At 42.7% G+C, this 71,690-nt stretch overlaps 1 protein-coding gene across 1 annotated transcript; it reads left to right on the forward strand.

Annotated features, from left to right (window-relative positions):
* Positions 1 to 4,677: 4,677 nt before the first annotated feature.
* Positions 4,678 to 48,549, forward strand: PDXK (pyridoxal kinase). Its single transcript, XM_027878647.1, has 11 exons — positions 4,678 to 4,874; positions 24,422 to 24,476; positions 30,892 to 30,996; positions 33,903 to 33,986; positions 35,719 to 35,765; positions 36,195 to 36,280; positions 37,100 to 37,145; positions 39,618 to 39,729; positions 40,713 to 40,849; positions 41,424 to 41,490; positions 42,226 to 48,549. Exons 1-11 carry the CDS (start codon positions 4,788 to 4,790, stop codon positions 42,336 to 42,338), a joined length of 939 nt encoding a protein of 312 aa, XP_027734448.1. The 5' UTR covers positions 4,678 to 4,787; the 3' UTR covers positions 42,339 to 48,549.
* The last annotated feature ends 23,141 nt before the right edge of the window (positions 48,550 to 71,690 follow it).

Raw genomic sequence — 71,690 nt, forward strand, 5'->3', positions numbered from 1 at the left:
CTCCTTCAGAGGAGGTTGTAGCCAGCTGGGGGTCGGTCTCTTCTCCCAGGTAACAAGCAACAGGACAAGAGGAAATGGCCTCAAGTTGCGACAGGGGAGGTTCAGATGGGATACAGGAAAAACTTCTTCACTGGAAAGGTTGACAAGCAGTGGAACAGGCTGCTTGTGGCTGTCACTATCCCTGGAGGTATCTAAAAAATGTGATGTGGTGCTTAGGGACACAGTTTAGTGGTGGACTTGGCAGTGCTGGGTTAATAGCTGGACTCAGTGATCTTAAAGGTCTTTTTCAGCACAGCTCTATGATTCTAGATATTACTCTCTGCTGGTCTGATTCTGCTGCCTTGAAGACTTTTTGAGGAAAGAAGAAGGTATTGATACTACTTTCACGTAACTGTCACCTTTTATTTTCTGTCAATGTCTACAGTGATTTAGAGAATCCATAGGCAGTGTACAAAATCTGATTTAGGACCTTCTCTCTGTGCATCTTTTGTCAAGCTCAGTGTGTCATATTCTTGGTGGCTCCATATCTTTTCTATTGTGCATAAATAGAAAATCTGGGCTTCAGGAGACCTTGGTAGTTCAAGTCTGTCCCCCATTCCAAGACAAATTTAAATACATCTATCAATATTTATAAAATATTTCTTCCAGTTGCTATGAAAAAAAACCCAAACAAACTGAAGATAAAACCTCATCAATCTTCCAAAGTAATCTCTTCCTGTGTGCTTCATAGTCCTTTGCAAAATGGCAGCAATCCCTCCATCATGGACACTGGTTTATTCCCTTCTGCTCCCTCATGTATTTGTAGGCTGCTGATAGAGCTGAGTTTTCATTAATATAAAGAAAACATCTCCTCCTAGGTTGTATGTCCTGAGCCTTCTTGGATCCTTCTTACGGCCTCTCCCATTGTGCCATTTTTTCCACTTTGAATGAAACGCCGTTCCAAAAACTTGGCAGCACTTCACCAGGGACCCCCACCAGTGCTCAGTATGCTGCAAGGATGAGTCCATAGGTCTGGCAGTCTCTAGTGTTGTTTGTGCGGTCCAAAAGGTGATTACCTTTATTGCAATACTGTGACACTGCTGACCCAAGTTAAGCTTGTTATTCGCTGCAGTCTCGCAATTCCTTCGTGCGCAGTGAGCTGGAATTCCAAAGGGTAACAACGCAGACACAGGAAGGCAGCAGCCTGTGCAACAAATGGATGTTTGTCCTGTCTGCCCAGGAGTGAAGAGGGCAGGTAAAGATGTGTGTCTCCCAGAACTGCAGGCTGGATGCCTGTCATGTTACTGTGTTATTGCCTCAGATCTGCCATGGGCTGCGTTGCTCTGTGGTTACTGACAGGCTGAGCAGAGGAGTGGGGGAGATGTGAGGAGGATTTTGGTGAGTTACAGGAGGAGGGCACAGGGGGAACAAGGAACATTTGTGGAAGAAACATTGCCAGTTGTTGACAAACTGGGGTCTTTTTAACAATCCTCTCTCTTGATCAAATTATGATCTTCTACTCAAAATTCATGATTTCCAGCAAATAGTCTGTTCTGACCAAGAAGATCTGGTTTGAGTGGTCAGATTACCTTAAAAAAACGAACCTAAAACTCCATGCACAGTCCACTGACAGGGCAAGAGCTCAAGAGGTATCATCACAGTGCTCCTGCAGCAGCTGTAGTAGGAAGCCAAGGACAGCTTCTCTATTGCCTGCATTTGATCTAACTTGCCCTGCCTTTTTCTTTTTCCCAGTGAAGCTTTCTGTCACCCATTGAGTTGTTATTTGCTCCTTGAATAGTCTTAGTAATCCCCAGATTTGGAGGAGTACCTGGGAGTTATTTTTTTGAGAATGATTGAATAGCAGGATGCATGATCCCTATGGAACTGAAGCTTCACTTTTTCCTGGGACACAAGTCTTTTTTTTATGAGGAAGAAGCCTGACTACTTAAAGAATAAATAGGGAAAAGTCTTTTAAAAAAACACTACTCAAAACTGTGCACACTTTTAGATGAGCTGCTTTCTGGAATGGAATTGTTTTCTAGCCTTTGCTTCGCTTGTGGCAACTTTTTTAGTGTATGGACGTACAGATTCCCCCATAGCTGGAAAAACGTTGGCACTTGATACTGCTGAGTCACCCCCTTGCTTACTTTTGTGTGTGCAGGTTCTACTCCTTAATCCATTAAAAATACTTAAATTTTACAGCTTGGAGTACAAAGGGATGCTTCAGATGTTCCTCTGTGAAAAGCATAAAGTTTTATAGGCCTTTGTTGGACCTTTCAGAATATTAGGAAGAAAGTAGCAATCTTGCGTAGAGTGGATTTTTCCACTTGCTTGGAGAAACAGCATGTGGTGTGGGAGCAAGCAAGAGAACTTTATCCCAGGAGAACAGGGATAGGAAGACAGGAAATGGCCTCAAGTTGGGCCAGGGGAGGTTTAGATTAGATATCAGGAAAAATTTCTTCACCAAAAGGGTTGTCAAGCACTGGAACAGGTTGCCCAGGGAAGTGGTGGAGTCACCATCCCTAGAAGTATTTCAAGGACATGTAGATGTGGCACTTAGGAACGAGGTTTAAGTGGTGGATTTGGCAGCGCTGGTTTAACAGTTGGACTTAATGACCTTAAAGGTCTTTTCAAACCTAAACAATCCTGTAATTGCTACCCATGCTGTAGTTTCCTTGCTCAGGTGTCTGGTATCAGCTGTGCTCTGCCACGTGAGACTTCCTTGAGGCTATTCCTTGCTCTGCCTGTGTGATCTACTAAGTGCAGGTGCAGTGGCTGTACAAAACCTAAGGGCAGGCATTAATAAACACATGAGGTGTGCTTTCCTTCTTGGGAGGGGAGCTTGCTCCAGTGGGAATGCCAGACTTGCTCGGTCAGATTTCAGAAAGAACAGCTGTAAGTCCCAGAACAACAACACTGTGGAACCCACAAGATAAATCTTGAGTCATTCCCAAAAAGAACCTAAGTCCGAATGTATCATAGGCTTACAAGGTCAAAGTGGAGCATGAAGCCCTATTAGTGAGGAAGGTGGGAAACACAGGAAAAAAAAAAGACAAAATCTGTACTCCAACAATTGCCCTCCGAGCTAGAGGAGCAAGGGTATAACATGATGCAGATCCTTCATTGTTCTGGCTCTATACACCATGGAGATGCACTGATTTCTGCAATTCAAGAAATGCATAAATTTATAGGCGATGAAGCAACTGTTAGTAGTCAGGCCAGACTAGAATAAGCCCTAGTTTTTTTAACTGGAGGGACGACTGAAAAGAGGACAGCATGTTCCCTCATTTTCCAACAGATTACTTATGATGAGGAAAATACTCTTTCACCTTGCTGAGAAATAATCACGCTATTTCAAGAGCTGATTCAAAGCTATCCACAAAGAAGAACAAGAGGCATCAGGCATCATTTCTTGTTGTGTTCTGTGATTGAACCTGTGACGGTCAATAATGACAAATGGCCAGAGGAAGATGAAAGTCCCAAACACACTATCAAGTCCTATCTCAGCAGAGTCTTGATATATTGTAGCACTTGCCAGCCAACGCATACATCTTCTTTTTCTCTTTGACGGCCCTCTGAAGGGATTTTTTTGGGTCAATAACACACAATTGCACTCACTTCAGAACCCGACTGCGAGGGTGGTGTGCTCTGTCAGGGCACCCACAGCTTGGGCTTAAACACCTCCAGGAGTGGTGACTCCACCACCTCCCCAGGCAGCCTATTCCAATGTCTGATCACCCTGACAGCGAAAAACTTTTTTCTATCGCATCTGAATCTCCACTATCTCAGCTTAAAACCATTTCCTCTGGTCCTCTCACTGTGGGCATGGGCAGAAGAGACTGACCCCCACCTCACTGCAACCTCCTTTCAGGTAGAAAAAGCTCATTTACTATGTTCCGTTCTGGCCTCCTCACAACAAGAGAGACACAGAGCTCCTGGAGAGGATCCAGCAGAGGGCTATGAGGATGACTGGGGGACTGGAGCATCCTTCTTATGGATAAAGGCTGAGGGAGCTGGGTCTGTTTAGCCTGGAGAAGACTGAGAGGGGACCTCGTTAACGTGTATAGATATGTAAAGGGTGAGCGTCAGAGGACAGACTCGGTGGTTCCAAGCAATAGGACAATGGGCAGAAACTGATGCCCAGGAAGTTCCACCTGAACACGAGGAAGAACTTCTCCCCTGTGCAGCGGAACACGTTGCCCAGAGAGGGTGTAGAGAGTCTCCCTCACCGGGAGACATTCCAGAACCGTCTGGACACAACCCTCTTGCCGTGCGCTCCGGGATGACCCTCCTCGAGCAGGGAGGCTGGGACAGACCGCCCGCCGCGCTCCCTTCGCAAGCTCACCCATCCCGGTGGCTCCCCCAGCGCCGGGGCCGGGGCCGTGGCCGGGCAGGGTGCGGGCCGTGCCCGCGCTCGGTGCCCGCTGTCGCCGGTGCCACCGCCGGGCGGGGCGGCCGCTGGGGCGCGTGACCGGTGACGCCGCGGGGGAGGCGGCGGCGGGACCCGCGGCGGGAGCGCGGGGAGGGAGCGGATCCGCGGCGGGAGCCCCGATCTGCGGTGGGAGCCCCCTCCGCCCCGCACCCAGCGCCGGGCAGCAACCACCGCGGGGGGAGCCAGTCGCTGCCCCCGCCTCTATCCATCCCTCCCTCCCTCCCGCGGGGGGTGTGTGTGTGTGTGACAGGCGGGCAGGCAGGGCGAGCGCGTCACACCGCCCGCGCTCCGCCCCCCGCTCCTGCTCCTGCTGCCGGCGCCGCCGCCGCCGCCGCCACCTCGGCCCGGCGCGGGCGGCAGGGCGGACGGCGCAGCCATGGAGCCCGAGTGCCGGGTGCTCTCCATCCAGAGCCACGTCGTGCGCGGCTACGTGGGCAACAAGGCGGCCACCTTCCCCCTGCAGGTGAGCGGGCGCGGGCCTGCCCTCCTCCTCCTCCTTCTCCTCCTTCTCTTCCTCCTCCGGCGCTGCCGCTGTTCCCCTGCGCGGAGCCGGGCGGGCGGTGCGATGGCAGCGCTGCCCGGCGCGCTCCGGCGCCCGGGCGGGCGGCTCCTGCCAAGGCGGTGTGAGGGTCAGGGCACGGCGGAGCGGTGCTCTCCCCGCCCGCGGCGGTGCCGGGCGGAGCGGGCGGCGGGGACCGTCCCGGGGCTCCGCGCACCCCGCGGCCGCTGCGGCCGCGCTCCCGTTAACGCAGCTCCTTCTCCGCGCCCCGTGGCGCGGCGAGCCGGGGTTAGCAGGGCAGGCGGTGGTGCTGGAGGGTTTGCTCGGTTCGCGGTGGGGCAGAGGCGGGACCGGCAGGGGCATCCAGCATCCAGCCCGGGCTCCTGCCCCTTCAGGGACGGTGGTCACGGTGTCCCGCGCGGGGGACTTGGGGCACCGGTGTCCTTGTGCTGGCACAGAGATCGGTCCCGCTACGCCTCGGAGGCGGGGGGGGTGGGACCTCACCCCTGGGTTTCTGAGGGTCCTGGGAGGCTGTAGTGGAGTGTAAGGACTTGGCTGTGCCGGAGGAACCGTCCCAGGGCTGGAGAGTGTAATTGGATCTCGGCCTTCACGGCTGTCATGTGCTGGCTTCGGAGGTGCTTGCTTGGATCTGGCTGGTTGGTGGGAAAACACTGGGCGAGCCTTTGCAGGTCGCACTGTTGGCTCTTGTGCAGGGTGTGTATCCTAAAGGGCTAATTTGGGGCCTTCACCATCCAGAGGTCTTTGTTCCTTGAGGGCGTGTGTCTGTACGAAGCTCTCTAAGAACCTCACTGCCGGGACACGGTGTGTTTTAGCAAACGATGGTGTTACTCACTTGAGGAGACGGGAGAGATGGTGTACTCTGATAAAGGGTGCCCGTGAGACCAGGCCTGCAGCAAGCCAGTGTCACACCCCGGTGTCACCCCCCAGTTACAGTGCAACCGGGTCTCCTGGAAATCAGTACATGGTGAAGGGTGATGTATATTTGTAATCTGAGTATTGCAGAAAAATCTGTGTATGTGGAGCCCCAGGCTTGAAAGGTTGTCGTGATCGGCAGGACAGCTGTCCCTTCTTTCCTAGTGGAATGACCCTGAAATTTTACTTCCCCTTTCTATTTCAGTGTAGCAGAAGAGCACACAGTAATACTCATTCCAGAAATCCCCAGTCTCAAACTGTTGTCTCCTTTTTAATTCTCTGTCCAAGGTTCTCTTTACTTTTCTGTAACTCAACCTTCCTGTGACATACGAGCCTCTGTGTGGGTGACCCATGTGACTTGGCAAATGGGTTCCTGCAAAGTGTCTTTAGCTCCTTGACTGTGATAGTATAAAATACTAGTGGAGTTAAAAAATCCTACTGATGTTGTAGCTGGGTTGTGTTCAGGAGGCAGTAATGTTCCTCAGTGTATAGCATAAGAAGAAGTTTCTGGGGTGGGTGGAAAAGAAATTTCACTTGAGGGACAAACAAACTCCAACCACTAAAGGCTGCACTTGAAAATCCTGTGCAGGCAACCCTTAATGAAGTTGTGCTTGCTGGAAAGTTATGTAAACCCTTCTTTTGCTAGAACATCCGATGTAGCAAGGTGCCACCAAATGAAACTTTCCTCTTTTTCTTTATGTTTTCTTGGAACAAGGAAAGGAAGTACAAACCTGAGTCTCTCTCTTTTATTTTTTTTATGTGCAGATAAAATGATACCTGACGCTATTCTTGAGGATGGGTTGCAAGTGTGGCATGCTTATGTTATTTCCCATTCTCTTTTTTTTTTTTTTTTTTAATTTTGGTATTCTGAACCAATAATGGTTAAGTGAGGCTTCCTTCTGAGCTCACCAGTATTGAGTTTGCAAGGCAGGATGTGTGTCTGTGTGCTTGTGAGGCCTGGTGGGTTGAAATCCTGACACTACAGTTCAGGAATCTACATTTGGACAGCAGCATCCAAACAGAAAAACAGACATGGTTTCACCTGCTGTTTGCAGACTTCTGCAAAAGCATCAGTCGTGTGTAGATGGCTCATTCTTTGGTGGAAATCTGTGTCATTATTATTTATTAGCAACAGCCAGCAATTAGCATGGCAGAGAATTCCTTAATGTCTTTTTTTTTTTTTTATTTTAAATCCAGTTGGTTTTGTCAGACTTCCATTACACTAAAAGCTAAAGTATTTAAACTGTAGGTATGAGGAAATACCTCCTCTGTGGAGTTTATGGTAAACACTTTCTATATGGCAAACACAGCAAAACCAGAATTATATATTAGAGCAGCTTTAATAATGAAAGTAATAGATCTGGATGGGAAATGTTAGAACCTGTTACACCATTTCAGGTTGAAGTACACTTAAGTAATTGGAGAATCCAGATTAACTAATAGGTCATAGAGGAAATGTACACCTGGGCTTGCCAGAAAATGAACTGTCCTCACCTCTGCTTTGAATTCTGCCTTGTCAAGAGTTTAAATAGTGATTACTTGCATGGTTTTACTATCTCTTCCAAAAGTTTTGAAGATGGTTCAGAATAATTTTTAAGCTAGTCATTAGTTATTTCACAGTCATATAACCTGAGCAGCTTCTGGTATCAGGAAGTGGTTCAGGATTATCCAGCATTTAAGATAGGAAGAGCTGTAGGGCATGCATTAACTTGGGGAGTTTTCACTGTCAGCCAGATAAGTTCTTTTAAAACACAAAAAAACGTTTCTCCTACTCAACTAAGAGTTGTCCTAGGTTTTTTTTTTAATATAAAATAAAAATGTATATTTTCACCATGCCATTCAACATTACTTTTATAATATGTGGTTTCTTCCTTAGGGTCATGTCTTATTTGTTAATTTTAAACATAATTTTAGGTTACCTTTCCTGCCTCACCTTCTAGGTAGATAGGTTATGGCAGTAAGTAAAAAGGGAGCAGCACTGGCAAATACAGAGTTAGAGTACTCAAACCACAGAGAATACATAAGGACAGGCTGATCTGTGTTCTGCAGAGGTACTTTTCATTCTGACCACCAGGAAAATTTTGGTGGTGGATGAATTTAAGATTCATGAAACTGCACCCATCATAATATCAGCTCTTGGGAATGAGGGTGTCAGTCTGTGTGTTCATGGGGCCTCCATGAGCTTCCAAGAAAGAGTTTTGAAAGTATAAGGAAGAGGCAGGAGAAAGTCTGAGCCAGTTTTACTTGGGCACTTGACATTTGCATGTGGTTTCCACTGGACTAGTTTATACCCCTGTCTGCAAGCCAGAGAATGTTGATCTCTGATTGTGTCTTGGTAACAGTGAGATCTGGAGAGTTCTGTACTTCCCGTTCTTACTGTGTTTGATAATGGAACGTGAATATGTTTTGTTGATGGTTTTTTGTTTTGGTTTGGTTTTTTTTGTCTGCCCTAACACTCAGAATTTGAGAAAATCATGTCCCTGTTTTGAGCATTTAAATGTTGACTTCCTTTTATATCGGATTACCTTGAAGATGAAGCTAAAAACATGGACAAATACCTGAACTATTTGGGTCTGGAGAGTGGAATTGCCTGTTCTGAACTGTAGAACACCATAAACAGTTTCTGCAATACAGGATAAAATGGCCTTTTGAAATCTGTTCTTTTCTTTTATTTTAAATTTTTTTTTATCTGCTAATTGGAAATAGTTATCCAGGTATTAATAAGGGCAGATGATTCTCAGTCTTAGACTAGTTCTCAGTAATTTCTCTTTTGCAAAGAAAACCTTAAGTCTACATGTTTACCTCTTTCTTAATTGTAAAAAAAAAAAAAAAGGGGGGGGGGAACGACTTAAGTAAGGTCAGACTATAATTTCTTTGATATTTAAGACTAGTCTTGAACTGCATTGTCCAGCCAAGGTTATAATTTACTTTCATATGCTGAGAGCAAAACCAGTATCAGTGGATCTTTGCTAATTATCTGCTGCCTTTGCAAAAAAGGTTAAGATTTTTTTTAATTAATTTTGTTGAACAGAACAGTAAAATGGACTAAGGATTTTGCAGAAAGACAAAGTGTATCTCTTAAACAAAATGATTGCTTTTTCTGTTTTTCAAACCCAGCTTCTACTGTGTTAATAACATGAGTCAGAAGAAGGATGAATCAATCAAAAGTCTTTTCAGAGTAACAATAAGAAATGCTCTTACTGGGTAGCCCTTATTTTTGTTACAGATCAAAGGCTGAAAAAGCCTAACCTTAAACAAAAAGTAAATACAAAGATAAAAGTATTTTCTCTTTGCCAAAAATTGCCCTAAATTACATATGTGAAACAAGAATTATTGTTCTAAAATCAAAACATCATATGAGGCTTGTTTTTTTTTCCTTACCTTTCTTTTTGTTCTTTTAGGAAAGGTAAATAAGGGGTGGATTAATTAAAAAAAAAAACGAAAACAACAACAACAACAACAAAAACACCAAACAAACAAAAAACCCCCAAACAAACACAAAAAAACCCAGGACCCCTCTGGGAAGGTTTGTTCTTATCTCTATAAACAGCATTTGCTTATCATGTGGATGTCAGTACATGTAGCTACAAAATGAAACCAGTGAATACCTTGCTCAAGGTGAGGCCCCGAGAAAGACTTGTAATCCAGAAGGTCCTAACAAGGTGGTTCCCCCACCTGGCAGTCTGGATTTCTAGGGGAAAGGCTTTACCAGAACTTTCCAGAAGTGTTTGTCCAGATTAACCCACCCATGAAGGAATGATGGCTCTGGATCTCTGTGAGCTCAGGTGAGAACTTTGAACTTCTCTGAGAAGATTGGAGGAGATGGACTTTCCACCTGCACGGGAAGCTGGAAGCCAAGGCAAGTGGGATAGGACTGAGGACAAGAAAGTAGATTATTCCTCAAATAACAAGGAAGAAAAAAAAAAAAAAGGAGGAGGGTGTGTGTCACTTCCAGCCCTTAATATTGCTGTAAGACAGACAAGAATGAGGCGTCTGAGGTCTCACTTTTATGTAATTATGTTTGTGCAGAACTCTAAACTAAAAGAGACCTCAAATTTCTCTTCGAACTTTTAATGGAATCTTTTCAGCTACTAATGCAAAATAATCAGCTTGAAAAATTAGAGTAATTTCAACCTGCCTGAAAGACGTGCAGCTGGGACTGCAGATGTGCTGTGGACTCTGAATGACTGAGCAGAGTCTCCAATAAACAGAGAGCCGGAGTGACTGAGCCATCCTCGTCCAAGGTCAAGTCTGAGTGTGTGACTGTAGGATTCATAACTGTTCCTACAAGTCACTTAGCAGTGGCAACTTGTTAAATAAGCCCTTTGTCGTGAAAGTACAGAAAATGCAGTCATGAAAATGCAGAAATGCTGAGGGATGTCCCCGCAGGCTGATTGGATAGTACAGCTGAAGAGCTGCAAAAAGCATCTTAAGATGCATTAGAAGTCATTTTTCAGTGTGTGTATGGGACCAGCTGACCAGTGGGCATTTTGAACTTGTTAAAAAGATGATGATGATGATGATAAATGTTTACAGTGATTGATGATTATGATCATTTGCTAACTTTTTCGTAGTACCTTGTGAAGATTTGAGCTGTGCCAATGCACGTGGTGATATTTGACGTAATAGTTACACTGCAGCATGTGTAGTGACATGTAGTGAACAAACATTTTTTTTTTTTTGGACATAAATATAATCATTTTGTCTACCACAACACAGCAAAGTGAAAAGATTAAGGAGTATTCCATTTGGTGTCTACAAGTATGTGCAAATATTTGATTTCAGAGCAAGCAGAAATGCTTTACCCTGATTCACCCACTGTCTTTGGGGAAAAAAATGAGTTGTCAAGAAATTGCAAATCTTATTAAAAGACTGGAAAACCTTGCCTAAAGGTGGATTTGAACTGTTTGTGTGGAGAATATAATGTACTCAGAGACTCAGTAGCAAGTGTTTACTTGCTTAAGGCAATTTTATATTAGGAATGGCCTTATTTTCTATCTTTAAGTCTTAAATTTTTTTTATTATTATTATTATTATTGCAGTAGTTATGTCTTATTTCTGCTCCAGATGAGATACTCTCCATTTGGGAGAATATTTCTTTTAGTCTATTTACAAACAAGGACAGATAGCAGAGACAATAGGGAGCAGATTTTTGGGGGAAACAAAGCTTCAAGTAAATTTCATAATAAAATGTAGTAAAATGTATTAAAAATAAAAGCATAATTTGAAATAATAAAATGTATCTTTAATTACATTTATAAGGATTGTGCAAAGGTACACCTGAGAAAAATAGGGGACACAACAAAGCTACTGATAGTTCTCTAAAATCTCCCTTTAAGTCAAGTGCTGTCTTTTACTTTTCACTCTTTCTTTTTATATACAAAAAATGATGGTCACCCTTCCTTGAAAAGCATATTTAGCCATTTTAGATAAGGGATGCAGCATTAACCATGGCTGACTGAACACATACCAGGCAGGTATTTTTAGCCCCTTTAGGCTGAAAAGATGCAAGTTGGAAGTTCCACTTCAGTTGCTTGTGTTGTATGGAAAACAGGCTGGAGTTGGTGAAGCAAGTTAATGTGAGGAGCTGGACATTAGTCCTGGAACATAAAATGTCCATTCTTCTGAAATTACTATATGAGTAAAATTTGCAGCTGTGTAGTAATATATACAGAAGAGGAAAAAAAAAATATATGATGAGCATAATGTTTGAAACATGCCAGGGAGGTCTGTGTTGATAGATAATATGAGCCCTGGAAGAAGCCAGACTACTTCATCATGTTGTGATGGAGCTAAAAAATCATTACTGTGCTGAACTACCTGAAATTTTTTCAAGCCTTTGTTGAGAACTCGAATTTTTTGGTACTAATTCATCCATGATGCCTCTGAGCTCCAGTTCCCTTAACATCTGGAACAATTATCCATAGAACAGGTGAGAGAACTGTGATACCAAAACCTCTTAGGTGGTTCGTTTAAAAATGAAACAAACCTCCCTTCACCCCGTGCCATCCTTTGTAAATTCTGAGCATATGGACTAGTTTGGGCCCAGTAGAAATCCTTCCGTGGTGATTTACCTTGGCTGTCTTGGGAATGCAGAGCTCCTCTTGCCAGCTGGGTGTGTGGGATCGAGGGGGTGCTGGAGCACACAGTGGAAAATGGAAAGTCTCTCTCCTGTGGCAGAGCCAACGCTGGAGAACTGCTTTCTGATCTGTGGGTGCAGTGGTTCCCAAAACCAGCAGTAAGTGATTCTCCTGACCTGAAGAACCTTTCCAGTCTGATCACAACTGTTCCAGTTCTCCCCACTGAGGGCTCCAGTCAGGTTTTACCTCCCAGAAGAGGATGTGTGTGGAAATCTCAAGCAAGGATGGCACAGCTATCAGTGACATTAATGAGTCAAAGGGAGCAATCCATGACCGTCTTCAAGAACAGCATTAATTGGCAGGATACATCCCCTGTTTCACAGGACTGGGCACCACATTATGTGTGGAAACCATCAGACATTCTGAGTAGCTAAAGATAATAAACCCCAAGTTTAACAAAACTATTAAACAATTAAAACTGAGGCCAGCAGGGATAGTATTTCCTACAGCACAATAATTGTTTGTTGTTTCTGTTTGTGGACCAGCACGAGCTACAAGCTGTGTCACAGCTCATCCCTTTCGTAGATAAATACTGCTTGTAGCTTTATTTTGGGGGCAGTTGTTTCTGTTCTCACTGTAGTTAATGGCAGTAACATTGTGCATCTATTCATTCATGCAACAACCAAACCAATGCTTGTTTAAACTTAGTTTTTAAATTTGAGAAGTTTTATATCATCACGTGTCCTCTGGGGTACAGATTAACAATCTACTGGTTTCAGTAGAGATGCCAGATTGAGAAACACTTGCTCTGTCCTTACCACTGACAGCTGGTCCTTCCACCTGCCCTGTTTTGTGTCCATTTCCACGCTCCAAGGACAGTCATTTTGTGAGGCCACGTGGTAAACGGCTCTGAGAAGCCATCCAGGTTTATTAATGACTTGACAAAGAGAGACAAAAGGAGAAAATGTGTGTTTATTTTGGGAGCCAATTTCCTCATCCAGTTCCCTAATGCAGCCCCACACACAGCTCTTTTGGCACAACTGAGGTGCCAGAGCAGGAGCAAGCCCCGGGCTCCTGTACCTGGCGCCTGCTGAAGGAATCATCCCTCAAAGTATGCTGTTATCTAAGACATCTGCTTATTCTGAAGGAATTGGTGAGATATTTATGTGTTCTCTAGAAGCTTAATTCTTTCTCTGTGGTGGCCTTGGTTTGATCTTTACATAATGTGGCACCTCTTTCAGGGACCTGTTTCTGTTTTTAGAAGTATCTGTTAGTGCGCAGTTTAACATCTAAACGTTTGGTAGCAGAGTGGAGTCCATTCATAGTCTACCCAAGAAGTCCAAATAAAGCACATGTGCTGGATAAACCAAACCTCTCTCTTGTAGGGATAACTCCTCCTGAGATGCACAAAATGTGCCTGCCACATCCTGTTGATGAACTGGTGGTTCGGGACCTGCCTAGCCAAAATATAAACAGCAGGACTAAAAATAAGGTGAAAATCAGAAGAAAAGAATGTGTTGTGGGATCCTCCTCCCCCATTTCATTCACTAAAATAAAAGTAGATTAATTCCATGCCTGTTGGACCTATTGCTGCTATGTCTGCCTCTTCTAATCAGTGTTTGTAAACTTCATCGTGTAGCACTGTAGGATTCCAGCTGGCAGAGTTTGCAGTGACAGTATGGTGTTTTTGTCAAATTGCATCCAAGTGTAGAAGGAAGAAACAGGAAGATGATGAATATGAAATTTGTGGTGAACATGCCGATTTCAGAACTCTTCAAAGGGATATGTGAACTGCAACTTCTCCGTCTGAAATCGGTGTCTGAAGTCACTGTTGGCCGACAGCAAACACTCTCAGGATAAGGGTGAAATGTGTGTCTTGCAGGCACAAGAGGCTGCTCGTTTGAGTACCCTGTGGAAAAATGATGGTGATGTAAAACAAGGAATTTCTTAGTGCTGAACAAAATGGCTTAGGGGGAATTTTGATAAACGCGTATATTTTATGTCATCTTCGTAGCTTGCATTAAATGGTTAGCAGGGCATACCAATCAGTCTGTCCAGGTGCAAAGTAAAACTGAGTGACCTGGTGGTATTGGCTCTGAAACATTTCTGTGTCTCCAGAGCTTATTTGCAAGAGCACTTTTTGGCACTATTGGATAATCTTGACTTTGGCCTGCTTATTTTTCAGATAAGTACCTAAATTGCAAGCCTTTTCAGAAAAAAAAAAATCAAGAAATAAACTATTTGAGAACATATTTACTGCAGTCTCAGCCTGTTCCAGTCTTTTCTTTTCAGATGGTCACGACATTACAGCTAGATCAGCCCATCTGCAAATTCTCAGTGAGTACCAGTTTTGCCAGAGCACTTTGACAATAACTGCAGTCTGCTCTGGCAGAAGAGAGAGGCATTTGTTTCCTGCTCCAGTCTTTAGTATGTCTGTCCTCTGTGGTGTCCAGTGCTGAAGCCAGCTTGGAAATCCTAAAAATGGGTATGGGGATGATCAAAGATGAAAAGGAAATGTCACTGAAGAGACAGGCATTAGTCTACCTGAGGTGATCATCTTGTCCTGGTTTTGCTGATGGTTTTGGGCCTGAGAACTGGCCCTGGAGCAACAAAGAAGCATCAAATCAATGTGGCTGTGTATGAAGCACCCCAATCTCCTCCCCACTTGTCTTCTTCTCATGTAAAATCACAGAATATCCTGAGTTGAGAGCATCACCAAAGTCCAGCTCCTGGCCCTGCACAGGACACCCCAAGAATCCTACCCTGTGCCTGAGAGTGTTGTCCAAATGCTTCTTGAGCTCTATCAGGTCTGGGGCTGTGCCCACTGCCCTTAGCAGCCTGTTCCAGTGCCCAGAAACCCTCTGGGTTAAGAACCTTTTCCTGAGATCCAACTCAAACCTCCCTTGACACAACTTCAGGCCATTCCCTCGGATCCTGTCCCTGGTCCCCAGAGAGCAGAGATCAGTGCCTGCCCCTCCTCTTCCCCTCCCAAGTTGCAACTGCAGTGAGGCCTCTCCTCAGTCTTTTCAAGGCTGAACAACCCCAGCTGCTCCTCATATGGCTTCCCCTCCAGACCCTTCACCATCCTCATAGCCCTCCTTTGGATGCTCCCTAATAGCTTAATATCCTTCTTACGTTGTGGTGCCTTTTTCCTCAAGGTCATCTGGTGTATGTTTTTATTGTTTGCTTTGTAATTGTCTGTTTCTAGCCTCAGAATTTGAAGTGGTCCGTGTGGTACCTGACCCTTGGTTAATGAATCACCAGCAGTATGTCCAGCATCCCCCTTCCTAGTTTATTTGCTCCAATATTTTTATCCTGGCACAACATTCCCAGTATCTTAATGATTTTTCTTTGCAGTGCCTTGTCAAATGCTGCACTAAGATATACAGCTGTATTATGTCTACTGAGTTCTCTTCAGCTACTTGGTATGGTTTATTAAAAGCTCAGAAAGAGAAAGAAGAGATTGGGTTAGTCAATAGCAGTTTCAGTTCAGTTTATCAGCCCACGCCAGCAATTACGCCTGCTTCACTAATTGTCGGGACATGCCTTTTCTTTTTCCCTAGTTCCTTTCTCTCAAATTGAATTTGTGTTCTAATTTTCTACACCCAGTACAATGTATGTTTTTCAGTTCAGCAGCAAATGGAAGGAGTTGCAATTAAGTGAAAGAGCTGGCACACGGTAAGAAGTGCAAGCTGCAACTGGGAAATTTTTCTCCTGTTCCAAATTAGTTTGATTACAGAAATTCAGCCTTTTGAAATATGTTTCTGTGCCCTGTCCAGAGTAAAACAGTGGAGCAGTGATGTTCACTGGAACTACAGTGATGGCTGTGTGAGATAAAGTTCCAAATTGTAGTACATTAATGCAAACAGCTTGTAATACAGTGGATACATAGAGTGTTTTATGGCCTGACATGGAGACTTTCTTATTGGAAAGTATTGCTGCTATTACTTAGCAAAAAAAAACCCCAAACCTCAATTACCTCGTTTGACAGGGTAATTTAGACAGTGGCAGTGAAGTTAATTCTGTTAATGACTTTCAATTAAACTTGGTTTTAATATATATATAAAATTGGAAGGAATAGAATGAATTTGATTTATGTGATACAGCTATTTTTTTTAGATAAATACAGGAATTCCTGGCTAATTCACTTTGTGGATTGTATACACACTCTGCTAAAAGTCAGCAATTTTGGGTCTAACCACAAGATTTCTTGAAAATTCCTCATAAATTGTGTCTGGTTTATTATCTGTAGCCCCTTTGGTTTATATATATCTTTGTGCTATAAAAATTTGTTCTTTGGCTGATGCATCTGTCAGTGTTACGTTGGTTCAAGAGTAATTTTCGAGTTGATGTAGTGCCTACCACATGTGTGTCCTGTCAATAGCAATAAAGCCAGCTGTGATCTAAATGTGGATGAGGAGGGAGGTCCTCTGAAGAAAATGCAGGATCATGTAGTGGGGACTCTTCAAGCCTTCAATAGCAGTTGAAGGGTTTTGTGTTGCCATCACAACTGCTCAGATAGGGCCCTCTGGAGTTAACGAGATGTGTCTTTGCAGCCTTGAGCTGTTTGGCTTTCAGTACAGACCTCATGGTCCTGGTGGGCTCCTGGTTGATATTTTTAGACGTTTTCCCCTTGCATGGAGCACCAGACACACTCTGTAAGTTTGCCTGTCTACTGTTAACTCCTCTTTTTGTCCCAGATCTGTTTATTCAAGTGCCTTATGCCAGTGCACCTTGCTGCTGAATTTCCTTATGTTAACTGTATTTGTGAAGGCAGATGAGTAAGACTCTGATTATGTAATTATTAAGTATTCATTAATTAAAATTGACAGTCATAGTTAGGATATTTGTTGGGGTAAACCTCACATGGTCTTAAACTTAATTAAAAGACGGTGTTGGGGGGCATGTGAGTATTTGTATTTTGTGTGTATATATTTGAGATGTAGGATTTCCTCTTATGTACTTTTCTTTTTTTTTTAAATGCTGGTGTGTGCTTTAAGTGACACAAATCAAAGCACTTCCCTGTGCCATGTGCTCTGGGATGGCCCTGCTTGAGAAGGGAGGGGGGACCAGATGACCCACTGTGGTCCCTTTCAGTCTGACCCATTCTGTGATCCTGTGATCTTGTGCTTTACAACTTCCATATCTTGATCTCGAGTGCAGCTCTGTGAGAAATGTCTCAGTAGCATAACTGCCTGTTTTTACCAGGAGAATGAAATGCATACACTGAAAGGTTTGAGGGTAGTATACATTTTTAGAAGTGGTTTAAAACAATATCCTAATATCTGTCATGGTTCCTTGCTGCTCAGGCTCTCCTGAAGGATGTGTTTTGTCTGCAGAGGGATTCACTCTAGACTTTGGTGAGAGATTTCAGTGGAGCATAGGTCAGAATCTGATCAAGTTGCAATAAAGATAAGCTTGACTATCACTTTGAATCTGCCTGGGTTTCCTGACTTCACGAACCATTCCTATGCATCACAAGAAGGAAAGCAGCTGGAATTAATGGTTGTTTCTGAGAACACGTTTGTGTGTTGATCTTGCCCAATAAAGGAAAACAAATCAGTAGCACAGTTGAGTTTACATACCTGAATCTTTATTTTGGATTCTGCACAGAATTCACTGTGTTGACTTTTTAAGGTCTGTCTGGGTGGTTTTGATTCACTTGTTAAGTGTGTGTTAACCTTCTTGGTTTTTTTAGTATTTACTGCTACTTTGCTCTAACTCGTCAGTCTGTTACCATCTGTTGGCACAAAGGACAGGACATGCCTGGCTTGGATGGTTCATATTTGAATATTAAATGGAAACAGAGCAATCCTTTCTCTATAAAAGTTTTACTTACAAAGTGAATATCTTGCTACAAAGCAGAAGAAGCACAAAGTGTTACAACACAAGGCTGCATTTATTTTGGGGAGAGTGAGATGCATGACAGTCAAATCCTCCTTTCAAAGGTGGAATCTCAAAAACTTTCTTCTCCCGGTTAGCAGAATCTTGTTCCTTCTTAGACAGTGCCCTTTTCTTGTCAAACTGCTTTTCCCTTGGAGATAAACCTACCTTTTAGACATGCAAACAAACTATATAGCAAGATTTTCACTTGTGGGACATTTGTAACTCAGATCTGGATGTGAAGTTCTGATTATGCAAACGAGAAAGAAGGTACCTTGTGTTCACAGCAAAAGAATTTATATGAAAGACTGGCTACACTTGATTTCCAGCTTCAGCCTCTGATACCTCCCATGGATTTGTGATCTACTTTGTGGACTCATCTGAGAAAATTGGTTTTGATGTGTTCTGGTATGGAGAAGCTAACATTTCCTTTCATTAAGAACTTTGAAGGAACGAGAAGAGTTTGGATGGAGGTCTAGGATTTATTCCATGAAATAGAGATAGCAACCTGTGAACATGTATCAGGACCATAAATACTATGGAAGAAACATGTATATAGTTTACACAGTCTGGTTTAATATAACCTTTTCTTTTCCTTTTCTTACATTGCCTTTTTTTCCACCCTCTGCCTTTTACTCATTCCAGATTTTTCCTCTAACCTAAGCTGCAGTACTGCTTTGTGGTTTTAGTTTCAAGCCCTAAAATGAAAATGCCACTGGAGGCACAAAGCCAGTGCCCAGAGAGGGCAAGATGTACTGGCCATGCTGCAGAATAGAGAGGTGGTTTTAATTGAATTTCAGTCTTGCAGAACTAGGTCATTGTTCTCTAAGGTTGCCTAAATTAAATACAAATTAAAACATTCCAGTTAAATCAATCCACTGGTCAATTAATAGCAAAGGACTTATCTTTAATGTCAAAGCTGGCATAGTTAATAGTGTAAACATACCCTACCACTGGGTTTTATCCCTAGAACCAGAACTTTAAGGGTGGCGAGCAGGTGATGATATTTTGTGTGATTTTTACAGGTGGAAATCTACAATGGGTAAAGCTGAGCGTTTTTTGTATGTCGTTGTATGGTTGATGATGGAGTGACCCAGGCTGGAAGGGACCTCCTGGAGTCCCAGTCCAGCCTCTGGCTCAAGGATTGGGCAGCACTAAGCTCAGCCCAGGCTGCTCAGGGCTTTGTCCTCGTGGGTCTTGGAAACCTCCAAGGACAGTAATTCCATAGCATCTCTCTCAGCCCCCTCTAAACCTCTTTTCTCTAAATATGTACAGATAACGCAGTGGCAGCTGGGATTTTTGTTTGATTCTAATGTTTAGTACCCAGGAAAACAATAAAAGTTCAGTTCAGAAATTCATGGAATATCAGTGACAGTTTTTCTCACCCACTTAGGAGACATAAAATACTTACTGTTTTTTTTTCTAAAAAAATCCCAAACACCTTTCCCCCCTTTTACACCTCCCTAAACTTCATCCAAGCAAGGAAAAAGAATTTCCGGAGTACTATAAAGTGTGTGATACTGTTGAAAATTTACCTTTTTACCCCTGCAGGAGCGTAGTAAAGCTGCCATACAAATGTTAAACAGAAGCAGTTCAATAATAGCTTTTCACATTTCTCAGAGTAAATAAAATTATTAAATGGAAATTTATATTAATATTTACCCAGAGGCAGAGCTCATCTTTGAAGTTAATAGTTTTCTGTCTCAAGTGGTGTTAACAATCAGATACCAAATAGTATTAGGAGGCACAAATGAGTACTTTTATTTGTCTCCAGACCATTGGTACCTAACGTAGATTACACAAATATAAACATAAAGCTTAGCAATCATTAAAACTGGGTTTGAGATGTTGCACTTGCTTCAAAATCTCCCTGATCATTTCTCTATTGCTTAGGTACTGGCTTATTTCAGTGTTTGTGTATCGAAATGTTTTCTGGAAGGAAGAGAAGCTGTGAATTTTAAACGAAGCTCTAATTAGTGTGGTTAAACAGTGGCAAAGTCCAAGGAGTTGCCTTATTAGAGGTGAACCCTAAATGAGATCCCACTGTTTAGGTAACTTGCCCAACTTAAACCATTTTCTGTCTGTCTGGGTCATTCTGTTGTTCTTCTAGTAAAACAACTGGTATCACTTGTGAAATTTAGATCCTGAAGGGGACCCATTTCTCGGCTTTTTATTTGTGGCTTAGGTTTAAATTCTTCTGTGCTCTTGGGAAAACTAGTTGGTCCCGTTTTCCAAAAAGAGCCGACACCTTCAGAGGTTGTCCACGTATTTTGAAGCCTCTTCTTTTCTTTCACGTTGATTTTTCCTTTGAACATTTGCTAGTTTGGAGATGTGCATTCAGATAAATTCTCTAGACCAGGTGCCTGCCCAGGTGATGCACTTTCTCTTTACGAGGCTGGGGTAGCACTGTCTGCCCTGTGGGAAGAACTGGATGATGTTTTTATCCCTTTCCTTTGATTATTTGTGATGAAGAGCTCAGCCCAGCTTCATCTCGTACGTAATGTTGGCATGTGTGCTTCGTGCTGCCTGTTTCTCCTAATGCATTCTGCTCTGGTGTGTGCATTTTGATTTAATCTTCCAAATATTTTTCTGAAACGTGTCATTCACATCTGCCAGCCATGCCTTGCAAATACAGGACTCCTCCAGTTTTGATGGTTAGTGATTTAATTTTAGAAGTTTTAACAGTTCTGCCTCCTTTGCTTGAAGATACTTAAAAATTACATTAAATTTGCCTGTTTTCCTCTGAGATTTCAGCTGCAGTAAATGTCACTGTATGATGTGATATAGGCAACTTTAATTTGCGTCTTAAGAAGAACAGTGTTTGACACGTACTTAGACTGGAGGCTGAGAGATTTGGGGTGAACTTAGTCATCTTTTTCCTTTGAAGAGCTCTTATCATCCTTACCCAAACTGGTGATGGCTTTAGATTTGCCCAAGATTTGCAGTTCTGTGGGCTAATGAGGCTTACACAGGATGACAGCAGAGGGAGAGCGTGGAAACCTGGAATTGTTCTCGGCTGGAGGGCCTGTAGGAGACCAGATCATCCGAATCAGGGGGTGGTGGTGGTGTAGGTGATGTGCATCCCTGGCAGCTGGAGCCCTTGGACACTTGCAGAGTGTCTGATGTCACCCACATTTCTAAAACCAGAGGCAGGAATATCCCTACGGGACACTTGGTGTAGGGAGCAGGGGAAGTAGCACGGGTATGGACTATTTCAAGCTGGTATAGAGAAACAATAAATTAGATGTTATTGTGCATTTCTTAGTCAGCTCAGTCCTGACACTGATCAGATATGCTCTGAAGGCACTTCTGCCGTAAGCAAAATAGGGAAAATCCAAGTGGGGCGAATTTTTATTTACACAGAAGTACAAGGAACGACATATGTGGGTACATGAGCAAGAAACTTAATGTATATTGACTTCAACCCTGTTTTGAATTTCTACTTTCTAGTAATTTCCCAAAGAAAAAGTTGATTTTTTACTGGCTTATGACATTAGAAAAAAACGCTAGTATCCAACCAAAGGCATATTTTTTTGTGATATTTGTACTTTTGTGTGCAAATATGAGAGCCTAACTTTTTTTTAGGTATGGTTTATCTGATTCAGTACGTTTACTCTGATCAGTTTTATAAGTCTGTACATATGAAAACTCATGTATTTCTAATTAGGTAGTTAACTTAGAATTAAGATTTATTTGACCTCTGGTTTGAGTAGAAATTCGTAATTAATTGGAAAAAAACCCCAAACCTCAAAATGACTTCTTATAGTTAGCTCAGCCCAAGGAATTATAAGGAACTAAATTACATGCATTAAAAAGGTTCAACAAGGCATCTTTTGAACACAGCTCCCCTTGTAAGCAGGGAAAGTATTCATCATTCAGTACATCAGTATTGGTTTTTAATCATAGATTGAAGGAGAAGAAAACATTTCCTTATTCCCTATAAATGATCAGGCTGTTAAAATGAACTACACAAACCAAAATAAAGACAGAGTTTTCCCTGCAGCCCTGGAAGAGATGATTGCTGTCAAAAGCTGCTTTCAGCACCTCAGTATACCCTGTTTTCAGGCCTTCTTCTGGTGACAAAATTCCATGAGACTTTTCAATGGAGTCCTCCCTGGTAGCAAACATGACCTGGCTCAACATTTATTTATTTATTTATTCTACTACTTTATACTGAGCAGAGGCCTTAACATCTGCTGGTCTCCCTTCAAAGGTAGTACTAAATAGGGGGGTTAATTGTACGTTGTTTTTAAATAACATTTTGTGTATTTTAATCCGCTGTTTTGATATGAATCCTTATGAAAGGCAATGCTTTGGAGTAACTGTGGCTTATTTTGAGGGTTGAATCAGGTTTCCCAGTTAAGTGTGCTAGATTTCAGTCACATGTGTTTATTCAAAACAAAACTTCAGAGCAAATTAGAAACTGTGACAGAGTAAACTAAACACCAGTGATTGTTATGGAGACCTTTAAAGCTTTTTGGCCTTTTTTGCACCAGTGAGAAAAGTGAGAATATCAAGCTCCCTTGCAGAATTTCAGTTGTCTGTGGATTTTCATCAACTATTCAAAGCATTTTTGTTACTCTAGTACGAAGTGCACAGCTAAGCTAACCTGGCACCTGGCTGTCTGCAGGACAGGTGGCCTCACTTGTATTTTCCCTTCTGCTGGTTGAAGCAGATTCACTGGCCAAAACAAGCCAAAAATCCCTAATCCTACAGAAAAGCCTGTTTAGAAATCAAATGATAGCTAGCGCTGGTGGAGCCAATAAAGGAGGAGTGCTCTTTTTGGTGGCCATCATCTGGGACAGTGCTTACCTGTGATGTAGAACTGCCCTGCCTTCAGCAGTTGTGCCTGCTCTCCTTCCCTAAAGCCCTGAGTGAACCTGATTAGTTAGTAAATCACAGTGTATTCTGTGCTGTTAAGTGTTAAATAGTTGGAGAGACACGATTTGAAATGGATTAATTCACAGTTGTTGCCAAGATATTTGAAGGAAATAAGAACTACTTAGATCTCTTTGTTGCAGGGAGGGGAACTGAATATGGAGTGACAGTCTGGTTAGAGGTCATATTCTCATTTATTTCTTTGAAGAGCACGTGCAAACATCAAGGTTAAGGTCATTACAGTATTGTCATGTTCTCACCCCTTTAATTCCTGGGTCTTAAAAATAAAATCCACGAAGGTGAAACAAGAACCTGGGTGGGGAGTAGACGCTGGGGTTAATTTGAACTTGAACAGGTTGAGGCAACCCATCATTCTGTCATTATCATAAGATTAATTTGCTTTCTGCAGTGGAATGAGCAGAAACCTTTATTAAATTCTGCTATAAGAATTCTGTGTAGAGCTGCGTGGACTCTGAGCTGTGGAATGACAGAAGTGTAGCACCTGCAGGGAGAAGGAGTGACCTGTCGCAGCACGTACATCCTTCTTGTAGCCGCGCAGGGATTGGAATAAGGGGCTTATCACGGAGAAACTGCATGCACAGGGAAAGCCTGACGTCTGGCACATACGCCCAGAGATTTTTAATGTGTGTGAAGGGGTTGCCTTCGTGATGAAAAGGGAGAGTCGTGAGTCTCGGTGAAAAAAAAACGTGATCGAAAAAGCTTCGTTTCTTCACTCACCCCTCCCAGCAAATTGCCTGAAAGAGGATCATACACAGTGGTGCATCATTCCTTTTATCTGCTGGTATGACTCACTGAGCCATACATAGCAGCTTGTCTTTTGAGGAGATTTCTTACTCAGGGAAAGCTGGATGTGGAAACAAATATTCAGCGTCAGATTGTTAACGTCACTTTTGCATTAGAATTCTAATTAGAATTAGAATTTCGTGAGAGATAAAAATGGCTTGGCCAGCAATGCCTGTGTTAAGCAGGTATTATGAAGTCAAAAATCCTCATTAGTTTTCTCCCGATTCAGTGCCGTTATTTTTATAGTATTCACATATTTTTTGGGCAACAAGAATGTTTGTTGATTGCATTAGCAAGTTCTTGGATATTTTAATATTTGGATTGCTGGTAATGCAGGGTACCACGTGGCTTTTGCAACATGCTTTAGGCCTTTTTTTACTCTGTGTTTTTAAAATCTTTTTCCCTTTTCTGCCCAATCATGACCTAAATAAATTCTCTGGCATTTCTTTCTATTCATTTTTAGCTGTAGAGAAACTGATTGTGACATCCAAGTATGGGCTTGTAGCATTGATTCCCTTTAAAATTTAAGATCCTTTTGGAAAAATTGGCTTTCTGGAATATCCACAGCATCCTCCCTCTGTATTTTGCATTAATTCAGTACCTGAGAGGTATTTCCTTGCCAAGAAAGCCTCTCTTTAGGGTTTCAGTGATTGCTGCTGGACCAGCCTGTCCGTCCTTATCCCCACATGAACTCCACCCTGGGGATCCAGAGCTCTGTTTTTCTGGTGCTGTTGCCAGCGGCACTTTTGTTCCATGTTGGCTGCTGGAGTAAAGCACTTTGCTGTTTGTTTATGTTGCATGTTTGTTGACTCAGCTTTCAAGATTTTTAAGTATCCCACAGGAAACCGAGAGTGCTTCCTCGCGTTTTGTGACGCTGGTAACGTATTAATGAAGCTGTGTTGGTAAAAGAAATATCCCTGTGTTCTATTACAGGTTTTGGGATTTGAAGTTGATACGGTGAACTCTGTCCAGTTTTCGAACCACACAGGTAAAATTTTACAGATACTACTCCACAGTCACTCAGCTCTGCTCAACACGTGGCTCACCTCATCCCATGGCACTGGAGAGGAGATTGGCCTCACGTTTTCGCTCCCATTGTCACGATACACAACAGAAATGTGATTTTCTTGTTTTGGTTAAAGTCTCTCTGAAGACTGGATTTGGGAATGGGGCTTGATACGAGGTGGTGATGTCCTGCTTTACCGTTCAGAGTGTGAGTTTCTCTTTGTTAGGCAGTTATCTAATTAACTCAGGCAGTGAAATAACACAAATAAGGGCATTTCCACAGCCAGGCCTGTGAATGAGGGAGTCTTCAGAATGATTTTCTGTGCATTATGGCTCTATGACACTCATAATCACATTACCAACCCAAACATCAGAGAATACTGAGCTAGACTCAATGTTTCTTATCTTTAGGTGCCTACCCAAATGGCTAGCAAGTATCCTAAAATTACGTTTTTTAGGGAGGAAGAGTGTTAATACATTTGGGTGTATTTTTATTTTATTTTTTTTATATGATGCACTCACATAATACTTTCAGACTTACTGATACTCAATGTGCTAGAGAACTTTTATCTTTTGACAGAAAGCGGGAATTTATGTTTATTTTAGCAATACCTTTCACCCAGAAAGGAGCTCCAAGTGACTGGCTGTTTCTGGATCAAAAGAGACACATTTACTGTCTTGGTGGGGATGAGTTGTTTGAGGGGAGATCTGCTCTAGATAAAGAAATTCCACAGGTGTCTCAAGAAGCACATCCGACTTTAACATCTTGAAAAAGAGCAAAACTTGTTTCTGACCAAAAAAGCTCCCTCAAAAACTAAAAAACCCAAACAACCAAAAAACCCCCACAAATGTTGAGGTACTTTCCTAGTATCTCACAGGAATAGCTGTATTAATAAACTGCTCATTTTTGGAAAAGAGAGCAGACAAGGAAGCCTCTGTCTTCTTTCATTGTGTTGAGCTCCATGCAGCTTTCAATAGATTATAAGATGCCTCCCATGGAAGGCATTTAGTGTCAACCTGGGAAGAAGAAATTGTTTCAAAGGTAGCTTGAAAGCCATCTCTTCTTGTTAAAGAAAGGCACGAGAGAGGTAATAATTAAACAAGGGGGTGGGTGCCTTTCCCGGCTCAGTCAAAAAGTTGCTTATTTTGTTTGTGCCCTTTGGCAGAGTACAAAGGTTCTGTCCTGTTTTTCAGAGGTACTCAGGTGTGACTTCCGTTCCTTTAACGTGTTTAGTCTTGGAGTTTGGGATTTTCTGTTGTTTGGTTTTGGTAGCTGGGTAAAACTCTTGTAATCTTCCAGAAATTAAGCCGTTTTTTCATGTCAAATAACTTGTCTCTTAAAGGTGCGTGAGCACATACTGTTTGTTGGCTTTCAGTTTCAAGATTAAATCAGCTTTACAGGGCACTAAAAGAGCTTAGAAGAAGTTTTACTGACCATAAAATGAAGGTAGGAAAATTGCATTACCGACAGGATGAGCAGGTTCTTAAAACAGAAGAGAAAGACAATTTTTAACCTTTTTTTTATAGTATCACAGCTGGAGAAAGGTTACCAGTGTTTCATTTATGGTTTGGCAGACAGTGGAGACAGTAGAAGGGTAGTAGATAGAAGTGGATAGTAGAAGGGTCTTCCCCCCCAGAAGAAGACCTAAATGAACATCCCAAACCCAAAAATGTCTCTAAGGTCACAAGTCTGTAAACTGTAAACACCAGGAACTACTCCTGGTGTTTAGGAGTGACATTATTTCTGGTTTTTTTCCCTATAATCTTGATTGTCTTAGAAAATGTGTTTAAAAACATCCCAAAGGTTGCCACATGATCCCATGGCAAACTTTGGGAAGCAGAACTTGTGTCTGCAGAGGTGCTGCAATACAAAAGCATGGTGTGCTGGATGAATGGGTGAAGGTAACTTGATTTTCCTATAAAAACAAAATCTTACATGAGAACCCTTTCTGACATCGTGATTAAAGCTGAAGGACGAATTCCTCCTTCAAAATCTGGCTTTGAACTTTGGTTTCTGAAAGAGTGCCACATACCAGAGGAGCACAGGTAGAAAAGTGTGTAAGGTTTTGGACATATTGTTCTTTCTTTCTTTCTTTCTTTCCCTGTTTTTAAACTTGGTCCTGGCAGCAAAAGATAAAATGCAGAGAGAATTTATGACTAACAGACTTTCTTGGGTGAATCATTATTGCTCTTTTTTTGCCGTCTTTAAATAAGTAAGATACCACGGGCAACTTTCTGCTGACTCTTGCTCAGAAAATTCAGCTTTCTTTAGTCTCTGATAATCCTGAAATTTGGAAAATGTGCTTTAAATCAGTCCCCCTGGGAGAACAGTTTGTCATGTTGCTTCGTGAGGAACTTTTGTGATTAGAGTGACTCACACTTGAATGGCGTCATGCTTCATGTACAAATAAAAGAAGCTGTCATGCAGCCTACAAAGACTGTGCTTTTTATTGTATTTTACTGTACTATTTGTGGAAGCATCTCATTCTCTGGTGTGCAAAAATTAAAATCTAGAATTTTTATTGTTTTTAATTCTATTGTTGATATTTTGGGGTGCATTTTTAATTCCTCAGGGATTTTCATTTTTGTTTTGCAGTGGGAGATTACTGGCAAGCATATAATGTTCTTACTGTGCTATCCAAATCCTACCTTTGAAACTGCTCTGGAACAAAGAGCCCGGTTGTTGTTTTGTTTTTTTTTTTTTTCTGTTCCTTTTCATTTCCAAGCACTTTTGACTTCCACTCAGTGGGTGTGTAGTGGGTGGCTGGGTTGGCTGGCAGGTCTAATACGTGATAAATTATAATTATGTCTTGCTGTGATTCCTCACAGTCTGCCACCCATATGCAGTCACTCACACCTGTGTGTGCAGGGGCGAAAAGAAAAGATCTCCACTCATGCCTAACACTGGTAGTATTTTTACTCCCACACTGACCAGCTGTAAAAAAAAAAAAATCCAGTGGGGAATTTGGTACTGTGTTTCTGGTTTTGTTGAAGGCCTCCTGGTAGCTGAAGATTAGTCCTGCGTTTAGACCAGGCTGTCTGACGGAGTTCACGTGTGAATTTTGTGACGCTGCTGGAACCAGACTGCCTGTCCACCACGTGCCATGAACACTAGATCTTTCTTCCTTTTTCCCACGTGAAATACTTGGTTAGTGAAGCCACTTGGAATAGTTTTTTGCAGGGAGCACCACAGGAGGAACTCAAAACCTCAGAACAGAGTGTTCTGGGCTAGAAAACAAAGAAATCTTACACGCCTTGCTGTACTGAAATGGTAGCTTATTTTTTTTGGTTTGCTGTGTGTGTTGGTTGGGGGTTTTTTTTGTCCCTTCTGATATGCTTGGGACTTTTATTTTCTTTCTTCCTTGTTTTTGAAAGTAATTAAGAGGATTATAAACACATTCCAAAGGAGAAAAAAAGTACCAGTGGAGGAAGGCAAGACAAAAAAGTGTGTAAATTTATCTTGGGTGTAGTATTAGCTGCCTCTCTTGGTTGTGGTTTTGTTAATTTTTTTTTTTCTTTTTCATACAGATGAACCAAGATATTTCCCTGGAGATTGATGATTACATTTGTCTTTTTAGAGGGATAAGTGACATGAGTCATCATATTTTACTTGTTTTTCATTCCCTTATCTGCTAAAATCAAATAGATAATTGCAATAAAAGGTCATAAACAGATAAGCAGAAGGGGTATGAAGTTGTTTAAATGCTCATGCTCTTCTGTATGTTTAAAATTATTTACAAATCTGGGAGACTAATACAGTTAGTCTGAGCCAAGTGATCTTTTGGAGAGCTGGATCATGATTTGCAATGTTCTCTCTGTTTTCTCAGTCCAGCACTGAGGGGAATTATTTGGTGGTTTTGTAGCTAAAACAAGGAAGACTCAAGGAAAGACCCCTTTCAAGATAGTCCCTCCTCCTGGGACCCCAATTTATCCATCCTGCAGTTAGTGAAACACTTTTTGAACATGAGTTACTGGCTTTTTCTTCTGTCCCTCTACAGAAGCTGATTTTTGGTTGTATATTCCAGCAGGAGAGCACTATAAATGCAGGGTCACGGGGTTTGCACCTTGTTGATCATGTTACAATGAAATTACTCCGGGGGAAAGGGCTCAGGGTGATTTTCATTTTGCTGCCAATTTTGATTTTGTTTGTTTCTTCTTACTCCAGCATAATTCTATTCCTGATGAAGTCACATTCTCTGCAGATCCAGTGAAGGCATTCACCCTTTTTTTTTTTCTGTCTGAATAGCAGGGGCTTCCCTGAGAACTTCCCTAGGGTTTTGTTTTTCCTCTGGCTGTTGTGTGATTAGATTGTATTACACCTTACCAGGTAGTAAAAATGCTCCTTCTGTTTCCTTTGGGAGTCATTGCTACCGAGTTCAATCTCCCTGCCCCGTGTGGGTGAGTTACCAATTCCTGAGCTAAGCTGGGCTGCTGCCTTATATTGTGTTTCCATATTTATTTCCCCCCCTCAGTGGAGGGCTCAGTGTGACATGGACCCTGTGCTTTGAGCATTTAAGGCAGCTTGGTACAGACAGCTTGACACAGCCAGGTGAACTCTTAGTTAAATGGTGAATTTTAGGGGTGCCTCCTGAGAGTATCTAAATTGCCTGGGCAGTCTATCATATTTATATTTTATGGGCAAGTGTGAGACAAAAATCTGCACTTTTGCCAGCAGATCTTGCTTCTGGGTGAAAGGTGCACCCAGTTTTACTGATGGCCACAATGGAAGGGCTTCTGTTGTGTCCCTGTACCGGCTTTGCAGTGCTACAAGAGACTCAGTGAAGAAGAGAGGACAGATTGTTTCTCTCTGGCACTGCAGATGTGACAGAACAAACATCTGCATATGTGTTAATTAACCAGATACTGGGGTTAGGTGTAGTCAAGGGTTCCTCGTACACTCAGGGTGCATGAAGAACTAGAGGTGTGCTTCAGTGTTAGCTGTTGCGATTTTGAATATCACTGTCCTCTGCAGCAAAACCACAGCCCTGACACGTGGAAATCCCTCACTTTGTCCATTTTTTCCCAGAGACTTTGTGGAAGGCTTTTGCCTGGGACGGGGTGGTGGTGGCTGATGTGAGTCAGGCCCCCAGCCAGCTGGCAGCAAGTCGTGCTTGAGAGGCTTTGGCCTTTGTGAGCTGAGGAGAACAAAATGATCCATCTGCTCACCATACTGTGGGTGTATTTGCATTCATAAGAAGGAAAAACTGAAAAATGTGCTTAGACTAAGCTCCAGGCACCTTTTGGCAGTTACTCTAATAACACAGTTTAGAGCGATAATCAAAGCCAACAGTTTTTATCACAGAATTTCCTAACTGCAAGAGCAGAAGTTATCACACAGGGGTGGTGTGGAACAAGATACACCATTTCACATTTCACTTTTCTTAATACCAGTTAATAAAAAGATAATCTTTTTAACAACCTCTGGTTTTATGGAGGTTGGAAGAGTTAAATTGTGGGTGCTTCATCTAAAATCCTGGAGGAAGCCCCGTTCTTACACACAGGGAAGGGATTGGTGCCATCCAAATGGGCAGCAGACTTTGACGACAAGGTGCAAGGGGTATTTACATTTTTCAACAAATATTCAGATTCTGTTACAGGAAATGATGTTTCTTTTCCTTGAAATTGGCTTCCATGGAGCTTGGTCCACTGTTCACTGAAATCATTTCAGCTTCTCCCAAGTAACTTAACATTCCATCCACTTTCTGAGCTGAGAATATTGCCTTGTATTTCTTAGAGATCATTCAAGGATAAGAGCGTATGGATATTATTTGTCTGTTTATAGTGTCTTTCTGCTACTCATTTCCTCCTCCAGGATTCTCAGTACTAGAGCTGTGCTATTTTTGGAAGAGAATCTGTCAGATGACATTGTGTGTTTAAAGAGCATCCGTGACAGCGTTCTGCCGTGGTCACTCTGTTTGTTACATGCAGGTCCCAGCGAGCACCACATCTGATGGGGTGCAGCAGTGCTGCACGTCCCTGTACAGACAGATCCACGAGCCTGTTAAGCTTGTCATCTAACTGTCATTTTTTTTCTTTTTTAATATCGTATAAAATAACAAAGATGTGTTAGGCTGACACCCTCCTCCAGGAAAGGGGTAGTTGCAAAGGCTCTGTGGGAAATCTTGCAGGAGCCTGTGTGCTCTCAGCTTGATTTGCTGGTAAATGGACAGTCTCAAATTGCAGTGTAGTCATTCTTTGGGAGACAGAAGTGCTAAGAAGAAGCTGAGCACATCAACTGTTCTGCTGACAGCAGCTTTCATTCGGCAGCAGAGTTTTACGGAAGAGGTGGAAATGCTTTTTGGTGCTGATAATTGATGTGGTCCCTGCAAGTGTGTAATGTGTGATCTGAAACAGAAAATCCATCTCTTGAGAAAAATTATCTGGCACTTGCTTTGCAGGTTATGCCCACTGGAAGGGTCAGGTGCTGAATTCAGACGAACTTCATGAACTGTATGAAGGACTGAAGCTGAACAAGGTCAACCGCTATGATTATGTACTCACAGGTAAGATGAGCTTGTTCCTTGGAGTTCTCATGAGATATAAACAGAACTAAAGAAAGATAAACCGTATCCCTCCTTATTGCAAACCAAACAATTAAAATTTCCCTCCTTTGATTCCTCCTGCAATTTCACCTGTATATTATAGTCTCAGCCGCTCGTGCTGTTGAATTTGGAGCAGCCAGAGCTCTCCAGCCTGAAGGTTGTAACTGGGTGGGTAAATTGATCCCCTTGTGTAATTTACAGACTTGTACAGGCCAGTCATGTACAGGCATACTTAATGTTTTGGGAGTGCCTCTCCTGGGAAAAAGGATGAGGAATGTCAGAGTGTTATTTTAAAATCTGTGAGGAAGACACGAGTTTAACCCTTTCTCCTAAATCTGCAGCACTGGCACTCCGTGGTACTGCAGCGTGATTTTATACACAGTTGTATGTCCTTGATTTTTTCTTTTTTTGCTTGATCTTTAAGGTGTAGTGCTTGGACACAGAGCAAAGTATCAGCAGGGTTGGATTTTGGGTTTGACTCTGTCATATTTGTCTTGATTTTGTGCTCTTGTTACTCTTGTAGGTCATCCGAGTGAATACAGTTCTGCAGTGTTTTCCTTTGCTAGCACTAAGTACCAAGTGTTTATAAATACAGGCAAAGAGAACTTCTTGTAAAATACTTTCTAGAAATGAGAGATTCTATGTGGAGTTTTTATTAAAGATTGCTTCTCGTCCAATTCCTGCTTCTCAAGAGTAGGTTACTGATCAGGTTTCACCTCAGTAGACTGAGTTGTGCATCTGGTTTAGATTACAGTATCAATTTTTTTATAGCAGTGAACAGTCACTTTTTAAAGTTAAGCAGAAATATATAACCAGATTGAATTGATTTCATGGCTTCCACACGTAGGGAAGTTCTTTATACACAGGGAAAATTGGAAACTTTAAGTATATGGATTGTAACTCCACATCAATCATTCTGGCTTGAAGGGTGTGGCATGTCTGAAGAGTTATTGTCAGGGCTTTTTCAAGGAATATCTCTAAAATAAAGGAGACTAAATAGAAAGTAGATTGAACTAAGGTTAAGAAATTAATTTTGGCATAAATGAATTCTTTGTGATTGAGGAATAGATCAACACCTTTCTTTCCTGGAAAGAACTCACACATTTCCAGGAAGAACACACTGTATTGCAGGAATTTTCAGGAGATGTTAGCATCCAAAAATTCTAAATAATGTTTGAATATTCTGTTAGCCGAAATGTTCCTTTTTTATTTTACTTCCAACGCTTGGAAGAGAACTCTACACCCTTTCTATCATGGTCTTGTACTGGCAAAATGGATTTAAGAGATTAAAAGTGGGAAGATGGAAATCTTTAGCAAAAAGAAAATTCAGAGAAAAAGGGAATCTTTATTAACATGCCTTTTAAAATAAGACTTGTGTTGTTCAAGTTTGTTTTAAAAATCTCATTGGCTGTAGACATTTTCAACATGGACAAAAAGAAGGAGTGGGTAGAAATTTCAGTAATTTCTTAATATCCCGTAATGCTTCCAGGGTTTTATTCTTCAGCTGCACTGAGACTGAACTTAAAACTCAGGTTTTTTTCACTCAGGGCCAAAAGTCATATTTTTCTCTTCAAACAGGAACAGCCATTCACCATAGTGCACAACTACCTTGTACCTCCAACAACCTGGATATGATTATTTACACTGAAAACAAATTAATTTCTCCACAGAGAGGATTTTATTGTTAATTGTATGTCTGATGACTGTAGATATCTTGGCTGAGATGGAAATTATTGTCTTTAGGCCCATTACACAAAGTAACACTCTGTTAACTTTTGTGACTGTTGTTATTTGTAGATCTTGATATATTTGTTTCATTTACAGTAAAAGACTCAAGATAAGACATAAACTCCAATTCAGTGTAATTGTTTTAAACACCTCTGTCAATAATGTTAACCCAGCTGTGTATTTTTTTTTTCAGCCATTCTATAACAAAAATCTTTGCTTGGCTCTTTTTCCTGATTATCAGCATTTCATAGATGTAAGACAAAGCATTTTGACCTAAAATCTGGGAAGCTTTTTCCATTTCTCTGCAACATCTAAGAATTGATCAATTTTGTGAGTTAAAAAAAAAATAAAAAATCTCCAAAATGTACTTTTAAATATTTTAGTAGAGTGGACATTTCCAAGCTGAAGGTTTGAAGATGGTACCTGGCTAAAAATAATAGTATTAAATAAAATAAATTAAAATAAAATTTTTAATTAATGAGTGTTGCAAATGAAGTTAATATAAAAATTAAGAAACATCCCTAAAATAAAGAAATTAATGTGTAAATGAGAATATTGTGATTAAGGCCTTAAAATATAGTAAAATTTATTTTCAGCTTTTTTTAACTGCTAGGTCTAAAGCATAGGAATTTTATTGGTACTTTGACCATTGCTCTAAAATATTCAAAATTAAATCTCCATTTCATTTATGTGTTGGACTTTATCAGCACCAACATTAATAATGATAGTAACAAAATTGCTTCAAGACAGAGTATGAGAAAAGTATATGGAAATTAAAATATTTCCTGTTTGCTGCATCATAAATAATACTTATTAGACTGCTGTTTTGATGAAAAGGAAAGGGTTTTTTCCTTTTAGCCTGACCTTTGTTTATGTAAGTTCAAGCATTTTGAAATTGCATGAGCCCTTCATATACAACATATTTAGTAAATGGATTCTTAAGGTTGTATTTGTAGTTGTCTGAATTTGTCTCCCACCTATTTTTGCTGAATGAGCTACTAAAATACCTTTATTTTAAAAATGCATTTATCCAAAGAATGAGAAGTATGCAGCATTCCTATCCAAAACTAAAAACAGAAGAATTATTCATGAAAATAGACTTAAAAAATCTCTTTCTTTTTTTTTTTTTTCCCCCAAAGGGTATACAAGAGACACATCGTTTCTTGCAATGGTGGTGGATATTGTCCAGGAGTTGAAGCAACAGAATTCCAACCTTGTATATGGTAAGGAAGTGCATTACAATCCTTTCTGCTTCATCACTGCGTGAGCATCTTCTGCTCTGATCTGGGGGCTCTCTGAGGCTCCGGGGGTGTTTAATTTCAGTGTTGAGGGAGTTGGCTTTTTATCTTTCTGATTTTATGCCTTTCAGTGTGTTTCTTGCTTTATGCTGCCCAAGGGAGAAGGGGACTCGAGGACTGACAGTGTGTATCCAAGAAAGGATAAAAATCCCAGCCAGCTGCTGCTGGTGGTAGTTCAGAGGCTGCCTGTGCTGGTCCCAGTCAGTCAAAAGCGGGATAGACTCTCCTCTGTTGCCTTTCCATGGCTTCATGTAACATCCCATAAGTGTCTTTGCCTTATAAGCATCATGATTCACCTTAAACTCCAAGGCTTTTCTTGCTCTGGTGCCTTCTGCTGCAATGTGGGAGCAACAGGCTCTAGCAGCTGTCCTTATTAACACGTTATGTCAGGCTTAAACCTGTGGGGAAAAAAAATCTCCTCTTTCCTTCCTGAATATCTTTCAGGACTTTTGAACATAACCAGTGTAGGCTTGAACTGAGCAAAACGTTTATAGAGTGACAGGGCAAAAGTCAGGGAGGATTTGGTGGGATAAAAAGCTGTGAATCAGGGGTTTTAGCTGTCATCTTCAGGTTCAGTAAACAGTGTGGTCAGGAAACGTTTGGAAAGATTGGCAGGATTTGCAGGTGTCATTTAGCAAAATGTAGCAAAGAGGTCTTCACTGGGTTTTGTTGCTTTTCAGTCTTAACACTGTTGCAGTCTCAGATTCTCCAGAGCCTTGTATGAAAACTAAGGACTGTTGGAATATGAGCAGGAAGGAACATCTCGCTGTATAGAAGAGGAAGGAAGTGGTCAGATGTCAAGATCACAGCTAGGCTTCTAAGACCCTTTATATTTAATAAATGGATTATAATGTAAGGAACATACTTTTAAAACGTAAAACAAATTAGCCTCTTTTTATTCATAGAAACTTCCTTAAACACCGATTGGATTTGTATTTCTTCTTTTATCTTGCCAAAGGCTCTTTTAATATAATGAACAATGTTCCTTTTTGAAGTACAGTGTGGCTATTTCCATCCTCTGAAACTGAGGACCCTTGGAATACATTGTTAATACTTCTGGTGATACAGAACCCATCCCAAAATTGTGTTAATATTACTGTTCCAAATATGAGTTCATGTACTTTGGCATGGATTTTCTTATTGTTTCGTTGTGATACACTTTTTATTTAGTATACGCACAGCATTTCGGTGTGTACGTTTGGCACGTATTTTTTTACACTAAAGCAGAAATGAGACTCTTTTCAGAGCTATTAGCTTCTCCCACATTTCTTCCCCACCACACTGCCATTCCAGAGTTTAGGGTTGGTGAGTGAAGGTGAGGGATCTTTGTGTTTTCCGTAACAAAAGGCCCTTTACTCCCAGCACTCAGATCCCCTCATCCTCACCATCTTCAGACATAACAACATGGAAGCAGGCAGGAGAGGGTGATCCCAAACTTGTTAACTGTTTAAGACATGGCCTCTTTAAGGAGGCCCCCTATTTAAGACTCTTTCAGGATTGGCAGCCACCAGTGACAAATTTCAGGCTGAGTGTGCTGCAAGAGCTGTGAAATTATATAAGCTATGAGGTGCTCAGTGCTGTTACCTAAAACTTTTCCCTCCAACCGGGGTCTCTACAACTGTATCCCATTTCTAAACCTAATTTTATTCTATTACAGTGTGTGATCCAGTGATGGGTGACAAATGGAATGGAGAAGGCTCTATGGTTAGTACTCATCTGTTTGGATTCTCTGTGTAGTGAATGTTTGTTTTATAAAGGTCTATAAAGATTTGTTAACTTTTAAACACCAAAACTGAGCTACTTTACCTAAGTGTGGCTTTGAATCCCAGTGAGTTTGAGCTTTAATTTCTTGTATTTGAATGAGTTTAGTATGTGGGAGGAATGACAGCTGCATAGCCCTGGGATTATTTCAGACTCTCTGCTGAGACAACAGAGGGAATACAGACCGTGCCTACAGGAAAAGATCCCCCTGCTCTCCCTCCCTGTGTCACTGGAGTTCTCCTATCTTCTGTCAGGAGCATCATTTTTGATCAAAACTAGCAAATAATTTCAGTAAAAATGCCATGAGGGAGGGTTGCAGTCCCACATCTCAGATGCTGCTCACAACATCTGACACTGTTTCTTCTTCCCTAGTATGTGCCCAAGGATCTCCTCCCAGTCTACAGGGACAAAGTTGTACCTGTTGCAGATATAATTACTCCTAACCAGTTTGAAGCTGAGTAAGTGCTTCTTTCCTTTTCTAGCCAAATAAACTTGGGGACAAAAGCAGGGAGGGCTGATACCAATTATTTTATTTGCCTCACTGTAGTGCCTCATGTATGTATGTTTTGGGGTTTGGTTTTTAGCTGTTACTTTCGAGTGGTGCTTTTCAGACAACCTCAAATGTTCCGTACTGAAACCATTAAAAAAATCTGGAAGCTATGTGAGGAAAAGATTCTTCTGGTTTTCTCCAGTCTCTCATTTTCATCATGACTTCTTGTTATCCCCAGAGGCCTGTACCTAGGACAGGTTGCACAAATTCCTTCCCCATCCCTCCCCATTACTGTGGAAATTTTAATCACATGTCAGAATATGAAAACTGAGATAGCTGGGTTCAACCCCCCAAAACTGGATTCAGAAATACCACCACATCAACATCTCATAGGAGCTAAGAATTTAAATGCCTCCTGCCTGTCCTATCTGCATAGGACTGTGACTCTTTGGTCAGGAGATAATCTGTTGTGATACATCACAGGCTGTGCCCCTGAGGGGAGGGAGCAGCTACGTGGGAGATGGAGAGAAGCCACTTGTAAGGGAATTTTTGTGGTGCAGGGATCTCTAGAGCAGGCAGGTTAGGGCTGGTGTGAGTCCACTGCAGAAGCACTGTGTGTCTGTGCACGTAACCTTCAAAGGCAGCAGTCTGGTCCAGCAGACCGTGAAGCTACAGAAGGTTTAGGCCTGTTTGGTGCAGTCCAAGCTTTCCTCCTTTCAGAGGATAAACAAAGCAGTCACTGCCTGGAGAACTTGTGCTCCTTTTAAGATTTCTGTTTCATTCTCAGGTTACTCACGGGCAGGAAGATTTACACCGAGAAAGATGCTGTAGAGGTAAGTAGGCAAAGGGTAGGATGTGTGAGATCTCTTTCTGCATTCCTGCCTGCAGTGCTGCAGTTTGCAGTTTGTCTATAACCTTGAAGTCACTTTGGCCTCCATCCTTTCTTTCTGTTTATCAATAAAGTTCATGCACTCCAGGCACAAAACATTTCCTGTTTTAGTGTCAGACTTCTACAGAAACTTCCAGAAAGAGATACAGATAAAGCCATTACATCAGTAATGGGTAGATCTCTGTGAGGTTGCTTTCCTGCAACATAAGAAGAGAGGCAGCAGCACTTGTGGCAAGAACCCAGACACTGTCAGTGCTGTGGAAATGCTTTGCTTGGGGTGAAAACCCTGGGTGACCCTGGGCATCAGGAACCTGCTCGGGTCTCTCTGCTGTCCATGTGTGAGTTGTGCAGCAGCAAGGCTGAGTGTGAGGACAGCTTTTCCTCCTTCTCCCAGGCAAATCCACAGCATTGACAGCTGCTGTCATTGCCATACAGAGATGATAGATGGCCTGCAAGTACATTGCATCGAGGTGTAAAGATTTACCCTTTCATACAAACTGAAGAAAATAAAAAGCTTCAGGGCTCGGTGGTGAAGGACAAAATAGGAATGTGGTTTTATTGATGTCTGGAGAAGGGCTGAGCTCTTTGTTTTGTTGACCAGTCAAGTGCTTTCATAATGGACTGGTGTTATTCCTTCCAGTTTGGTTTTGAACTTCAAAAGAGCACAAAATCTTTAAACAAACAGCAGCTGCAGTGGCACCCTGGAGAGTAGCTGGGGTTCTGTCAGCCCAAATGTTTGTTGTTTTTTTGCTGTAGCGACGTCAGACAACATGGGTTGCTGACCATTGATTCACTGCAGGAAGCAGCTAAAAAAAAATCTCAGTTCTTTTAGTTCCCACCCCTTCCCCCCAGTTTTACATTACCCCAGTTTTATCCCCCCCACAATTTTACCTTACCCCGCTGTGCTGGGTGAGGGTGATGAGCTGTGCTTTATGCCACTAACTTCAACTCAGTTCTTCCATCCTCATCCTCATCCTCACCAGTGGAACCATGGCCTGGAGGAGAACACGATTAGCTGGACAGTAATTAGTTTTAGATTTGCGTGTTTCAGCTGCAAACACAAGTTGCATGTGCTGAACAGTTGTGCAGGTTAGTTTTCTGACTGTTTGGTGTGATAGCATTTATTTGTGATGGGGTTTAAAAAAAATCTCTTCCAAAGAGGTGGAATTATATTTAGGAAAGGGAGCATTTTTAAAATAGTGGCTTGCAGGATATTATATTTTAATCTGTCTCCCCAGCTGCATGTCACATCTAGGTCTGTCCTTCTGAGTACTAATCCATGCTGGAATTTGTTCCCTTTTGAGGTGGTAGGAATTCTGGCATCAACTTCCATGGTGACATGCTTTCATTTCTTCAGCAAGACTAGTGATGACAGTATAGCCATCTAACATAAAATTAAATGTGATGTAATATTAATGTAGAAGGGACTAAGTCCTACAACTAGAAATAGTGGAGATTAGGTTCTTGGTGAATTGTGACTGAGAAGTGAAATTTAGTTTAATATTATTTCACAGTTTGATTATGTCAGGGTATGCTGGTGGATGTATTGCTTCTTTAAAACCCAACTGATGTCTGTGCAAAGAGGTCTGACAGTTAAAGAAACCTGGAGGCTTAGACAAGAAAGAAAAGCAATAGAGAATAAAAAAATAGCAGAAATAAATCCGTCTGCTATGAGTCATAGCTAGCCTGAGAGGATTTTTAGTTAAACTCTGCTGGGAGAATTAATATTTTATCTGTGTTTTGTGCTAAACTCATTAATGAAGTCATTCTTTCTTTGGTGAAATCAGAATAACTTCTGTCTGTAGTAACCATTTGTGATGTCAGAAGTAGTAATGAGTTGAAGTGAGGAACACACAGAGTGAAGATACACATGGAAAGGTATATCATTTACAGGTGTAATTTTGAGGTTGAAACAGAGTGAGAAAGGAATATTGAGACAGGCACACTTGATCCTCTGCTTTAACTTTTTAAATTTTTGCTAACTCCTAAAGTAGTAGCTAAATAAGATTTCAGGACCTGGACTTGTTGGCTTTCTAACAAGTGTTTCAAGGTGCCAGCTCAAGTGAACGTGTCTGTGAATTTGCTCTCCTGTTCTTTTGATAATACATTCTGAAAACATGATGCAAAAAATCTGATCACGGCTGAAACAGAGTATTCTTTTCAGAGGAGCATCCAGAGATAACACAAACAGAGATGCTTGTATATTTTAACAAGTGTGTACATTTAAATGTGGATGTTTTGATTCCCCTGTTTCACAGTAAAGCCCCTAATTCAAGTGAATTATTTGAGCAGAAACTGTTTTTTCTCTTTACAAAACATGCCCAAATAAGGTGCTGGTCAAAAATCCTAAGAATGATGCAAAGTTTATCCAACACGTACTGCAGTCACTGATTCCTGCCTGTTTGTACCTGGAAAGGTAATGGATATGCTCCATGCCATGGGACCAGAGACTGTGGTGATCACAAGCTCAGATCTGCAGGCACCCCTGGGAAATGACTACTTAATTGCTCTGGGAAGCCACAGAAAAAGTAAGTCTTGAGCTCCTCCTTTGACTGTGCTTTCTTTTAACTTGTCTCTGCTTTCAGTTAGTTCTTGAAGAAGTAGTTTCATCACACCCATCTGTAGTGCATGGAAGGAGCGTAGATCCCTAAGGGAACAACTTTTCCTACAGTAATATCAAGGGGTGGTGAGGCTGGGGCTGCTCCATGGGGGAAGACAACCTGGGAGCTGAGTGTGATCCATAGCACAGGCAGAACAGCCACAAGACTCAGACCCACTGTGTCTGAATGAGGGGAGCAGGATGGGTCCCATCATCAGAAGAAGGTGAGACAAGCCAGGTCTGAGATTAATCTGGAAAATCCAATTATTAAGGCAGGACAGCAGGGCTGAACACAGGAATACCTCCAGCATAACTCAGGCAAGGGTGCTTGTGCCCGAGCCTGAGCTTCTCTGCAGCTTCTGGGCAGAGGGTGCATGGTGAGGGGTGTCCTGGGCGAGTTTCAAGGGTTCTTACAGCCCCTAGTATTGGCCCTGAGAGTAGTGGTGGTATAAAACAGGAACTTGGAATGTTTTGAATAATTTTCTGAAATATTACACTGTCCTGTTAGCAGATTGTTCCTCCCTTGATAGGTTATAAAATATCCTTCTGTTTCTTCTGTATATCCCCTTTTGTTCCATCACCAAGATTCACTGTGTTTCAGACTGTCACATAGTGTTTCCACCTGCGAAGGGCACAGTTATGAGGAATGAAAAATGAAAGTGCTGTCTACCTCCTCCCTCTTAAATGAAGTATGAAGAGTATATAAGTTGTAAATGCTACCCCAAGTTGGCCAAGTTTTGGCCTCTCTTTGAAAGTACAAGGTTTACAATACTCCCTTAGCAGCTTTACATTCCAAACAACAGAAGAATTCAAATCTGGTGATCACTTTTAAAAGGATTTCTTTTTAATTTCTAGTAAATGCTATTGTGTTAGTTGCTGGGTCTGTTACTAAATGGTCTATTTGTGTTACAGCTAAAGCAGATGGTACCAGGATAACACAAAGAATTCGAATGGAGTCTCCTAAAGTGGATGCTGTCTTTGTTGGAACAGGAGACCTGTTTGCTGCTATGCTTCTGGCATGGACACACAAGCATCCAAACAATTTGAAGGTGTGGGAGAAGTTACCTCTCTGCAAGTTTAGACTATGTTTCTTCTGGGTTTTTTATGGCTTTTAATCTGTGACATTGTTTAAAGACTGTTTTGGCTTTTTTTCCTCACCTCAGAGGAAAAAAAACCCCAGAATTTCCTTTTTGCCAAAAGGAGCGTTGAACAGTCACCTTTGCAGTTCAGTTGGATTGATTTTGTAATTTTGCCAAATAAGATGATGCTCTCCCTAGAGAGAGAGACTGCATACATGTTTGTAATTACATTTTTTTTATCCTCATGTCATAATAAGCACTGAAAGTAATTTCTTAGATCTGTTTTTCTGTGTCTTTCCCTCAAGGATATAGAGTCCTCAATATGGGTATATGATTTCTAATACCAGTTTTGGGAGAATTAGCTCTGTTGGTTAGAGAATTAAGTAAAAAACATTTTTTCCCCAAACTCTACATTACATAGTTGTCATCCTGCTCGTGTCATCAGTCATGTTTGCCTTTTAATAGCCATGTTTTTGAAGTAATAGTAATATTAAACTAGGCAACTGAAGTTTTACTGAAACCTGAATTTATTATGTTGATGCAGGTGGCGTGTGAAAAGACCGTGTCAGCCATGCAGCACGTTCTGCAAAGGACCATTAAGAGTGCAAAAGGTAATTCCTTCAGACCCTTGTTCCCGTGTTCTGTCTGCATTTGCATCAGCAGAAACATCCAGAGAGCTTTGTGGGTTCCCTGAATAACGGCAGCTCTCAGTGCCGAGGCAGCAGGACGAGAGCTTGTTAAGTCTTGTCTGCATGTTCCTTACTGTGTCCTCCAAGCCTGTCTTTGACAGCAGCCGACTGCAGATGTCACTGTTTAGCTTGTAGTGGGACCACAGTCGTGCTGACTGTGCTTGACTCAGCTCTGCAAAACAGTAGCAGAAGAATGCGAGGAAATGCCAAGTTTGATGTGCAGGAGAGCTTCTGTTCTCAGTGTAGCTCACTCACTTTCCCCTGGAGTGTGTATTTAGTCCTGAGAGGGGTTTATCAACAAATAATTTCTGGCCCTGTGAGGAGGGATTTTTTTTCAGCTTCTATCCTCTTGGAATTCCCGTGTCTTTCAATTTTTAAGGAAATCCAGATGGGATCTCTGGGTTCTCAGAGCATGTCTGTGTGACCTTTCTCATTAACAACAGAGCCGTATTTCTTTCCTGGAGAGAGGTACAGAACAGGGGTGATAAGAAATCACAGTGCTGACCTGGATCTTGTACCTTGGAAGACTTTAGCAGGGGGTTGTAAGGGAGATTGGGGAAGGGAGGAAAGTAGAGAAAACCATGGGATTACAGAAACATGCAACTTGTTTCTTTTTATATTTCTGTTTCTAATGACATTCTGATGTCATCTTTTTAGCACAAGCTGGCGAAGGAAACAAACCAAACTCAGCCCAGCTGGAACTGAGAATGGTCCAAAGCAAAAAGGACATAGAAAACCCAGAGATCATAGTGAAAGCCACCGTGTTATAAAGGCTGTACGTCTCCAATAACGCACAATGTATTGATGTCCTCATTTCTTTCCTGTAAATTGTAATATTTGCCTTAGATCTGTGACAGAAACCTGACTTTCATGAAATAGTGCCCAGCATAGGCAGATATCCACTCTCAAACATATGTGCTGGCCTTGCTCAGTTTAAAAAACAAAACAGTTAGTGTGCATTTGAGCATATTCCAGGTACCAAAATGGCTGTCGGATTCACTTAGTCTGTGTAATCACCCAGGGCAAGAGAGAACAGTGTTCCTGCCTTGCCAAAGACTTTAGATGTGAATTTGCTAATGGAATGCTTGACTGACTGGAAAATGTATTTCAAGGTGGCATCTAGTGCCAACGGAGCTGGCTCCATGCTCCCTTCTCCTGGAGATGCCTGGTTACCTCCTCGAGTATTCAGTATCTCAGCTGCTGCGAAACTAAGCAGGGTTAAAGCTACACACAAAAGTTCTGGTTGTGTGTAGGAGTACTTTGAAGATGTTTGGCATGTTCACTACTCTGAAGTGACCTTGAGGTGTCATTCATGTCACTGATTTCTGCTCCTGCTTCTTGTCTGTAAACAAACACACAGTTTGGGACTGGCTGCTTATTTCTCATGTCCGTGGGTACCCACACGATTTTCTTCCAAAAGCTGCTCCAGAAACACCTTCATTGATAAGATAATACTTTTATTCAGTATTCGCTGATTAGAAGTTTGTAGTTCTACCTCCAAGGCCAGGTTTGATTCTGTGTTTTTTTTTAACTAAGGACAAACATTCTGTTAAGGACAAAAGAGAAAGCAGCTCTTACTCTGAAAGGTGCCTGCCCTGGTTTGTACTTAAAAACTACATAGAGCACTTCCGCTTAACAATAGTAAGCACTGTAGACAGGCTTATCAATGAAGCAATGTGGGTAAAGTATTATTTTTGTTTTAGTGAGTTACATGTGTTTACCAAATGCAGCAAAACATAGAAAATTACCTTGTTCGTAACGTGAGTCTCTGCAGCCAGTTAGAGATGACAGAAATGCATTGTTATTAGTAATGCATCTAAACTTCAAAAATGTTCTTCATAAAGCTTCAAAAATGGGATTCTTAATAATTTCAGTGTCCAATACATCACACCCACATCCTGAACCAGTGGGACAAGGTCTGTATGGGACCCATGTTCTTGATGTCCCAAGACGAGGGAGGTCTAGTGTGCTGTTCACGTTCAGTTGAGGAGCTTTATTTGTCTCAGACTGCGTAATGGGATTAAAATTGCATTTCTGATTGCAGGAACATGAAGAAAACTTTCATTAGAGGAAAATTTTTTCTTGATTACCTGAGTAGGCTTAGGAAACTCACTCTGGGGTGTCCCCAGATACCTTTCCTTCATCTTCCTCCTCACACCTGCCTAACTGATAGACTTCACTTATCCCATCATTTTTATGAATTTCTGCCATTGTAAAAGTTGTTTTCACCTAGTAGAAGACTATTTTATTCATGACGTAAATTTTCAGCTGAATAGGTTTTCTTTCATTGAATAGTTATCCTAATTAATAAGTCTCTGAAATCCCTAATTTTTAATATCTTTGAAGCAAATGAAATCTAAGAGGAATGTGTTTTGCAGCAAGTATAAGAGGCAAACTTCAGGCTTTTGCTCTCAACAACCAATATTATTTCCTCTCATGCATTTGACATAAAAAGGGGAAAAAAATCATATGACTTAAGAGTTTTAAGGGAAAAAAACCCAACAGAAATTATCTACAAAATGTGACTCTACTTCCACTGTTTTTAGTAATCACTGTAATGAAATAACTTTCTAGCAATAATAATTTTGGTGATGCGAACAGTTGCTGAAATTAGCAGTCCTTAACAGAGGTAAGAGCTCCTGGCTAATATGCAACATGTAAAAAGATACAAACTACCTTAACAGAATGCATAAATATTGATGGGAAGCAGTGAAGAAGGAGCCAGGCTCTTCTCAGTGGTGCCCAGCAAAGGGATAACAGGCATTGGGCACAAACTGAAATTCAGGAAAGTCCATTTAAACATTAAAAAAAAATATATAATTGACTATGAGGGTGATCAAACACTGGCACAGGTTGCCCAGAGAAGCTGTGGAGTCTCCATCCTTGGAGATACTCAGTGCTGACTGAACATGGCCCGGAGCTGCACTTGGCCCTGCCTGCACGGGGAGGGTGGACCAGATGGTCTCCAGAGGTCCCTTCCAACCTCAGCCATCCTGTGGTTCTGTGAAGCACAACAAACTGCCTTTCTTTGCAGAGCTGTGTCTTTAAGTTGGTGCAAATACTTCTTTTCTCCCTGCAGCACAAACTTCCAGATGGGCCAGGAAATAGCTCGTATTAATATTTTGCCCCCTTCTCAGATAAGCTGCTGCTTGCTTGGGCAGTTGTGCCAGGAAAACAGTTACTTTTTTCCAGATAATTCCTTTCAGCGAAGATATTTAAATGCTGTAGCTAGTGGTGCATTTCAGCAGTTGAACACTAAAAGGTTTTTAACTGCTTTTAATATTGATTTACCAAGCATTGTGTGCTATACTGCAGACATAACTACGAGCTTATTTATCTTTTACAATCAGACTATTTCATGGGGAAGTGTATAATCCCTACTATCCTCTTGGGAAGAAGGGATCAACATACTGAACTTCCCTACCTGTACATGCCATGGTCAATGCCCTTTCAGTAAGTGTGAGACAGCAGGATTTTATTTTGCCACTGGAATAAATAGACCTTCACAAGAGGATTGAGAGAAAAGCAAGGGCTGTTTCCCTGAAATAAAGAAGCCTGTAATTTAGAAAACTTAAAGCTACCTTGCAAACAAGGTTTTAATTGTAAAGCATAATGAACAGTGATCAGGCCATAAAAGAGAAGGTGATTATGTTTGTTGAAGCAGCTTATACATGTCAGCTGTGATCTTTTCCCACTGCTTCAAAGAATGGATCACTTGCACACCTTCCTTAGAATCTGTGACATATCCATGTTAACAACAACAAAAAAAAGAATATTAATACTAATGCTCAATTTGCAAAATTCGTATTTCACAGTAGCTGGGTCCTGTAGCAATGGGCTGCTGGTTTTGTCTGCTTAAGTCCCTGGGGGTTGCTCATGTGATCACCTGTTTTAAACTCCTGCTGACCTGGTCTAAATTAGGTCAGGTTAGGTCTTCAGTGAAGAATTGGGCTTAACGTCACTTGCCAGGAACAAACATCAGAAATGATCTGTAAATATATTCTGTAGCTAACACTGTGTAGCCAGGGCAGTCTAACAGTTATTTTTAAATGCCAAGGTATTTACTTACACACTTAATACTTGGACGCATTTTTATTTGTTCAGGGTTGCACGGAGCTTGTGTGCAGAACAAAATTTCAGAGACCCAGCACAGTCCTGTCCAATGTTTTGTTCCCTCCTCTCCTCCTGCACATAATACCTGTATCTTTTTCTGAGTTCCTGCTGTCTGTCTGGTGCAGCTGGAAAGTGTCTCAGTATCAGACAGCTGCCCACTATTTATTTAAGGGCTCGGGGGAGACTTTTCAGGGTTGTCTGATCCGTTTGCAAACCTCTAGTTAAAGATAAAAGGTTAATCTGAACTAGCCTAGCTCCTAATCGATGACAGAACAAGCACTTTAGCCCAGAGAGTGGAATCTGTAACTAATGGATAATCTTCCATGGCCGTCCTAAGAGCATGAAAGGTGTCTGTAACCCAGAGTCCAGCACCCAGCTGTTCGGGACCCGTGACCTCACGTGTCCGTGTGAGGTCGGTGGCACAGGACACTCCTCGTGCTGCAGCTCGTCCGAGCATGGAAGAGGTGAATTCCTTGTGTTTGCATCCGGCCGACTTCTTTAGTTCTGCTTACTGGAACTAATTTTGTGTTGGGTCCCTCCTTTTTTTTCCCTGGAATGGTTCACAGTGTGTGTGTGCTCAGCCATTTCAATTGCTCCAAGCGCACTCACTTCATTTGCGGACCCCTTATGCAGGAGAGACCAAAAGTTGTTTACAAACCCATCTACTCTGTCCTGGGCCAGGATTGGTCTCCACGTGAAAGTTCCCATGTGCATAAAGACGTTGTGCTGAAATCAATGTTGTTCCCACTCGATACAAACACCTTAAGAAATCTGCAGTGTGAATTGTTAGTGTTTCTTTGCTGATTTTTATCGTAAGAGGGGAGAATTCTATGATTAATGTGTTAAACAAAAGAATCAGAGGACCAAGGTTTCCAGCTACTCATACTGCCTTTTGAGTATCTTAACTGTGTCTTGATTGGATGGTGTTAATTTGTTGTCTGAGACTGTTATGGTGATTGTATTGATTGATTTTACTTTAAAATATGTGTCAAGGAAGATTGTAATAAAAGCATCTACGTTTAATATACTGTGCACACACAAATTGTTAGATCCTGTTTTTAGATAATGTTAATTGTTTCAGAATCAAACAGCACAAGAATGGTTTTATAGTCTTGCTGAATAAAGTGGATGTAATTAAATATTTCCCTAGTTATGTCCTAGTATAGAGGTAGGGTAGTTAATGGAAGAGCACACATTTGTGCCCTGCAATCATCTTACTGTAAGATATGGACGTGGAAGTGAGTAACATCCTTGTTGTCTTAATTTTTATTTTTTTTTTTAAAGTTTCATGGGAAGACAGCTACCGGCATTCTGCACCACTCTCTTGCATTCCTCTTGCTTGCATGTGTAGGAACTCATGGTGTTGTGCTCTTTATTCCTGCAAGCAAGGTGAGAAGAGGGCCTTGGAGAAAGAACCATAACTCATTTTGAGATCTGTTTCTTGTACGGAATTTAGCTGCACTCCCCTTCACTGAATTTTTACCTCACTATGTGGATTAGAGCATACAGGACTGTACAGTGGGAAGCAATTGCTCCTCATGTGGGAATAAGTGCTTCTGTCAGCACTCAGCAGTGTCCCTGCAAGAGGGAGAGAGCAGGGATCCAGGTTAGGGAGAGCACTGACCATTGGAGAGGGTGCTGTGTCATTACACTTAGCTCCACTGGAGAATTTTGGCTTGTATTTATACTAAATAACCACCCCTCCTGAGTAAAGGTCTTTGCCCAGTTAAAGAGCACTTTTAAAGGCTGAGACGTGTTACAAAGTCTGGTCATTCTGGTACTGAAATATTCCTTTAAAAATGAAAACACAGCCCCTTCTTTTATATCCCATTGCATTCTTACTGGCTTAGTGACCTGTTAGAATGCCAGGATAAGATATTCAGAGCTGTACTTTCTTCATGAAAGACGTTTGCTTCTGGTGAGAGGCTGCTGAACAGTTCTGTAGCTTTCTAAAACACTTCCATTCAAGACATATATCAAAGCTCTGAGATGTTCAATCACAGCCCCAACTCTTCTCTTTTAAATGAATGAGTAAACCAGCGAGTTTACACCTGCATGCAGGAGCAGATTTCAGGTAAATCCATGAGGTTCAATCAGACACTGCAGGAAGGGCACTGAATGCAAGGGAGCTGCTATTTTGTCTGCAAGGTTTCAGTGGAGACCAAGCGAGTTCTCACCATTTTCCAGAAGGCAGGAACGTGGTGTGGCATTCCAACAGCCAGGGAAGGCTCCCCTCTGCCTCACCAGGAAACCAGTGCCACCAGTTTGGTGCTTTTACTGCTCCAGCAGCAGTGGGCCTGGAGGCAAACGGGATACTCCTAAATGTTCATGCATTCCTGACTTAGTGCCTCCACAGTGCAAATAAAGGTAATAAACCCCCAGTTTGCAGAGCAGTGAATAAGGCAGCACATTATTCAGAGAGAGAGAAAACCAGCAATATGAGAAGGCTGTGCCATATGTTACCACTGAAATCACTCTTACCTATTGCCCTCGTGGTTGCATTGCTGTTTAGAAAAACTCTGTGTGTAGAAGAGTGTAATATATGTAGTCTGTGTGTGTGTGTGTGTGTGTGTATGTGTGTGTGTGTGTGTGTATGTTGAAGCTTTATTTGCAATGTGGTTAGGGGTGGGAAACAGAATTTTTGGGGGGCTGGCTGAGTAGGCCTTCAGGATGTGAGCAGAAGGTCTTAAAGAGATATATTTTTATAGATTGTGCTGAAGCTTTGGGTCCCAGCCACACGTAGCCTTTTCTTCCAGAGAAGTAAAATGGTTTGGAAATAAAAGTCAGGTGGCTGTAATATAGTAGGGATAGTACAACCCCACCAGCCCTGGACAAACTGAATAACTTAATAAAAGATGCCTTTTTAAGTAATATTTTTTTAGTGCTGAATTGTTAAACAAAGAAATATTTATGAGCAAACTTTCTATGTAACTTCAAGTTTGTGTGGTGCTTTGTACTGACTAGGTGGACCTGTTATATGTTTACACATCTTAATGATTGTCCTCGAGGCGTTATGTAGTAATTCAATGACTTTTATGCCAGAAAAACAATGAAGTTCTGTGTAATATAGCAAATGATTTAATTTCTAATGAAATTGTAGGCTTTTTAGTGTTTGTGTACTTTTCTGGTTGGCAATTATGAGTTGTATCCCTCTTGCAGTGAGGCTTGTACGCTTGATTGTAGAGAGAGGCAATAGGATGGTAGATACCATTGTTTATAAAGAAAACCCTAAATATTGCTACCTTATCCATTTTAAAAATCAGGTGAGCTTTGTGGCGTAAGCCTGAAATTTAGATTTTTGCATTGGAATGAAGTCTCAAATACATCTGTGATGGGTTAAAAACTGGTGATGGATTTGTGTAGTTAATTAAATAAGACTAGGAGGTCTTCAAATATTTAATAAATGTACAAGTCAGGAGACTGGAACAAAATTGGCTCGTTCCCATTATATGAACCTGACTGAGCTAACTCACAGCTTGTGCTGGACGTGTGCACAGACAGATGAGTAGCCTAAAGGGGAGAAAGTAAAGATTTTTTTTCCTTGTGGTTTAATGTGAAGAACTGTAGTTGGGTCATCTGAATTCAAATTCGTAAATACCTTTCAGAAGAGCTGAGTTACCGATAAAATCGCATTCGGTCAAAAGGCAAAGCTCTTCGTGTGGTTCAAAACCAGAACGTGATTTTTTATATCTTGCTGGACTTAAATGAGTCTTTGTTTTCTTATGGCTGGCAGACACAGGGCTAAAGCACAACTCTCCAGATATATTTATCTTTTTGGTCTCCCTAGAAAGTGCAAGGTCTGCAACATAAAGGAGTTTTCTGAGCACGGCCCTCTTCTAAATGTTATTAGTTGGTGATCTGGGAAAACTGAGCATCACTTACTATGTCCCTTTTAAGAAACATGGCAGCATCCTCACCACCCTTCTGAAAAAATCACTACTGCAAAAAAGTAGAAGAGAATTTATCACAAGTTTTTCTCTCAAGAGTTCCCGAATTCTGAGAGGTACTTCTGCTTTGCTAAGTCAGCAGGAAAAACGATACCAAGGATGAATAATATATCATAGAGGGAGGCTGTGGCAGGGAACAGCTCTGTTGTGTGTGCTTCACTGTGCCTGGCTGTTCCTCCCGTGGGAATCTGGGGGTGCAGGATCCCTGTGGTGGTGGTGGCAGAGCGATTATTTGCCTGCATCCTTCCTCGGGGGAAATGTGGAGGAGTTTATTCCGAGATGAGGCTGGTGTGAAGTTGTTGGGCTGGTTGTTTCACAGGGCTGTACCAAAGCTGTGCTTGAGCACAGCTCTGTGTGCACTCTTGAGATGCTGCTTTCCTGGCCGTGGTGTAATCTCCTTAGACTTCTTCTGTAGGCCATGGAGAACCAAGGGGCTCTGAAAGTGCATAATTCAGATTATTCAGGCTAGGTTCTTGTTTTGAAGAAGAGAAAGGTAGAGAATTACCAGCTGCTGTGATAGATCTAACTTACCCAGCTCATCTACACCCTGAAACTGTGCCCTAACCTTCCTCTGCCATCACCTGTCCTGGCCTTGGTATTTGCCTGTACCCATAACAAGGGAAGCGAAAGAGCCAAAACCAATGGAGAATTTATCCAGTCAAAACCCTTGAGGTTTTAATCTCCTTTAGTTCTTTCAACCTTCTCATCCTGGGAACAGATAAGTGCTTGTGCTGCTGCTGGAGAGGCGCTGGGACGATGCAGCTGCTCAAAATGGGGGAGAGTGGGGTCGCCTCTTTTCCCTGGCAGTGAGGTGCTGGGTAAGCAGGGCCTAACTGCAGAGCTGCACTGCTCATGGGAAAGAAAAGGAATCTTTGTGAGCTAAGTACTTGAAAGAAGAGCTGCAGATTTAATAGTTTGGTGTTCTCAATCCAGCCCCATTCTTCCCTGTATGGCAAAAACGTGATAGCACTAGAAGATTTGGTGTGGCTGTTCTTAATGACCTGTGTGATGCTTGTGCCCAGCAGAGTAGAAAATGGCATTGAAGAAACCAGTGCTCTAACTAGGAAATATTGTAGGAGGATCCAGGTGGAGAAAGTTTCAAGTCTGCTTTCACAGCACTTGCACGGTGTCAGAGTTATCCAGGTCTGGCTGTTAAATTTCTTTAGGTAAAGAAGAAATCACATTAATAAGTCAGTAGATAAATTTAGTATTTATTTTTGTCTGGAGATGTTTAAATCTTTCCACACCAAAGGTCTCTGGCTCATAAGGGATTTTCAGAAGATGCCTTGCCAAGTGGGGTGACAGAGCCTGTCACAGCTGCCTGGGGGCACAGCAGGCTTCTTGTGACACACCGGTGACAGATGGCACTGGGGTGCCACCTGCAGAGGGGCACTGCTGGCCCTGCATTTGGTACAGCACATGTATTCACCTGATTAATAGGTGAATTCCTGTGTGTGAATACCTGCTTTGCCAGGGAAGGAACTGTAGGGCTTGCTGCTTGCTGGAGCTGCAGTGATGGAAGGAAACACTGGAGAATTCAGCACCACCCAGTGATCTTGCCATTTGCTGTTAAGTGTTTGTTGGTGCAATGTATCCCTTTCAGTCTTGTTTTCTTTCTGGAAGATGGGAGGATGACAGCCTGCGTGCTGTTTTAATGTGCTTTTAGCTGGCTGAATGTGAAACAAAAATCAAGATTGTTAAAAATGGAGGGGAGTGATAGCTGTGAATTTGCCTAGGACCTAGGTGAGTAGAGAAACTCTGAGATTTGTCTCTAATTCAGAAATAATTCAGTATTGACCAAAGGAGTGCCATGTCTTCAATGGGCAGTGGCACCTGGAAGAGGCCAATATTTAGGGTTTTTGCCCAAAGCACATTTAGCCCTGCTCTACTGTTTAGTGAAAATGCCCAGTGCAGATGCCACCAGAGCCTCATCTCGTGGAGTAATGCTGTAATAAAGAATGTGGTTTTCTTGTGCAAGTCTTAACCTCTTCTTATGAAAATAACACACAACTCAGTATTTTCATGGTGTATAAGTGAAATGTAATTTTTTTTTTTCAATAAAATACATTTCCTTTCCTAAACGTATGTCTGTTTGGTTTTTTCCCCTTAGTGATGTTTCAGCTCTAATTGAGCTTTGGCCTTTTGTGTCTCCTCCTTACATGTGTAAACCACAGCTCTGTACTCTTCCTAAGAAGCCTGACCTCATTTCCAGAGATCATACAATTTCTTTTTCCTCTTGAGCTCCACAAGACTTCCCTGTTCAGCCAATCTGGCCTGCTCCATGTGCTTGACTCAAAACACAGTGGAATCACCCGCTCCTGTGCTTCTAAAAGTTGATTCTTAAAGCCTGACCAGCAGTTGTGGACTCCCTAAGCGCTCAAAAGCAGGTTCTTAGAGTACTCTTATTATAAACAGCTCCCTGAATAGCTTAAAATTTGCTCTCCTGAAGTCCAGGGGAGCAACTCTGCTGTCCTTTTTTCCTCATTACACTGAAAATTTTATACTCAACGTTGCACGATTGCTGTGGCCAAGGCAGCCACCTACCATCACATTCCACACAAAGTCCTCCTCCGTCCACAAACAGCAAGCTAAGGAGCTTCTGGAGTTGTCTCAACTGTCTGTGATAAGAAGTTATGTCCTACAAACCTCAAGAATTTCCGAGAGAGCTGCTCATCTCAGCAGTGTGATATTCCAAGCTGATGTCTGGGAAGTTGAAATCTTCCACAGAGATGAGGTTTATTAGTCCAGAAGTTTCTCCTAATTGCCCACTTTATTGCGGGTTTTAATATGAATATATGAAAGTACAACTTTAATAGAGTACCTTGGCAGGGTTGACTCTATCACTGACTACGTGGATGAAGCACACATAAGAAAATCAGATTAGAATCAATTTAGGATGATTTCCACAGAGATGCAAAAGGGCAAAGGATATGGATACAAAAATATACTGGAGAAGACGGGTTGAGCAGCACTTAATCATTGACTAATTTAACATTTATGAAGTGATTCAATAGGATTAGCTACAATTATGGCAGTGCCATAATTATAGATTCACAATAACATTCATACCATAATCTATATTTATGTATCTATCTGTATCTATCTATTTATCTACCTCTATATGTGTGTAAAGGTACTTCTCAAAAATTCCCCTTGAGTTCAGGGACACAGGTTGGATCCTTTGGTATTTCTCAACAGGCCTGGATTGCACCTGGAGGAGCGTGGGGGGAGGTGGGTGTCAGCCCAGGCCTTGTCAGTGATGGTCTTTGGAGTACCCAAGTTTGAGGACTGTCAGTCTCCAAGAGACATCTCACTTAGTGGGAGATGCTGGCACAGCTGTCGTGGTCCAGGAGAGCTCAAAGGGCTTCACATTCTTTGTGGGGTCACAGAGTGATTTGACTTCAGTCACCAGTAAGTTTCCAACCCCAGATCGGTAATTACCGGAGTTTCCGAAACATTTGGAACGCGTGTCCCCCCCCAAAAAAAAGAGTGTTCCCTGCAAAAAGTGCGTGCACAGGAGGTCAGTGGGGCAGGCAAGCCTTCCCCTGAGTCAGCTGGCAACCCAGAGAGCTGAGGATCAGGTGGCAAACGCTGCTTTTGCTGCCTCCCGTGCGGGTTTGAATGCTGCTGTCGAGGCACAGAGACAGAGCATCACTCATCATCCGAGTGGTCTGCAGGGGGGGCAGGCGGTGCAGCCGTGACAGGCAGCGAGGGGGAACAAAGGGAAAGGAGGACGAGGCTCAGGAGGCAGGTGTGACTCCGGGGAGTGTTTTTGGATGGAACTCTGCTTCTGAACGGGGGGTTCAACTGCTACAGAAAGGCCACGTTCTGCCTTTGAGCTCTGTGTGTCCTATTCACGCCCCGGGGAGCGCTGGATCAAAGGAGCTGGAGTCCTCACATTCCTGTCCCAGCCACGGACCGTGACTGCCCCAGAGCCCTCTCCACGGAGCAGCCTGGTTATCCTTGTCATACAAACGTGGGGGATTTTTTTTTTCCCTTAAGTAAGGTTATTTGCAGACACAACAGAAGATGGTTGCAGGCCTCGTAACCAAGAGGAATTTCAAGGAAATAATAAAAGCTACTACCACCACTACATCCCCTCTCCCCCCTTTTATTACAAAGACTGGATTGAATAATAAGCAAAGAAGTCTAAAAAATGAACAGAAGGGTAACACACAGCAGCTGTGGCAGCCTTTTGATTTGAGCTGAATTATGAGTCAGGTCCAGTGAACGGCTTCAGGAGGGCTGGAAAGCCATGGCATTATTCATAACACTCATTAGCTGCCTGCTAGGACAAAGGCAATTAAATCCCCTGCTTTCAGTAATACATTAACTGCAGGGAAGACAGAGAGAAATATAACATCCCCCTTCCACTAGTACCCAGCATTTCACAGCTGAGTCCCAGTGCTGCAGGTGATGGCATGGCACCAGCCCCTTCAGGTGCCTTCAGCCTGGGCTTCTACAGCCTGGGTTTTTAGGCTGTGCTGTTGATCCAGCAAACCTGCCTGAGTGCAAGAAAACAACTTTACTAAAGCTACTCAAAGGCTGAGCTTTGTGCTTAATATTTAAACGACAGTTTGGTACCTTAGCACTACAAAAGAACAGGTGCCCTTGTCACTGAGAGCAAACACGCCAAAATAACCTAAGGCCCACTTTTAGAGGTCACCAGTGTTATTTCCTGGAACTGCATGATTCTTGAGAGTTATTGAGGCTTTTTTTATCCCCTTGGCACAATTTAGGTTTTGCAGATTCTGAGCAAGCAGACGGTCAAGCAGCACTGGCTGCCACAGAGATTCCTCGGGTGGGTGACATGGGCAGGGAGAGACAAGGTTTTCAGGTGTGGGGTGAATTTCCTGAGTCCTCTGCTAGTTAAATACACATGGTTCAAAGCAGCTGAGGGCGCAACTGCACAGCAGCAGAAGTGGATCCAGTGCAGGGCAACCCACTGACCCCTGCACTTCACCCTAGAGCCCTGCCCACAGCTGGCAAAGAAGCCCATGGTGAGCTGTTTCAACGAGCTGATCCTGCTGGAAACCACAACTACCAAAAAAAAGGGATTGCTTTTCAGCTGGATCAGTTCCCTGACCCACCATGCTGCCAAGAGCAGTGCAGCCATTAAAGGGCAGGGGTAAGGGGGTAGAAGGAGGGACTGACCAGCATCCTGGTGCTAGTGGGGACCAACACATCACACCAGGTGCCCCAGACATCACAGCCAGAGCAGCGCTGCTGAGCTGTGAAACCTTCTACCTGACCTCGTGCCAGAGCCCCTTCCTGGCTTCAACTCAGCAAAGATCCTTCTCCACCTCCTTCCTCCCTTCACCACCGTGGCTGAAATCAACCCACAGATGAGCAGCACGTGTGAGAATGGGCGTCTAGACTTTGATGGGCATCTGGAGTAGTGATGTGCTTTGAAGCTGGAAAATCCATCAGAAATCACCCTCCCACCAGGTGCAGGGAGATGTTTGCCTGTTGGAAGTCAAAAGAGTCAGCATGGCTACAGAGGTCTTTAAACAAATCCACCATAGATATTTAAGAAATTGCTTGGAACCTCATCCTCAAAGCATCCCCAAGAGCTTTGTTTCCCTCCTCTGGAGAAAGCTGAGGAGGTGTTGAACACTTTCCTGGGAGGTGCCCAGCAGAGAACCTGTCCCTCACCTCCAGCTGCTTGTGGGGTGTGAGCCAGAACCTCCTCACAGCCCTTCCCCAGGCCAGCCTTAACAACAGGGAGACTGCCCTGAACTCCCCAAACAGCCAGCACTTTCTGGGGCTGTGCCCAAGCAGGCTCACCTGAGACTCTTCTCAACACCTGGCTGAGCCCTTTAGCTTGCTGGGAGGCTTTGGTGGTCAACTTTCAGCATAAATGCTCTTTCTGCAGCAATTCTGGCATTTTCTGTAAAGACAGATAGTGACCCTTGCTTCATGAAGGCAGATAAATGAGGTCAGGAAGTGGGTTATTCCTGGCTTTGCCTTGGGACCAGGGACATGGTGATTTTGGAATGATTCTGGAGGGGGGAGGTGACTTGTCCCCCCTGGCCCTGCCTTTGGGGAATGTTGTGAGAGAGCCCAGGTGGAGCTGACTTACCCTCCAGGGACCTTCTTACTGCCTGTTAAATGGCTTCCTGCAGAGCAGAGCAAGGCATGAAATAATAATGATGCAGTAGCTGGGAAATAGTGCAGCTGCTGATTTATTAGCTATAAGTAGGAAATGTTTGACTTCACCTTTGCCGTGGTGAAGTGCTCTGGTGGTGGCCAAACCTGGGCTAACCAGCCCCTGCGAGGCACCTGCCAGGTGAATGGATTCCCTGGTTTGGTCCCAGTGCCCCAGAGAGAGCCTGGGGAGAGAAGCAAGGATTTGAAAGCTTCCTCATAAAGGAAATCTGGTTTTAAAACGTTTTGTTTATTTATTTATGAGTGACAGGTATTTATTTGACATTTACCAGTAACAACGAATTCAATGACTTGCAGTTTTGCTTTGCTGGAGCAGCCCCTGCTTCCCTTGCTCCTTCCCCAGCAAAAAGAGACAGCCTGCCCTATGTGGTGGTTTTGTGAAGGTAACATTTATGTGATCTTATGCAGCCAGTGTCATCTCTTTGTGTCCTTGCTTTTGTGTCAGTAGACAGGGATTAATATTTCTCTGTCCTAAAAGACAGCTATAGGGTAAACTTCCTTCTCTGCAACACACTTGAACTTCACAGAGATGAGGGGTTTCCAAGCAGGTGAGCAAACGTGAAGTGGGATGGATTCGTGGTGTCAGGGTATGCTCATGGTACCATCCTTCACCCTCTTAATTTTGGAGCCCAAGAGCAAGTCTGATACCCATTTTCTTAAGGAAATCCCAGCTTTGCTCATTGTGATTTTGTAGTACAGTTGTTTGGACATTATCCTCCTACCTTCAGTCCTTGAAGAAAAAGCCTGCCCTCTAACCCCTCAATGCTATTGTGACACTTACATTCACTGTCTGTGGTCAGGGTTTACTCCATCCCTTTAAATTACTTCCAGAGACATTTGGAGGGTTACTCACAGCAGCATTGCTGCAGGGGACTTGGAAGGGTCAGTGATTGCTCCTCAGTAGGCAGGATGGAGCTGGGTATGTGCTCCCTGTCTGCTGTAGGACAGGAGGTGCCAAGCAGGTCCCAGCTCTTTGGGTTTGGTGGCAGGGCCATGCAGATCCACCACAAGCCCTCGGGCTGGGGCTGCTTGTCCTTCCCCCTCCTGGTGACTGGGCCTGCTGCAGGATATGTTCAGCTGCTGAAGAGGCAGATGGGGACCTCTGCTCAGTTCTTGTTGGCTGAGACATCCATCAGCAGGCAGCAGGTGAGATAAAAAACACGGAAAAGTGAGTTCAACCTGCTGTGGAGATGATGTGGAGAGAGGCTTTAGCTGAACCGCTGACCGGACGGACACCTCGCTGCCTCTGTGCAGCTCAGCCCTTGCAGTGCTGGGGATGGCACAAGCAGATGGAGTGGCTCGTGCTGCCCTGCCAAAAGAAGAGGGGGGAAAGACCAAATGAACCTCCAGCTGTTGGCTGCCTCCACCTGGACACTGTGGAGCTGTGGCCCTTGTTTGGTTTCTCCTAGGCTAGGTTGGGTCCCGCTGCTGTCACAACGATGCTCCTGAGGCAACACCTTGGCCTGATGAGGTCAAAGGGAGTGATTCCTTTCCCTGGGGACCGAATTTCTGTAAGACGCTGAAAGCTGTCATGTCTTGGAATAGAAAGAGTTTGACTGTAGACCAAGCTGTGCATTCTTATTGCAGTTTATTTATTGTTCAATTTTCATTAATCTCTGGTGAATGCACTTTTTAAGGGAACATGTGCAAGTGATAAATTCTTTACATTGTGGTGGTGCATGGGGGAGAATCATTACTGACTGGGCCTAGTTTACTCTTCAGATTTACCACTGGAAGAACAGACTAATTTTGTTGATCTGACACTGATAAACATTTCATGTCCTTTGGAGGTCTCCTGACAATCCTAGAGAGCAGAGAAGATGGGGGAAAGTCAAAGGGTTCTAACCAGCTGACTGAGAAAATTGCCCTATTTAAAATGAATCTAAAATTTGTCACTATAATAGAGATGCAGAAAAACAGGACAAATCAGAGCAAAGTAAAAGGCTCCCATCCTTTTGAGAAAACTCCCTTGAGTCTCTCTACCAAATATGACCTTGATGTGTAAAGCGTACACTTAGCTGTCTAAAGCCTCAGCCCACATGGGAAGACTACTACTACTACTACTACATGCAATTTTTGTTAAAATTATGTCAAATAACTGTGAAAATAATTTACTTCTTAATAACAGAAGCCCAGCCAAGACCAAGACTTTGTATTTCCACAGATTTGGCAATCATTTTCCTTATCCACTGATGGCATTGAGAGGTGGCACACCTTTTGGGAGACAAATCTTTTCCACTGCATCTGAGGTCCAGCTACCATCTGATTGCCATATAACAATTAAAGCTGAAACCTCCTTCTCTGCAGAGTTCTAAGGTCTGCACACTATGACAAGTTCAAAACTGACACTTTTATAGGATTTAATTTTAAAAATCATGGAGATAATAATTTGGGGGTTCTGACGTTACCTCGCACCTCCAAAATAACCATCCTCTAATTTTCTTATTGTGGCAAGAACTGCTGGATGAATGTCAGTGCCATCATCAACTAAAAAAGAATAATGAAAGAGTTATCAACACATTCTCCTGTGGCAGCCCAGGAACACACATCTCTCTCTAGGGTGGTGTGTAATCAAGAATTTCGAGTTATTATTCAGCAATTAATGGAGTTTATCCTAAAGTGCTGACTTTGAGGACACAGGACAGTCCTGTGTGCTGTCCCGAGCACAGGAGCTGCAGTGCAGAATGAGGGTGCTGGGGAGAAAGTCTGCAGTTGGCTCTTAGAAAGCCCTTTTACCCTTTTTGCATCCCTAAGTGATATTTTTAATTAGCTGCTACACAGACCGTGGGGGCTTGCAAAAGACTGAGAGAGAAGAACTCCAAAGCGGTTTCGATTTTAAAATTAAGAGACTCATAAACCAAGGCATTAACTCATGACCTCAGCGACTATAAATTGATTTTGGACTTGATTCATTAATTAAATGACTGGGGTTTTCTTCATCTTTTTCTTGAAAGCTCTTACCCCACCTCAGAACTATGGGGTCAGCCTGGGAAAATAATTTATTTTTTAGCCTGAGGAGGGAAGATGGAGCAGCCAGAAACCATCCTAATGTGCACAGTCCTGCCAATGCCCATGCAGGTGGGGGGAACCCCTCCAATGCTTTCTCTTTGAAGTGTTGTGGCTGCAGCCAACAAGTTCTGCTCAGGTGCTGCAATAACACCTCCCAGGTGATGCCCAGAACAGAATTCTCTGCTGTTCTCTCACTGCCCACTCAAATACATGCAAGTTTTTCAAATGCTGTTTCGAACCAGCCTTGGGACTGGAGCAAGGGCTCTCTCACCTCATTGAGCTCGTGTGCTCCCAGGTGTTCACATCACAGAGAACTTGGGGAGTTGATAAATACAATTTGGTTATGGTTACAATACAGCTGGGCATCAGCACCTGCACCTGCTGTACTGCAGAGCATCGGGGACCCCAGATAAATCTCACATTAAACTGACCAGTACAGACCACGGGCAGTATTTTATGCAGAAACATTTTAACAGTGGCATCCTATCCACAAACTGGCTCAGCTCTTCTTCCTACCTGCTGAAACTCCCTCCAGGTAGATTTTCTGCTGTTTTAAACCTGGGATGGGAGGTGTGTGGCTCCATGTTGCTCTGGGTCCATAAATAGCTGTAGCTGCCTACAGTTGGCACCACTGGTGTGGAGAATGACAGTTCTGTTTGGGGGTCAAAATCCTCCTTTAGGCAACCAGCTGAGACCCCCCAGGACAGGGGGAGTTGCACGGCTGTAGGGCACTTGATGACAGTCCCAGCAGTCTAGATCTGCAGTAGGGGAGAGTTATTTAAAGCAAGGATCAGAGAAGGCAATGGGAGCCAGCAGGTGTGTGTGGTGGTGCATTTCCCCCACATCCTTGGGGCCACTCTACAACCTCAGGAATTCCTGTTAGGCTTTGGTCTTTGTGGTGAAGCATTCCTTGATTGTACCAGGAACTCCTATTGCATGGCTAAGATGAAGGAGGAGAATGGGAATAGTTAGTATTTCATTGAACTCAAAGGGAATTTTTAACAAGTATCTCTTTATAATTTATCCCTTTATACATATAGTTCTCTCTTTTTTTTTTTTTTCCTCTGCGTGTGTGTGTTTTAATTGATTTAAATCCCTATAGCAAGTATAAATATTGGGATCTCGGATCTGTAATTAAATCACTATTGTGGCTGTAGTAAATTCTGTTGACTCATTCTGTAAATGTTTAGTTGATGATTAAGTGCTGCTAAATCCTTTATATCTAAACTGTTGACAAAGGCTAAGACTGGACCCAGCTCACCTAAGCTCTATCAGGAGCTTAGAAAGCAAGAAGGTCTTCTCTCGTGAACAGGAGGCTTGCCCTTAGCGTTCTGTATCCTCAGTCTCTGAGTAAATCATTCTAAATTGATTTTAACTCAATTTTCCTTTGTATGCTTGAAGAGCGTAGTAAGTAATAGAGTGAAACTTGACATGGAATTTTGTTAAGTTGCACTTTTAAAGATTCATAATAAACTTACTTTTGCTAACACCTTCGATGGTCAATCTCTGAGTGACCCAAACCCACTCATTCACAACAAATTGTCAGAGTCAGCAGGATGTCAAGTGATATCACTGATCACTTATAGAGGCATGGAATAAGTCCCAAATCCTCAGGAGAGTGGGATTGTGATAACTGGCACAATTGGAAAGCTGTAGAAGAACAGCCAAAGGTGACCAAGGGACCACATAAAGTAAGGAAACGGAATTGTTTGTAAAATGTCAGGCAGCTACTTGTCAGTTTATGAAGAATGACAATAAAAGGGAACAGGACCTAAAAGAAGAAATAGAAGGCAGGAAAGCAGCTGAGTTAATTGCTGCCTTTGAAAACTGAGCAGTTGCAGAAACAGTTACAGGAAGAAAAGGAGAAAAAGCAAAAGCTGGAAGAAAAGTTTGAGGTGATGCTTATGTAGCCTCCCAATCCCCCAGACATTGTACAGATCAGAGAGATAATTGCATTCCCCAGAGAATGGGATGGAAACATATGGGGTGTTTCCCACCAATCCCCCAAGGGGGAAGGCTATTCTTTCAAATCCCCCTGAATATGAAGCCAAAGCCACTATAAAACCAGAAGAAACTGATGGACCTCAGGATGGAGCAGGGGATTGTACCCAAAAGAAAACCCCACTCGATCAGATTCAGGTGGTTCATCTGCAAGAGCTCCGTGGCCATAAGCCAGGAGAGACTGAGGTGGAATATTTATAGTGGGTACGTCTAACTGGAGGAGATAGAATTGTGCTAAATGATGAAGAAGCCAAAGGATATTGAGGTCCAGGTGTCTTTTTAAATTCTGACCCCAAGCCCCTAAACAATCCCCACTTAACAACAAGTAGGGTGGCATACAGGGCTGGTGGAATAGATCAGCTGGAGAGGAGAGCCTCTGCCAATACACATCAGATCCATAAGTGAGCTCTTCACAGCTATTAAAAAATCTGCCTGTACCCAGACCGTGCATGAGCACAGCCCTCTTGACGTTCCCATTTTGGCAAATGTGGATCTTGACGTGCTAAAGACGTTAATTAACGGAGCCCCTGCTGTGCTCAAACCGAACCTCATTGCAAAATGAGAGGAAATCAGGAGAGACACTCACTTCAATTCCCTGTTTGCCACGAGGGACGTTGGTGACAAGAAGCCATGAAATGCAGAGATAACCCCACCTGGGCAACATCAATGCATGGCATCATAAGTCATGGACGAGAAATGGGATGGGGTTGTTTGCCTAATAAAACCTAAAATACAGGTTGTAATATCAAGCAGATTAAACAGTCAGCCCAACATCGTTCCCAGGAACAGGGATTCACTGGTGCCAGCTCAGGTGGAGGGAGCTGTGTAATGATGCATTAGCATTAGGCAGTCCAAGAGCTGTAATTCAGCCAGCCTTATCCAGAGTCTAATTCGTGCATTTCAGAGACACGACGACAGCAATCAGAGAGAAAACACTCCAAACACTCAGATATCACCACCAACTCTGAGAGGGAATGACAATGCTTTCCTTCCCCAAACTTCAAGGTAAAAAATTTACAATTTGGCCTGTCTGTCCGTCCAGCAACTGGAATTCTATCAATGGATAGATAGCAATGGCCCATATATGTTTTGGTTCAAGTTGGTCCTCAACAACAATTAATGGAATTTCTAATGGATATGAGAGCACAAAGTTCAGTGCTAACACAACAGGACTCTGAGAAGCTGAGTGTACAACCTGGATAGCAAGGAGCAAAAGCCAACAGAGCAAGCAGAGCAAAGTGTTATTTGCCAAGCTGCAAAAGTTAATTTATGTGCTCCGAGGTGAGAAGCAAATGTCTTCTACTCACTTTACAGTTAAAAATCATAATGAAAATATGTTGGGTTTTGATGTTCTGAGTGGCTGAAGCTGGCACCTGTTGGATGGCAGAGCCTGGTCTTTTTGTTCAAATGTTGACCCTAACCTTAAAATAAACCAGGAGGCTGCAGTGCATGTGCTCTGCAGAGCTCTGGTTCAAAGATAACCACAGTAACCAGTTTCTGCTTCAGTGCAAAATAGAATTTCTGAAGTCATAGATGATTTGGAGAAAAGACAAACCATCTCCAGGAGGGCCCAACCCCATACAACTCACCAGTTTGGCCATTTGAAAACCAGATGGGAGGTGGTGGTTAACAATTTATTACTGTCCCCGAATGCCAGCCTGCACAAGGAACTCCTCTTCATCTGCCCGACCTACCTGTTCCCTGTTTGAGGCTCCACAAGATCACTGGATTTTATCATCAGCACTACCCTGGCTCTGGATAGCTGGGAAAAGCAGGGAAGCTGCTGAGGGGAGCCTGGGGCCTGAGTGGGATCTGTGTTTGCTTCTTTATCATCCTTGATGGGATACTTGGTAGGAAAAAACTCCAATCTGGTGTTCAGCACAAACTTTCCCTCATTCATGGAATTTCCCAGGTTCATTACCTTGTCCAGAAATAGCCCCCAATGATATAAAAACAGCCCAGTAGGGTACCAACAGTGTTAGACAGTGCCACAGAAATGGGTAAAAAATTTGAAAACCGTGTTTCCCGTGTTTTGCTTTGATCTGTCAGTAGAGAGCAGTGTTAATGCTGTTATTTGTTCTCGTGCTGTTGATATATTTTGAATTTTTATATTCCTGCTATTTACTCAGATAAGAATCTGATTTTTTTTATGTTTTTACTCTCCCATTCCCACCCTCCAGCTTTACCAAGGGAAATGTGTGTGTTGATGCAGGGAATTGAAACCCTGTCACCAAGCAAGTGCCCATTGCAGGTATTCCAGTCTCAGAGGAGTCTCTGGATTTTCTCCTTGTGCCACCACCTTTGCCTGTTCAGGATGCATTTCCTGTCAGCCACTGGCAATTCCTCTAAGGAGCATCTTGTTCTCCTTGAGTCACCACCATCCAGTTTACTGTAATTCTTTAATACTTTCCTGAAGTTTCTTATTTGATCTTTTCCACATGCTCCTCTCTGTGTCCAGGTACTCATCACTCTACTTCAGATTCAGTGATATTTATTTGCCTTCCCTCCTCTCCCTGCTTTTCACCCACATTGAAAACAAACACAAGAAAAGGCTTTGTGAGCTGCTATTCTTTCCCTCCATTGTAATTTTGAGTTAAAAAATATCCTCAGAGCAAAGCAACGGCAATTTCTAATTTAGTAATAATTTGCTGAAGGAAAAAAATAGTAATTAGTGCTCTTAAATGTTATTTTTTAAAATCTGTTTAATTATTGTTAGCTGGGTTTCTTGAAGACCTCATTAACTAAGCATCTGGTCTTAAAGATGCAGTTCTTAAGGTCTCAGATGCTTCCTGCAATTATCCAGCCATGACTGGGAACTTATTAACATATCCAAATAATTAGTGCACAGCAAGTAAATTCCTTCTGTTCTGTAAAGCCTGAATGACTGATGTGTTACCTGGGTAAAGGACCACAGGATAGCATCACTCCCTGTCTGCTGTGGGACAGTCATTACTATTTTCTAATTCCCTAACATAACTCTGTGCCACAACTCAGACAGGCTCCCAACATCTTCCAGTGCAACTGCAATGCAAGATTAGCTACTTTCTTCAAATCTTCTAAAATCTAGGCGTTTTAAACACCTTTCCCTCAGGCCTCAAACACATATAATGGACGAGGAGCTTATTTTCTGGAGTCTAAACCAATTCATGTCACCCCTTTACAGCAGCTTGGAGAAGATGGGACAGTGTTGGCTATATTGGGGAATGAAAGGTCAGTTTTGGTTCCTGCTTTTCCATTCTCTCTCCTTTGAACAGAGTTTATGAAATACCCACTTCCCCTGGCTGCCTTGCAAGCAAGAGGCCCTTTCTCAGCCTTGTCCCTCTACACACTGAGACCCTTATGTCACACTGTCACAGAGCCTTGGCCCACCTTTAGCACCAACCCTCACAAATGGCCCCGTTTCCTTTTCTGATTTTATCACATTCCTCAGGGTGAGCCTGGCACTGAGACCTCCCAGTCCTTCCTAACCAGCATCTCCCATGCCAACCCTCCCCCAAAAACTTTGAATTGTCCACGTTTCTCAGATCTACACTGTGCCTGCAGGCAGTGTGAGGTCTGCAGCTCGTTGTCATTTCAGGTCTCGTATTTTGGCGTTGCTGTTGCCAATCCAAGGGGCTGGCAAGTGCTGTGAGCCCCGGTCAGCTCCGTGAGACTTCTAGCACCGTCTACATGGCTCACCGGCTTTCAAGCGAGAAGCCCGTGGTAACCTGAGCAGACACAGCCCAGCTGTCAGTGCTTGCACACCTTCTGGAGGCTGGTGCTTCATCTTTAGAAGTGGAGCCTCTAATTACCTCCTGCCACTTGTTACCTGATAAATCCTGGCACCTTTCTCACCTGTTTCTCAGAAGCGTAATTTTTGGGGGAGTATAGTGAGAGACCATTCTGACGTGCCAGGGACTATTTGACCCTAAATTAATTAGAAGTGTTTTCAGCTCTACCCCCGTTTTAGCAGCTTTCCAAGATAGTTTAACGACCTGTACCCTCTAATGATCATTTCACTCAAGATTTAATTTACTAGAGGAGCTTCATTCAGAATACTATTACGGACAGAGAAGAACAGCTTTTAATCAGGGCTGTTCATTAGCAGCAGCAATCAGCGTGGCAGGTAGCACAGGCTACCACTCTGTCTCTTGATGCATGTGCTCATTAATAGGGGAGAGCTTGGACCCTTTGTCTTCAGAGTGTTGTTACAGGCAGAATAGCTTCCCAGCTTGGAATTCAAACACTGTTATCCAGGGCTTACTAGGCAAACTAGGTTTGATCCTCACGGTGGGCTTAGTTAAGGCAAATGTTGAAAAATCTAATGCTTTCTGTAGGCTTTTTTCCCCACTGAATATTTTTCAGATGTTGGGATGTGCAAGTATATGCATATGAGGATGTGAAAAGGAGTTTCAGGGAGGTTGAACAAGCTTTTGTGACCCAAAGAACAGGCCCCCTGGGAGGGGCCAGGATGCTACCTACAGGGTATTTAGCATGGCTATCAGGAAAACTCAGTGATTTCTCCACCAAACAGGACTTTGTGTGGTTTTGTTAACAAATAAGTTGATATCAAGGTCATCTGATGCTGGCCTCCCTCTCTTCTCACACCTAGAAAAACCTGAGCTCCTCATTTGGTCAGAAAGGAAAGCAGATGAAAAAAGACTGGAGCACTGGATCTATCCAGGAGCCCAGTAGTGGTCTGCTCTCCTCAGTGGTGAAATCCCGAGCCTTTCCTATGGTGTCTGTCAGATAAATGAGGCACAGACAGTGACATATTCTTCTTGTGGGGAGCTGAGAGCCCTTAGGCATTCAGGAAGAGTTCTTGAGCCAGCTGAGAATGGTGACTAGCACTCACTGATTCAGAGTTCAGCTGGTGGAAAGGCTGCGTTCTACAAAAAAAATTATCTTTCTCAACCAAAGATTGCTTCCTCCCCCACGAGTCTGCAGGAGGCATTTTTTCAACCTACTCTAAACTTGTACTAGGAGAGCACAGACTGGCCACTCCGTGCCTGCGGGGGGACAGAGGGAATCCAGGTGTCATTGGAAATTTTCTTACCTTATGAGAAATTCACTGGACTTAAATACCCAGTGGTGCTGCCATGGGATCTCTTTAAACTAAAGCTCTTCTCAGAAGAGCTCATTTTTTACCCCAGGCGCTTTGAAATGAGAGGATTAAAGTAAAAGGGTTTGTTACTGAGACGTACATAAAATAAAGAGTGCTTTCATATCAAGTTTCACGGCACATCGGCTGCTTTGCAAGAGACGTGTTGGTTGTCCTTTTTTTTTTTTTTCTAGTAAGAGCCCTTGATGACCTAGATGTGACTCCATGAAGTGTGGATGGCTCATCCTGTTCCCTCTGGCATCCCTGCCGAGCACCTCAGGGAAGCAGCTCTGCTCCACCGCGGGGTGACCCACAGCTCATCTGCCGACACAGCCCTGTGTCTTCAGTGCATCCAAAACCAGCTTTCTTTTTATATCCTCTCCTTCCACAGTCTTGATAGGGGCCTGCCAACCTCAAGAGTTTTGTTTACCTGTCAGAAACCGCCTGTCCCTGCCAAGTTACCCACAATGAGCTCCAGAGGCTCAGCCTGCCAGTGGTGTCTCTGCCACAGTAGCAGAGGCAGCACTGCAAAAACCTGGCAGCTTTCATGACAGGACAGCCTGGGCAGCTTCAAAGTGCCTTCTTCTGGACCTCTGGTATGTTTAATAACTGGTCTTGCCATTAATGTGCCCAAAAGGTTGTTTGTTTTTTTTTTCCTTGTTATATGTTTTCTTTAAAAGCCCAGCCCGTGCATTATCTCTCAGAGCAAACCATAAAGTTGTGAAAACCACGGATGGCTGCTCACTGGGAAATGCAAAGGCTTCATCTAGGCTGCTTCTTCCTATGCCTCCACCCCCTCCAAAGTCCATCCTTCTCCCCTTCTATTCCACAGTGGCTACTCAAGCTGCCAAAACTGCAGTGCTCAAAGCCGTGCCCAGACCTGCTCTGCCTAACTCCTGGAGAGTGGTGTTTCCAAAAGCTCACAGAAAACAGAGGTGCTTTTAGCTTGCTAAAGGCTGGCTGGATTTTTTCCCCCCCCCCTACCTGGAAGTGAAATATTGGTGCTATTATAATCTGGTGTGGAAATCTGCCATTAGATTTAGCGGGGTCAGAATGCTGAGTTGTATTTTAATATGGTTGAGGTATTTCAATGTGCAGAATAATTTTTCTTTTGGAGGAGGGCTGGCTAAATGAAACAAAACTAAGTTTACCACCACTAAAAATGCCATTGACACTTACTGATTGCTTATTACATCCCTGCAGCTTTGGACTGGCTAAGGAGAGGTACCAAATCTGTATTATTCTCTATATAAAGTTCTGTAAGAATTAAGTCACCTGTGTAAATGCCTCTCATATTTCCTAGGATGGTGTCTGTGTGCAGGGCTCTAGATGCCTCTTGATTCTTGCCACGTAACACTTGTATTGATTTCAGTGTATTTATTTTCAGTAGGTGCACATTTCTAGGAGATGAAACTTGTAACTTGTCCCTACCAAGCAGAGAGTAGGTAAGTATGTTTACTGCAAAATATTGTCTAGGTAACTTTAATAAAAACATAAATGCAAAGCATGTTAAAGTTCTGTGCAATGGGCAAAATTATGATACATATACATTACATTTCACATGTAGTTTAAAATGTGAACTGATCCTGTGTGCATGTGTGGTGCCTATTGGACAGCTGGGCTTTCAGATGTGCTGTAACTGTGAGCTGGTGTCAGATATTGTATCCTATTCTCATAAATCCACCTTCAGTGCTGGTAAGAAATAACCAAAACACAAGATGACTGTGTTTCTAAGATTAAAAACATGTATCAGGAGAGATTTTTGCAATATATTTAAAAGGAGGAAAAAATAATGCTGAAACAGAATGGAAAATCAAATCAGCCTTTCAAAAACATCTCCTAATTTCTGTGTCAGTCGCAGCACCCTCTTGGCTCCTGGAGAAGAGAATTTCTCTAGTGACTTGATCAGGAAAGTCTGCACAAGTGCCTGTAGCCACAACTCCATGGTGTCCCCACATAACTGGCTTGTTTCAATGGATGCAGGTCTAAATAATGAAACACCAGCACTGACAAGATCAGGAACATGAATCTTTATGTAATTACCTGATAAAATTCTATAAAATATAAGAATGAGCTGTTTCCTGATACTCCTTTCCATTACTAAAACACTCAGCAAGGTGAAGTGCATTTCAAGTGGCTTCCAGAAAGTTCTTATGCTGGTGTTGGAAAAAAACCATCACGGCTCCCCTGATTGCCAAAAGAAAACCTGGGGCCTGGTTCCCTGGAGCAACAGCAAGCTCCAGCAGCTGAGCTTCTTGCAAATCATCAGCAAACAAGGCAGCATGAGAAAATAACGTGTTTATCAGATTTCCTGTGTGATTCTTCTTTTTAACCCCACCTAAGGAGTCAAGGAACGTGTGAGCAGAGGCAGTGAGTCACCCTCATTAACCCCGGTGGATCTCATCCATCCTTTGGGGTGCTCGTTGTTCTTGCACTGAAGGAAAGGCTACGCAGGTGCTGCTCTCCCCTCATATAAGGGATGTAATTTCCTACAGCTATTATTCTGACACCTTTTCCCAGCAGTAGAATCAATGGAGTAGCTGCAGATGAAGACGTCTGAAGAAATTTAAAAGCCAGGTCTAAGGGTTGCATAATATGTTTTAAAGTTGCTATTTTATTTTTTTTTTCTCACGAAACCTCGAGGTCAAGGAAACAGTTATTTGGTATCATGTGTTTCCCTGCTGTGCCCCTCAGTGGGCAGCAAGCCAGAGGAGTAAGGCTGTTTTTTCATCAGCACAGCGTTCAGCGAACATTGACCCAACCATTGATTAAAATAGCTGCAAGTTATTTTTCCACACATCCTTTCTCCAGTCTTGGACACACACTGGCTTTCTACAAATGAATGAGCTCTTCTCTCTGTCCTGCCAGAGGGAGTCAGGTCATGGATCACTTTTATTCATCTGTGACTGCCAGGTTTTGGCTGATTCCTTGGGAAATTATATCGTGTTTTAGGAAGCACGTCACCTACGTATTTCCTATGACTGTGCTGGTTTTTGGCTGGGGTAGAGTTAATTTTCTTCCCAGTAGCTGCTGTGGGTCTGTTTTCTGCAGGAATACATCACTGGATAACACAGGGATGTTTCAGTTATTGCTGAGCAGCGCTGGCACAGAGCCAAGGCCTTTTCTGCCCACTCACCCCAGTGATGGGGCTGGAGGTGCACAAGGAAGGGGGCACAGCCGGGACCCAGGGGATATCCCACACCATATGACTTAACATGCAGAGCCAGGGGAAGAAGGAGGAAGTGGGGGACGTTTGGAGTGATGCCGTTTGTCTTCCCAAGTCGCTGTTAAGTGTGGTGGGTCCCTGCTGTCCTGGGGATGGCTGAACACCTCTCTGCCCATGGGAAGTGGGGGATGAATTCTGCTTTTTGCTTTGCTGGTGTGCACAGCTTTTGTTTTACCTGTTGAAGTGCCTTTATCTCAACCCATGAGTTTTCTCCCTGCTACCCCCTCTGACTCTCTCCCCCATGCTGAGGAGGGATATGGCTGTGTGGGGCTGAGTTGCTTGTTACAACAGACTCCCCAGCTCCTCCTTGCTGTGACTCTTATGCCTGGTAAGCCAGACACAGCTGAAGCCACCCACAACAGGTAAATGCCAGCAGCAGCAGTGAGTGTCTGGCACACGCTGCCAGCCAATGGCCTGATAGCGTAGTACACAATCTTTGAATTGCTGAACACAACACTTAAAAATAGGGAGGAAAAACATGGGAGTATTATCTTCTTTGTCCTCACAGTGCCTAGGGATTTTTCGCCCAAGGAATGCCCACCTTCCAGATCCTCTCTCTCCTATCCAACATTTTTAGGCATTTGGGCAGGGCTCCCACCTCAGTGTATCTGACAAGTGGGTTCCTAAAGAGGGACTTGCTTGTCTGCATTTCCCTGTTCTCCCTCAGCGGTCACTGGCAAATTCCAAATCATTGTTTTTTTCTTTTCCTCCTGCCCTCTCTTCTACCAACTGATGTAGCACAGAGGGCCCAGAACAGGGCACCAGTCACATACAATTACCATCCCTTGCTGTTCATTGTGGATTGGTGACAGGGCATTTATAATGGACAAGAGGCAAAGGAAAGGAATTTATCCAGTGGGAGAAAATAAGGGAACAAGAAAAAGATGGAGAGCACAGACTAGGCCTTTGACTGTACTGTCTGTAGGGAATCTGGGAACATCCTTTCAGAAGAAGCCACTTTCTGAAGAGGAGAAACTGCATAGGTGAGTGAAAGTGCCTACCTGTAGAAGTAGTACTCATTTAATTTGATAAACCTTTTATTTTTTAGGAATTTTGGGGAGATGTGGGAGGTGGGAGGAAGAGGTATGTTGTGTGTGCTGACAAGAAGAGTTTCAATATCTTCACCGTATGATTTTTAACAGCTAAGGACAACATTATGGTCATGTCACACAGTGCAGACAGATCTGGGCAACCACTGTGAGCTGTGTATAATTGACCATCATTAAATTTAGGGAGGCTTCTGGAATTCAGGTCGATGGCTGTGGTCAGTCTGTGGGATCCACCACTGCAGGGCTGGAGAAATAGATAACACTCCAGGCAGGGAGAAGACACTGAGACCCAGTGGAGGGGAACTGCTGGGTTGTCAGCCTGCCTGAATGCAAGGACAGACCACAGAAGATTCCTGCTGCAGATGCTGGCCATGTCTGTTTGCATTCCTTGGAGGGTCACAGAGTCAGTCCCTCAGTGACAATCCTCCAGCCAGAGCTCCCAAACATCACTAACATATTGCTAAACATCACTTGTGCTCCAGTAAAATGTATTTTCTTGTCTCTTTGTCCTTCTGGGGCATTCTCCCTCCTGATTTTGTCTTTTTTTTTTTTTTTTTTTCCCCTAGATTGGTTGATTTGCCGCAGTTTTGCTCTGGGGGGGAAAAAAAAAAAAAGCTGTTTGTTTTAGAGTCAGAAATAGCTTTTCCCTAATCTTTAGGAAGGTTGAATACAATAATCAAGTGAGAAGGACAGTATGTGAGGTATGTGGAGATGATGGGCAAATGGTTTCTTACCCTTTATTTCTATTGAAAGTGTTGAAATGCACATGGAATACAAATACAGGAGGAATGTCTCAGGAAATTATACTAGGGATTTTGAGATGGGCACAGGTATATTTAATAGTGAATGAAAACTCATGCTGTTTCTTATGCTTTTCCTTGGGAATTAAGATGAGAAGGCATCTGTAGGAATAGCTGGAGTACAGAAAACACTGGTAATCTGTTGAACCAAATTAATGCAGGAACGGAATAAGAAGGCATTGGATTTCAAAATTCTATAGTTGATGTCACGGCTTCATTTCATGTTTTGTATCCCCTGAGTCACTCCTATTTTTCAAACACTATAAAATAAAAAATCCTCCAAATCTGTGCAAAGTCTACTTCAATGTGGGGAAGATGTAGGAAAGAAAGGGAAAATAAAAAGGCCTGGGATAACATCCAGAACTATTTGGCTACAGGATTCTCCATCTGCCAAGAGAAGAAGAATGTCTTTCTGAAGTGAATAGCACACAAAATGCTGAATGAAGTGAGCATAAGAGGCCCTATCAAATTAACAATTATTTGGTGAAAGGAGTCAGATTTTTCTGGGCTGAAGTGAGCTGAAATGCTAAAAAAGCCTGTTGCCAAATATTACATCTGGAGAACTGCTGCTGCGTATTTTGTGGCAATCTTTACTGGTTTTCATTCCAATAAGGTCTCCTGGGAAGCTGCCTCCTGGTGTGAAGACCGGGATGTCACCCCCAAAAATGACTTTAAAGAGAAGATAAATTCCAGTGCTTACAGATTTTGGGGTGCTCTGGGCACAGTAAG

Source organism: Empidonax traillii, unplaced genomic scaffold, assembly GCF_003031625.1.
Source record: "Empidonax traillii isolate 1590-97213 ecotype Southwest subspecies unplaced genomic scaffold, ASM303162v1 scaffold1:size7828297, whole genome shotgun sequence".
In the NCBI taxonomy this organism is placed as follows: domain Eukaryota; kingdom Metazoa; phylum Chordata; class Aves; order Passeriformes; family Tyrannidae; genus Empidonax; species Empidonax traillii.

Bases quoted from the DNA above. Each gene is read 5' to 3' on its own strand.
- PDXK (XM_027878647.1), top strand. From the start codon at position 4,788: ATGGAGCCCGAGTGCCGGGTGCTCTCCATCCAGAGCCACGTCGTGCGC. The intron at 30,997-33,902 runs GTAAGATGAGCT...TTTCCCCCAAAG, and splicing joins CTATGATTATGTACTCACAG to GGTATACAAGAGACACATCG. The intron at 35,766-36,194 runs GTTAGTACTCAT...CTTCTTCCCTAG, and splicing joins GGAATGGAGAAGGCTCTATG to TATGTGCCCAAGGATCTCCT.